The following is a 60,948-nucleotide window of genomic DNA, read 5'->3' on the forward strand; positions in this document are numbered from 1 at the left end:
GAAATATAAAAGGTAAAGCAAAACCATCTGTAAAGCTATATTAATGCTTTTATGAAAGCAGACAGATAACTTGCCACGTAGAGAAATCCACGCCTTTTCAGGGCCTATATCGTATCTTAAAAAGCACCAATCCTGAAAGGGTTAATGGACAGGAAACTGCAGCTGCAGCCGCCTAACACGGAAGTTAGTCAGATTTTTGTGTAACAGCCAGCCTGAGCTGGCCGAAAGGTGGGGGCCGTGGGGGGGTAAGGAATTCGAGAACACAGGATCTGGTGTGATGCTGATATTTTCGGTTGTGCTCTGAAGCATTTTTATAAACAAGGAGGGCATGCACCGAACGGCAGCAGCCCTCCCTGACAATGCAGTTTCAGGTGTACAATAGGTTTTGTGGAAATGAGACATGAAGTTTTTCCTGTTTAAGGCTCGGCTTATAGTAGTGTCTAAAGAAATCACACTGTCGGTATATGGTTGCTACGGTAGGTGTCAATATATATAAATTCTGGAATAGGAGAATTCTCTCTGAATTTTCGGTTAAGTCTCTTGTGCATGTTCATTTTCGGTCTGTTTTGCTCTTTCTGTGGCTTTGCTTTCTCCGTGCAGCACGTGGCAGAATCCCAGCAAAGTGAATTTAGCATTTTGCTTATAAAGAATAGCTTTTGTGACCTGGGTGAACTCTTCCTTCTTCAGGTTTGAAATATCAAAATGCTTTCAGTAGTAGCACGTTGAGACACATTTGCTCAGTCAGGCAGTTTGTGATCACTTCCCTCTGCTTGAAAATCTGTGTATTTTATACGGAAAGCGCTCGTTTGGGGTTTCTTTTCAAGTTTCTTTTGCTGAAACGGGCCTAGCTTAGCCTGTCTTCTCTATGCACAGGATGGCTCCTGCTTGCCAGAGCTGCACAAAGATAATCGCTCAGGAAGTGTTTCAGCCAATCCCCTGAAGCTTTACATTCAGATTTACCGAAGTAGCCAATCCGGGATTAGCTTTTATTAGGAAGACAGATCATCAAGCTGAAGTGCCAAGCCCTTTCTGCCTGAGTACTGAGAGCCTGTCCTCCATGTTTTATAAGTATTGACATAACACTGTGTTAACAATGCATCCACAGAGGTAAGCCTTACTTTTTAAATTTTTTTTTCTCTAGGACCTATGAGTTGTGGGTTGAGAGTGTGATTCTCTGTGATTTGTTGTGCAAAACTCACACCACAGCACTTTATTAAGTTGGAACTGTTTAAATTTGCTTTCTTGGGTCACATGGTTAGTAGCCATTAGCCACAGCTTTATTTTGCAGACTGGCAAAACCTTGGCATACCTACTTCTTCACAGGAGGATGGTCTTTTTAGAGTTTATCAAGATCCTGGTATTCCAAAGAAGCTTTCTCTCTCTGAGCAGTTTGCCAGCACTATTGTCTGTTGTGTCACATGCCTGCTGAAGAGAAAATGGAAGCTAGGGAGCAGATGCATTTAACTGCCCTACAGGGAGTCAAGCAGGGATAATGGCAGACAGAAGAACAGGCAAGTTTACCTTTCTAAACAGTGAATGGAATAGCTAAGATAAGTTATCTGTGAGAAAATATGGGATTTTTAAAAACCTAGACGTCAGCAAAAAGTGCTAATGGCAGATTGTAGATATTGGGCCTAGGTGGTGGTGTGCTGTTGCATCATGTTTTTTATGCAGCTTATCTTAATTTAAAATGATTATTCAACTTTTTTTCTTGCAGGAGTAATTAATACAACGTGTTTCTCTTTCTGAGGGACAATGTATGGTTAATATTTTGTTCCTTTAAAAGGGAGTTTTTATGCTGCAGATTTTGGAAATGGGGTGCTGCTCAATAAAATGCAGCAGTACATCTGTATACAAATCTGATTCTTTATGGAAAATGTTTCTGAACTGTTAGCTTTCTTCTGTTGCATAGTTCAAATAAACTAATGTACCTTTTATCTGTGCCTTTTTGTTTTACACTGTATCAGCCACAGTTCTGTCTTGTGGAGTCCAGAGGATATAAAATCATGTGTGGTTCATGACAGTAGTACATGTTGTTCGTTCTTTTTGTCTTTTTGTCCTTTTTTTTTTTTTTTTAACTTTTGGTTTAATGCTACGTAATTATTTCAAGAAATTCCTTTTTGATCAATTCCCAAATCTGCCAGCCTGTTGTATCTTCTTAACTGGAAAAATGAGATGGGTGCTTGAACAGTTGGTAAGTAAGCAGCATGCTACTCTCTGAACATTTTTAATAGTTTTCCAAACATTTTGTTTTCACTGGATCAGTTATTCCAGTAGATGAAGTAATGTTACTGGTTAGTTGTATAAAAAATTAGGTTTGTGTAGCGTCCATTTTAAGGGACATGTATGTGTAAACTGTTACAATCTGAATGCACTATTTTTTTTATAATTTGCCTCTAAAGTTTGGAGCTTTTGCTTCATATTTACCTCAGGCCAGTGAAATATATTCTACTTGCTGCTTGTTCATAGATCATTAATTACCATGTTTGTAGGGTAAAACGCATTTTTGTTTTTCCTTAGGCTTTTCAGGTGTGATGAAAGTGCTAGTACTCAGCAATGAAGTGACCTGATGAAGTAAAATAAATAATGCTTAATGAACGTACCTTTCTGATACTATATAAGTATCATTTCAGACAAACTTCCTTGATTTATAACGAATTTAGAACATTTTATACTCTTTACTAAGATACGTGCTTGCATGCTTGTTTTAACAAGCTGATTTTCAGTGATCACTACAAAAGCAGAGGAAGGATGTTCTTTTGTGCTGTTAGTGTGAATTTTGCACTTGCTTTAACAGTCCACACACATTCATGATTTTAGGAGAGAATTTAGAGCTAAGCTAGCTTTGCAAACGACTGCACCTAGACACAGTTACGTGGTAACTTTTCTAGAAAGTTGACATGTATTTGATACCATTCTGTAACATAATTTACCTCTGGTTACTTGTTTGCCGGTATGAGTATCTTACTTTGCATATATTTCACTTTGTTTAGCCGCCCCCCCCTCCCCCCCCCCCCCCAACTTATAAGACTATCTAGTTAGTTTACAATCTGAAAGTGCTGGGATATACCACTGCGTTTCATGTGATAGCATTATTGTATGCAATTTCAAAGCTTTTTTCAGGATACTTAAAAGTGCAGCTAAGAAATTATTCTGGGTTTTGTTAGTTGGTTGCTAAAAACAGAAATTACATTTGGACATAATTTTCCTAGCAGTAGTTTAAACACATTAGCAGTTTACTTTCAGTCTTAAATAGTGCACAACATAATATTTGTTTAATATGAGGAAGCAGGAGTAAGTGATCTGCAATCAGAAAGCTTGTATTAAAATGGCTCCCACAGGTTTTGTTAAACTAGGATCTGTTTCAAATCTGCACCTCCAGACACACTGCTGACAGTGAAGCATATTTGTCTAGGCTGCCCTTGTGCATGTAATGAAACATAGCATCGTGAGTCTGTTAAAGTTCACTATTTTAATCACTCAAATACAATTATTTTATAGTTCACAAAAAAATAAATGTCTGCATTGCAGCAAGATGTCTGAGGCAAGGTAGAGACAGCAGTGTTGTTTTACAGATCAGCCCAATCGCGCTGCTCCATGGACTGCTCCAGCCAATAGAAGCAGAGGGTAGGTTAAAGATTGACAATTGCAGTGGCAAGACTGAGAGGGGCCTTCTGGAAATTTCTACCATCTTTGTTCCATCTAAGTAAAGCAAATTCAGCCAAGCTGAAGAATTTCATGTATTTTTGGTGCTTTGTCAAGGTATGATGTTATCAGTCACTTTCATAGATTGCATAATAAGAAGCACTCTGTGCTGTTTTTTCTACTGTTCAGGGCAGATGGAATGTGGGGTTTTGTTTAAGTGATAGATGTGGGTGAAAGCACGTATTCTTCTACACAAGATTTTGCAGGACTGGATCTAGTTAATATCACAGTTAGACGGGACATGGATGAAGCAGTGTGGCTGAGGTTTGTAGCAAATGGCCATTATTCTAATGTAACCAGCAGTTAATCGTATAATTGCACTTTAAGTTTTCTGGCAACTAAAGAGTAATTTGAATTGCCCAGGATGAATATGATTAGCCATTATTATTTTGTGCCAACATCCAGTTACTTTTGTAATTAGCTGGACAAAGAATGCAGTGGGGGAAAAACAAAGGAGAGATCTGGATTTATAAGTTATGATGAAAACAGTAGCTTTTTAGAAGCTATATGCCTTATTCTTTTCAGGAAAACTGTTTTAGTTGGAAGCTAAATAGTACTAAGAAAAAACTGAGTGTTTTCTTTAAACAAATGACACTACTTAACATACTGAGAATGAAAAAAATGCAGAGTATAAACCACTTCAAATGTGACATTCCCCCCCCCCCCGCCCCCCCATCAGACAGGGTTATTGAAATGTAGAGGAGAAACTATACTGCTACTAAGGAAGCTTGTAACAAAAGCAACTTCATGCTCAAAAATAGGTGGATTACATGACAAATGTAGCCCTTTATATCGGTATCTACAAACGTTGATTGGCTCATCTTCCTGAGCTGTCTTCCATTTTGTGATATCACCTCTGCTTGCCTTGTTGTTTTGGGGTTTTTTTCCTTCTTTCTTTTTTTTTTTTTTCCCCGTTTTTCTCTGTTTTCAAGTGTATTGGCCATATGGATTCAGTAGCTGAAAAGTGATAGGTCATGCTAAATTTTTCATAGTAATGGTGCCACTCCAGCATAATTGGTTAAAGGATGATAAATCTCAGTGAAAGCTCTCCTCTACTCTGTCTCTAATTCAGGGTATAAATTTGCATCTTCTGGATATCTTGGAAGATGAGCATAACCTTTGCTCATGTAGAATATAGTAGACAGCAATTTTCAAGTTTTGTTATTTATGGATCCCTAATATTTTTCCCATAGGCATGTGAATCCTGTTATAGTGAATTGAAGCCTGTTAGACTAGGTTTGACTTGCTTAGTTATTGCCTGCAAACCCCTTAGTAGTACTGCACTGGCTTTGAGGGGTCTGTACACCAGGGACTGAAAACCTTCTTAGCAGGCCATCAGGCTTGGCCCTTTAAATTTTATTTTGAAGGTATTTTAAATATATTTATTAATAAACATGTTTGTATTAATGGGTTAAACTCTAATTTAGAAAAGCTACATAAGATCTGAGGTTTATTTATTTGATAGTTGTCTGTCATTCTTATGTTAACCCTTTATTGGCAGCTGTCATAGCATTTGTGTTTCATACTGTGAGATAAAAAACATCCTGTAGCAGGATGTTAACATCCTTAATTTGGTAAGTATCAGCCTTTACTTTCAAACATGATGGTTACAAATTATGTTTTTAGTATCTGAAATCTATAGCTATTCTGGTTGCCTTCTTGGGCCTTAGCTCCATAGTTTATACTCTTAAAGAAGATGGAGATACTTGGTATCATACACTCCTCTGATTTTTCTTTTTTGTGGAGCTAGTTTGAATGCACACAGAATAAGGTTTTTAAAAGAACCTAAATGTTCTTTAAATTAAAAGAAAAAATATATATATATACTTTGCTTGTCATGAGAGGTAACTAGCTTAAACGTTGCTGTATTTGAACAAGCTTTTTGTGTGTGTGTTAATTGCTTAACACAAATTGAGCATTTTTCAGGGAATTCTGCAAAAGGAAACACAAACTATGAGACACTCGAGCTGGAGAGTGAATCTAAAATTGAGTGATTTCCTTAGTAACCTGTGACTTCACAAAACTCCCTGTCTTGTCCTTTTTAGTTAAACGCTTGGATGTCAGATGTCCTTTTGTCATACTTCACCATTTCTGATATTTAGAAGCTTGCTTCGAATATAGCCCTGCTGTTTAAACAAGAGATACTGTTATTGAATAAACTGCTACCATTTTAGCTACAGTACAGGAATGAGGCAGTGCAGTGCTGTCAGACGCCATTTTAAGAATCCTGCATAAATAGCATAGCTACCGATGAGTAAGAGACTGTTATAGGTGAGTGCTTATACAAAGCTGCTATTTATTCAGCAATGGCATGCAAATATTTTTTTTCAAATTTTTATTGAATGCAGTTTTTTGAAATCATTATTTAGAATTGCTACTCACAAGTGAGATACAGGAGAGACAGGAATTATCTTAAGGATGAAATTCAATTTTAGTGTTTGCAGTCTTTAATCAAGGCTTTTTTGGTTCTGTTTTCTATTAATTAAAGGGAAAAATTAATTCCATAACTATATAGTTCTTCATTTTAAATTAATGTGTTTATTCCCAATGTAGTTCTAGATTGTATATGTGGGCATTAGCTGTTTTGAGTGGTTTTCCAAAACTGTCAGTTTTTCTTGGTTAAATGTCAAGGTGCAGTAGTTCATCTGCAACTTTTAATTGCTCTTTGTAGTTAATATAGGCTAGAGCAACTTTAAATAGTCTGTGTACGTTTTTTCAGGTAAGTACAGCTACTAGTACAGGAGTAATTTTCCTGAACAGAAAAGTCAGTCTTTTATTTACTAGTATGAAATTGGAAAGATGGATTTTTATATTAAAACCCCACTCTCTCTGTAGTTTAATAGAGATAATATTTAAAAATGAGGCAGCTAAGTTCTTTTTGCGTTTTTACCTAAATATCAATAAATCCTGTATGTTTTCAACCCTTATTTTTTTCTTTCTGTCCCCAGCTATCCCCAAAAGAATAATCTCCACCCCTTCTCTCCTTATTCAAACACTGTAAAATAATTTGTATGAAAAAAATTAGTTTAACATTTTAGAAAACAATTTCTCCTACTTTTTTTTGAAGATTAGTCAATATGAGTAGGGAAGTATTAAATGATTAATTGGTGTTCTAATCAATTGACAGTGAAACTGTCAAAACTTAAAATTCAGTTGTGTTCTTAAAATATGTACCTCTGTGTTTATTCATGTTGATGAGGAAATAGAAGTAGCTTTCAGAATAACATAAGGTTATTGTATTCACCTAAGTACTTAATTGAATATATACCAGTATCATTTCTGATCCACAGCCTCAGAGCATCACATTCATAGTACACATGCATGACAGTATTGTATGCTATCTGAAATAACAGCTCTAAGCCCTACAAAAATGACTTCTCAAAATAAAAATCTCTAGAATAGCCTACTTAGTTACACAGCTATTGTTTCTATAGAACTAGATGCTTGTTTTCAATTATTTTGCTGGTGGTTTAATTTTCTTTTTATTTTGTTGTGGGTAATAGTAAGCTACCTGTCATTAAGGACCTGCTTTTCTTGAATTAATTTGAAATCTTTTGCTAATGAATTTTCTGTGTTTGGAAGTTTGTGCTTTATAAAGCATTTTTGGAATATTGTTTGTATTGATTGAAGGTACAAAGGTGAAAAGATCTGTCAGCTTTAGAAAAGTTACTGTAAACTTGCTGTGAATTGCTAGCATGTATTTACAAACTTGAGTCTTAAAGATTACCACTACAGTCATCACTGCCACCATTTAAACAATGTCATGTTGTGCAAGTCATAATGCATTACAGCAAATAAAACAATGGGAGATGCTTCTGAAGAGCTGTGAATTTTAAGTGGTTTTTTATGTCTAATATGCTTATTTAACTGTTCCCCTGGTTTGAATTTTTTTTTTTCAAAATAATCTCAGTGTTTTTCTTACATACTTAAAAAATGTTTGTGCCCTTAAAAGATTGAGTGGGATTAATTATAGTAGAGACTATGGAGATGTAATCTGGTCCTCCAAGTCTCAATTTTCATAGTATAATATGTAATTGCTGAGTTTTGGTTTAGTTATGTGTGACGGGCAGTGTGCCTATGTGCATATAGCGTATGTGCACCCCCATTGGTAAGAAAAATGAAGAACCCTTATGGCAAATGGTGCATGTGTTTTTGACTGTCCATTTATACTTTGAGTCTTTGGGAAAGCTTTCAGGCAGCTTTCAAGTGATGTATCAGAGATGTGTCAAGTGAAGATACTTTGTTCATCTTGGGACTGCTTATGAAGAATGTTTTTTGTGTCTCTCTAAATCTGTTGAAAGAACACTCAAAAAGGTGGTGGAGGGAACTGGCTGAATGTCCTAAATGAAACTCATTAGAAGGGGAGAGACAAATTTAGAGCTGAAGAAAGTAATATGCTGTAAATAATACATAGGAGTCCTGACCTATAACACCCCTGCAGTGCTAGGTTTGGACCCACAGGTACCAAGCATCTTCATGCAGCTCTGTAACTTCCCTTGCTACTTTGGTCAGGGGTGTAGGAACAGTTCCTGCTACTGTGTTGCTATGCTTTCCTGTCACATCCATTTCTCAACTCCATGTCTTTTAACGATGACTTGTAGCAACTACTGTATCTTTCTGTTGTATCATGTTCCCCTGAGGTTGTCCTTGTAACAAAATGGCATCTGATAGATTTGGATGAGTCTGGAATGTTATGATTACTTTAATGTAACTTAAATGTGAGCTCCTGGTGAAACGATATTACCCTTCCCTTTCTTCCCCACATGTGGTACACTCCCATTTCCTTTTTTTCTGCACATCCATCCAGCTGCACAAGTGAGCTAGATGACAGAAATGATTCTGTTAAAATGAACACGATTTCTGATGCATGAGGTTAGGGATTGGGGAAGCCATTCCTTTTAGTAGCAACCTGTGTAAAATGATCTTAAGACTTCAAGATGAGTCTTGTAAAGACTTGTATGTCCTAGCCCCTGGCTGAAACAGGATCTATATTTTAAAGACAGGTAATTTAACTTCACTATTGATAGAATTAGTGTATATTATTACATACTTATGTGCATTATTAATCATATATACATGATGTTTTAAAAATATGGTTTTAGTTACAGTTTGGTGATATTGATGTGAAATAGAATTTTATAAGGGGACAGAGGAAGAAAAAAACAGTGCAACATGAGAAGAGAACAATGAGCCCATCTTATGAGGCATCCTTTCCCATAGCTTAGGAAAGAGAACGAAGAGAGGCAAGTGGTGCATGAAATGTTTTGATGTCTGCAACACACTGCCAGCTCTTCTTTGCTGGAGGCCCTCTGGAAAAGAGTGTAACAAATGTGCAGTGTAATTGATCTGCCCATGCATAGTAAATTGGTGAGCACTGCAGTACGGTCAACTCTGTTATGCATTTAATCAGCTCATGCAAAATAAATCTGAGAAGCATTCTGCAATGGTCAACCGTGCTACACATTTACCATAATTCTGGTCACGTGAATGCCTTTTCTTCCTACTGAAATTAACAGCACAGTCCATGAGCTGGGAGTTTGGATTCTGGTAGAATAGAACTTCCCTTTTGTGTTTTATCACTTTAAAGAGCCTAATTCATAAATTATTGATATATACAAATAACAAGAATAATGGGACTTCACAGATCTTCTCAGCTTTGGGTCTTCCATACACTGAGCTTGGTTAATTTGTATTTAAAAATTTTGCCGAGAGAACTGTCCTGTTCAGAAGTGTGAAATAAATTGCAACCCAACTCCCATCGTAGTTGATTAAAAGTAGTTTTGACAAATACCAGATGAAAAAGTCTTTCTGCTAGTAAGTTTTACTTTGTTTAGGAAGCTGCTTTAGCTTATACCGGTAACAAAACTTCTGCTAATATAAATTGTTTGTCAGACTTAAGAGTTTCTCTGATATAAATGTAACCAAGTCTTCAGTGGTGTTTCCAAGCTCTGATTAGTTGTCTCAGGCAGATTTAACCACAGTGGCTAAAGGAAAGGTCTCTAGCAGTCCTCTTGGCCTCTGTGGTAGAAATAGCTGTCCCTAGGTCTGGGATCACTGAGTGATATTTCAGTCCTTTCCAGAGCAGCAATGGTTCAGTCTGACATATCAATATAAACTGGTATCAGCAGCAAGTTGTCGCTACAGAGGAAAAGATCTACATCCTGCTTGGCTGTTGGGCTCTGGTGATGTTGATGGACATCTCTGATGCTTGCTTCAGGCACCATAACATCATTTGCCTATCATTTTGAATTTGGGCTTGCTTCAACATCTTATGTTTTCTTTTGGTTTTCGTTGTTGATAGTCAGATCTCCAAAAATTGTGTGCAACTCAATTCATTTTTAGTTGTTTTTCCCCTCACTTCCACTTTTTTTCACCTATCCGACTTAGCTCAATTAATTTGACCACTTAATAATTTAATCCTGCCTGGAGTGAATTAAAACTCTCTACATAAGATTGAATGGTTAAATGTTAGTAACAAATCTGCTCTATTTACTTATTATTATAGTTAATAACCAGTAAAATTATATTACCAATAGATTATAAATATTCAGTTTTCTGATACGTAGGCTTTTAAAATCCTTGAAATTATTCATTGGATTGTTTTTAATATTGCATGTTACCTTCTAATTTTGCAAGCTGTTCTGTGTTGCTAAATCTGTTACTTCAGCTAATCTGTTCACTGATGCTGGTGAGTGTTTAAATATTAGCAGACATCTGTCTACTCAATTTATAGAGGCCTTAGATTAGGAGCTACAAAAACCAGAATTCCTGTTTGTCTGTCTCATACAATTTACACATACAGTGTAATCATCAATGTTACAAGACTGTCATTAGTATGAAAATGTTCCCTTTGTAATTGCTAATGTGCAGCATACATGTGTACCTGGATTGTTTCTCTCCATGTTCTGGTCAATGTATATTCTGGCGAACAGCAGACCTTTCACTTTATCAGAAATGTTAATATAGTTGTATTTGATAGTGTTATGTTGAACTTCTGTACGTGAAATTAGACATGGGAATAATACTAACTATTCTAATTCACCTTTTTGAATCCTGCAGCTTGGCTGAAGAGGAAATAAAGGCAGAGCAGGAGGTGGTGGAGGGGATGGATATCTCCACTCGATCCAAAGGTAAGAGTGAATATTTCATCTGCATTCTGCTCAACATATGAGCAATTGTAACACAGAATAGTGAAGCTGTGTAATCTACCATGAAGCTGCTCTTGAATGAAGGCCCAAGACTCATTGTATTTTTTACAATGACTATTGTATGTTAGGAAGTGTTTCATAGTTTTCTTGGTTTTCATTATATGCCAAACCTCTCACCCCTTCATCCTCTGTTGTTATTTCTGGTTTATTGATAACTGATTTAGGAAAAAACATCAGCCTATGGTATCATCTCACTTATCATGGCTCCCTTTAAAGTACTTTTAGATTTGCAATATAGGAGGAAGTAGTAGTAGTAATAATAATAGCATTTCCTACAGTAATGAATCCTAATTTTCTGAAGTAGAAACGTAGTACACTTCTTTTTCCACAAAAAATGATCCCTGGAGCAGTATCTATTTCATCAACATTTATGTATCTGTCTTATTACCCTGACATGAATTAAACTTGGTGATGGAATTGCAGGTGACTTCAGTCCTCCTGGTTTCTGGAGTTTTCCCTATGAATGAGTTATTACTGGCAAGTGAAAGCCAAATGCTTAGCCATCTGTATCAGTGTAAATATTCCCACTATCATTTGCAATGGGCAATAGAAAAAATGCCCTTAAATCTGAATACTTGGGCGTAATTGTTTACTCCAAATCATTGCAATTGAGTACTAGATGCCTGTCCATCTCTTTTTGTACTTGCAGCTGACTTTGCAGCTCAATTTACTTGAAAGCCATTTCTGTAAAATGGCAGCAATGGTTACTACCATCCTCTACAAATTCTTGGCACACTCTCTACTCTAGGGGTTTTGGGTCTAGTTAAATCTGAATGTGCAGATGTAATTGTCTTGCAGTGTGGCACAGATCCTTTGCATTTCTGTGTTTTTCAGTGAGGTAGCTTGGGTAGATAATATGGTTATGATATTGCATTTAGGTGTTAATTGTACTAACGGACAGGAAATTTCTTGGCTTGGTTCTCATGGTGTGGTTAGATGAGGTGGTACATATGATCTGACGGTTCTAGGGAGATTCACTTGCTTCTTTTGCTGCTCCTCCTTGTCCTTTTCTCCCTTCTCTACTTATGGTCTTGCATGTCAGGTTCCATCACTGGACTACTTATTACCTATCTCTGTATTTCAGTTTTCTAAGCCATCAGAAATTAAACTATACTTGTTGCTTTAGTGATGGCTGTTGAATTGCATGAGCTCCCAGCATTCTTTTCTTTTGTGATGCTTGTCCGATCCTGACCTTTCTAACCAAATAAAACTGAAATGTTTTTCTGCTATTGTGACTAGCTTGTTTGTGAGTTTGGTATGACAACTTGATATGAGAGACAAATTAGATGCATTTAGCTGCCCATGAAATCTCACCTTCACTTCTCCTTAGATAGAATTTGGCCTGCATGTTAATACTAACAATAATTTCACATGCATCACGTGAGTTAAACTATTACTTATGTCACACTGATGTGATCAATGTTTAAAAGTAACATATGAGTCTGATACTTATTTATGTAGATAACTGTATTTTAGTGCTCTTACTTTACTGAGCCCAGGAATAGGTGTATGGTCTGCAAAAAGTTGCAGTTCCCTTACATTAATGTTGGTCTGACCTAAAGGTGCACTGTTTCAGGGCATGAAGCACACAGGAAACTTTTCAACATTTTCCCCTCTCCTCCCCTTGGTTTAAGATGAAGTTTCCCAGAGCAGTGAGTTGATTTAATGGTTATTGATAAGGTCAGTCTTTCATCTCACAACCTTCTCAGCCATATGATCTTGAAGCTCCCTTTGCTTTGCTGGCTCTGATCAGTTTGAAGTGGTCAATTTAGAGGGAGCTACCTGGCAGAAAGAGAGTTGTGGTTTTATACTAAGTTTACGGTTGATGTAAGTCCCTGAACCAGCTAACAGGCAAGTTCTGCTAGTAATTGACAGGTGGGTAGTGTGGAAGACAAAAACAGGATCACCACAGTGCTAGTTTAGACTGGCCCAATTTGTGACTGTCTGGAAGTCACTGGTCTGCACACAGGTGTTTTAAACACAAGTGAGGGTGATAAAAAGTAAAAATAAAACTTAACAGAGGTTGAATTAATTGAATAATAATAATGGAGAATTTATATTTATGGAACTATATTTATTAATTATATTTAACTAGATACTGATTTCCTTTAATTAGCTTGTTAAATTTGACATGTATGTTGATGAAATCCATGCTAGAGCTATTCTAAGGGCAAGAATAACAACTCCCTGCACCAAGCCTTTAAAAGTATAGATTTTTTTCAATGAAGAAGTGATGTGTGTTGTAAGGGAATCTTGAGACTTGCCTATAAGCCATCTTGCTTTGGTTTATTTCCAACATAATCTGTGAATTAGTGGTAGAACTTTGTACTAGTTGAATAGTGTAGGTTTTGCATAGAAAGTAAAAGGACTGTACGTGCCATCTGCTTAGTGCAAGTGGTGGCCATATTATATGCCTGCTAAAACTAATCTTTCTGCGTTTCCATTATTTGGAATGAGACAGTGTTCCCTGTTAGTTCAGTGCAGTGTTTCTGTAGCACAAATGTCACAAAACAGTTTAAAAGCTGTTGTAATGCTCTGCATAAGGTAGAAAAAGTGCTGCAGTGTTCTGAACGGATGGGGTAGTGGTAGCAGTAGTCTGGTTCAGAGTTTTGCTTTGTGTATTTTAGAGATGAGGAAATTGACCCTATAGAGACAAACCATTAAAGGAAGCAGACAGCTCTTCTTGATTTGGGTTTCTTGATGGTCTGAGAAGCCTGTGCAGGAGGATTAGGCAGTGATACTATGTAACTTCACACTTGTCCTGGAGAAGCAGATACTGCAAATATGTTTTCTAACCTGCTCTGCTACAGTTTATTTGTACAGCTCGTGTGAGGCCATATATAAAGAAAGGAAAATAAATTAAATTGCTTAAAAAGCAGTTAACCCAATGCAGACCTCTTCATGAGCATTCTTGTTTTCATATAAGAAGTTTCATTCTAATTGCTATAAATCAATTCCAGTTCAGTTTAAGCTAAACTGAAACATGCATTGTTTAATGTGTAACAAAGGTGCTAATATGGCCCTTGAATCGGTTTAAGTAAGGTAGTGATTTCAAAGCAGCCTAAGCTGGTCAAACTGCTTGATGCAGCAGTTTTATCCACTTCCTTCCATACCTAAGCTGGCAGGAAACTAACTGAACCATAAAATCTGAATATTATTCTGTGAGCTTAGTGTGCTGAAGTGGCTTGGTAGACTGCCAGAACTGGTGTTGGAGAGAGCACAGGAATATGCCAGTTGGGTGCAGGAAGTACAGAGCTTTGTTAGGCAGCTTTTAGATAGGGTTAGACTGTAGTGAAACTAGACCTTAAAGCCATAGCTGACATTTTTTACTTAACACTTTATAGTGTTGCTAATGCTGTTACAGTGTAAGCTGTATCAAGCAGCTGATATAGCTGAAAGTTTATCTTTTTCTTGGTAGCATTAGTGATTGCCTGAATCATGAACTGATTAACCCTACTATTACATATAAGTGCCTGTCTACAAAATAGTGCGAGGACGGACATCTGGTGAGGTGGGGAAGGGGAGGAGAGTTGCTGTAGCAGTTACCATTTAGATCTGTTTATAGGCTGTGCATATGCAGCTTTTCTAAAGATGAGATTTTAAAATACACTACTCCCTTGATGAGAACAAGAAGGCATAAGGCATCTAAGAACTGGAAATGGGAAATGACAGCTTAAAGAGAATGAAAGAAGGAGTCCGAAAACACAAAATGGGGTCAACAGTGGATTGCTGTTTAGCAAAGGGGAAAGGTCATGGATTAGATTATAATAATATTTTGTCCTCTGCATATGATATTTAGTATGTCTGACAGACACATCTTGTTATATTTCTGTTCCAGCCTTGTGGCCTATTTTTTAACCTTGTTTATGATACATTTCACAATGGGTCTTGCAAGGCTTTCAGGAGAATTTTCTGAGTATCTCCAGGTTGTGGTTCCAGAGCAGCATAATAAAGTTGTTTGGTGCAGATCTATCTTCACATGTTCACTTTAGACAGCAGTGAACTCTCCACTGTAAGAACTTTTAATTTTCTTTCAAATTCTTGTGTTATTTTTCAGATAGTTTATCTTTCTGACCTGCCAACAGTAGTTAGCTGTGGTGATGGGTTGACCTCCCTGAGGGTTTTGTATGTTTCAGCTGGGACTGTAACTGTTGCCTGTCGAAAGGAAGTCTTTAACTTTATTCTTCCAATCATCAGTCATACAGCTTGTATGTTTCCTGTGCATCTATGCTGGCTCTTAGCCAGTCCTGAGTCAGTTAAGGACTTGGGTATAGAATAGTTTTCTACCTGCTTATCTCCCTGAGCCAGATTACTAAGGAGCTGGACAGATGTCATTGCTAGGAGCAGGCTTGTCCCCATCAGTGGCAGCTAGTCATTAGATGGTCTTAGCTTGTCATAAAATCATATACTGAGACACTACTGCTTAAGGATGAGAATTCTGACGTCTACTGCTTCTGTATTGCTGCAGGTTTGTGTTGAAGACTGATTTTAGTGGGTTTTATCAGTGGGATAAAATTTAGTGGATTTTTATCAGATTTTATTCAAAGTATCTAGGGTTTAGATACATTGAATATAAATGCAAAATTACTAGTAAAATGGAATTTCCAGAATACAGCATATATTTTGTAACAGTTTCATAATAGTGCACTGTGTATGGAATTTCTGTGCAGTGATACGAAGTATTTAATCACAGAGATGTAAGATTCTCACTACAATGTGAAATGTAATCTGAGAATCCACCAGTAAATAGTAGCACACCCTGAGGCTTTTATCTCTAGTGCAGAGCCCTCCTTAACTAATCAACAGGGTGTCTTCAGGAGTGCCTTGGGACAGCAAGTCCCTCTACAGCCAGGCTCTAGCTTATAAACAGCATGGGGCTCTTACATTGCAAGTTGTTGGGAAGTGTTTCATTTTCTAAATCTTTCAAAGTCCTACAAAGAAGAAACAAGTAAGTGTCTTTTTTAACTTGTGTGAAATTGCAATGTAGTAGGAGTTCATCAGGATTTACACAACCGTGTCTAACCTCTGTTGATTACATTAGGCAACTGGATTGGGTTAATTGCATCAGCTGAAGTTTCTGGAATGTAAACAGGGCTTTAAGTGGTTGATTGCAACTGCTTCATGTTTCAGAATTCTGGCATAAGATTAAAATGTCTCAGAGTTTAGTATAAGTTCTAAGAGATTTATCTGTGATTTTAAGTGTTGTGAAGATAATTAAGCTTGATATAATATTATAGGTAAAGAATTTGAAAAATTATAAGTTAGCAACTAAACCATATAGGATAATAAATGTAACTGGGAGACTTCACAGTTCTGGAATCCATATAAATTGTTAATTGAATCATACTGTAATGATGCTAACAATGGAGTTAGTGTATCTCCTTTTTCTCTCAGAATTCTTCATTGATTTTCCTCAGCACCATTTAAAGTACATGCATTCAGAGCTTCTGAGGAGGAGGAAAGAAGAGAGAAATGACAGCCTAGGTGGAAGTCAGTTTTCTGTTTCTGTTCTTGTTCCTCCTAATGACATAGTTACACATTTCTGTGGGGTAATGACAGCTTAAGCAGTCTTCTGTTATCTTTGCATTCATGTACCTCTTCTCACGTTGCCTGCTTTTTTTTTTAAGCTAGCTAACTGTTTCTACAGCCATCAAATTAATTCTTCATGAAACCGCTTTCATGAGATTATTGTTCTTTTGTTCTGTTACATCAAATGTTGGCAGAACTGTTTGTGTCATAATAAAAGGGATAGCATGGGATTGGGAATTAATGTTAACAGAAGTAGTATTGGGCTGGCTCTGTTTATGTAACACTGAGTGTCTTACATTATGTAAGGATGAGTGTCTAACTTACATAGAACAATTGACTAGATTTGGAAACATTCCTTATTAAAATGTTGCATATTTGTCTTACTTGCATTGAGATGCCAAGAACCAACTTGCATCACAGAAAATTTTACTGCTGTAACTCTCAGTTTACTGATATCTAATATATTTATTTCCTGGAAGACTAAAATAATGCTTTCACTGAAAAAATACATTGCTGTTTCTGGCACCTGTAAAACCAAAAATGTTATTTCTTTTACCATCTTTATCACAAGTCAGGTTAAAAAGCTTTTTTATTTTTTAATTTTTTTAAACTGTTGAAACAAATATATTTCTAAATTTCCCTCTTCTAATTTTCTGAAAATTTATGGAACAGAATAGATTTATTCTACAAGCAGTAAATATAATTTTATAATGGCTTGTTTTTCATAGGTCGTATTTAAAATACAAGAAAATCAGGGGCAAAAACTAATACTCTTCATGAGTTTAGTAAACTTGATGTAGTTAAGATAATTTTTTGGTTGTTACTGCATTATTTTGAAATGTAAAACTTTTCTTCCCCTCCACAGCAGCTCAAAAAGTGCTAATTCTTTGCTGACAGTTTCCATGCTTTCTGGGAAGGCTTTTGTTTTGTTTTCATAACTTTTTGTGGGGTTGAATTTTAAAATAATGGCATATCAGTAAGACTGATTTCCTCAAGCTTTTCTTAATTAATTTCCTATCTATTGTGCTGAAAATGCAATAGTGAGACAGTATATGCTGATACATCAGGCCTGCCATGCTCCTTTGTGTCAGCCACATTTCCCTTTTCCTTCAGACTGGAACTGTCAACTTGGTAACTTGTTGGCATGCTGATTCAGCTGAAATGAATTCTTGATGTTTTTGTTGATTTGGGCTGAATCAGTTACCTAAAACCATGTTGCTTCCTGGGTGAACAAATAACAGTGCTAGAGAAAGGAAAAGGGAAGGAAGGAAGTGTATCTCTGGAAGGGTACTGTGAAGTCTTAACTCTGAAGTCTTAACAGTTAAGACTTCACAGTGTGTAACGTGCTGTGGATTTCAGTTCTCTTTGAGGCCTTATTGGTAGAGAAACTCATGCAAGTGTAATAGATACTTAGAAATATATATATGTAGATGCCATTTTGGTTTAGTCTGGAATTATTTTGATGGCGTTTAGCTGAAGTAAGTTCTTTTTCAATTAGAAGGAAAAGGTGTATGTAAAGGAGGGCACAAGGAGTTGTATGATGTCATTGTAGATAGGTCTTTGGTACTGAGCAGTTTATGCTGTGTTCTTATAGTAAGGCAGGTGGTTGTTACTTGTTTTCAGGAAGACTTCCATTTGGGTATTATGGGAAAAACAAGGAAAACAACCTTTTGATTTTGTATGCATTTTCTGAGTTGGCATGTGCTTCTATTGAGAAAGATAAGACTTCTCAGTTGTCAGGGTTTGTAGCTTACAGTACAGAATTGGCAATGGCCAGAATACAGAAAATATGGCTGTCATCTACAATCCATGTGCTGCAGCAAGATAAGAAACTTAATGTACAGTAATATCATACTTCTCTTTCTTTGGTTTTATTGTTTTTTCGAAGCTAAATTGTATTAAGTCACTATCGTAGTTTATCTGCTTAAAAGTTGTGTTACCATCACATAAAATTTGACTTCTCAAATAGTCATAGAGAGTGAAATCAAGTTGCTTTATGGTTTAAGTATGCTCTAGTCTGCCTCCTGGGAGCAGTAGTTACTAATTCTTTAGTCACATGATGGCATACTGAAACAAAGATTTTAAACTTCAGGTGAATGTCAGGTTAGCTGCATGTTCCCCAATGGATGGCTTGAGAGAGCACTCATAGGTGCTGATGTCAACCCTGGCAGTATTGCAGAGCAATTAATGATAACCTAGTGATGTAAAACCAGGTAGCTTTTAATGCAAATTTAAAACCCTTATTTCAGATATCTATTTTTTCACTTGTACTGGGAACACTATTTTAAAACAATGATAAGAAAGTAAAATAACACACTCAAAAATCAAGAAATAAGTGGAGTAAGGTTGCTTGGCAAATTAATTTGTGAGTACAGTTGGTTTATCAATTAAATGTTCATTTATTATTTCAATATAATGCCCCTTAATACACAGAACTTTTAATTTCTTATTAACCTTCTGAGTGCTGAGAAACTGCAAGTGATCTCAGTGTTTTCAGTTAAGACATCAAGTTGTGCACCCACCTTTTCTGTCTGAAAAGTTTGGTTCAGGCTGACCTGCCCAGTATGTAACAGGAGTTTTGTAGAAAAAGTTTTTGTAGAAAAGGAGATGGCAGGGATTACATGCTGACCAGGGATGAACTGACATGGTGAGATACTCTCCAAAATGAGACCATTCTTGCTTATTAAACACATTTTTAAAAATAATTGAAATAGAAGATATCACGTGAAATCTTCTTGTTCCTTTTTTGGAGCTGAAACTTGAATCTACCTTCTAAGTGTCTTAGTCAACAAGCTGTTGCACTGCTTAAATCTGGTCTTTTTATTCTTTACTATTAGATTTGTTTCAACTTCAGTCAATTAATAAGCATTAAGTAAAATAATAGGCTGGGGAAGTGATACATGTTAAAAATTTTCCTTCCTCCTGACAGTTTAGTTTCACAGGCATAAATTTCTTGATTTGGTACAGCACAGCTCCACAAACTCTGCTAACACAGCTGGAAGAGACAAGGAGGAAGAGGCAGTGTGTGCTAAATGGGGCACTGCTGTTGAGAGAAATTCAGACAATACGCAACTTGAGCATTTTTTGTCATCATTAGAATTGAAAACTGTAACTTAAGTAGGTGCTATCATTCTTATTTTACTTGAACTGAATTAAAAGATTTTTCATTATTATTTAGTCCCTCACAGTATGCTCAAGCTTGGACCACAGAAGAAAATTACAATAGTTAATTAGTTTTTAAATTTCCTTAGCCAAGCTTATATGTCTGTATGATCACTTAGTTAAGTTGATATTGAATCTGTCAGTATGTTTTCTGTTGAAGTGAAGTTTGGATTTGGCTGTGACTGGATTTTATGTAATTCAGGGCTGGTTTATCTTGTAACAGTTCTAACACTTTTTTTCATGATGAATCATTTAGTTTAGGAAAAAAAAACATTTAAAGGTGAGAAGCATCATGATTTGGGGGCAGACCAAAGATGGAGGAACTTTATACCTGATTTTCTTTTTTATACTTGGAGCCTTCTCATACTTAGAGCCAAGGCAAAACGTGCAGTGTCACAGGCAGCTTCTTTGTAAGCCCCACAATCTGAGGCTGTAGAGCTGAAAGGAAACTGGTGTGCTCCTCTGGTGGCAGTTTTGTGCCTGGGAGTAAGAAATGGAAGAAAACTGTGCTGTTCTGTTACCTCCCTGGCTTTAAGCTGTGCCTGCATACGTACAGCCTGGAATTAGAACCCTAAGTCTTTTCAGTGTGCTGTGGCAAGGGCATTATTTGCTGGCGAGAAACTCGGGCTTGGATGTCCTTTCAAGAACTTTGAGGATGGTGTTTGCTGTAGAGGAGAAAGTTCTGCAGATCTCTGCACTTGGAAAACAAAGATTAAGGCATGGTCAGCACTTCACAGTAGGAGTAGTTTACTTCTGGCTGCCTTCAGGAATGTGTAGGAAGTCTCTGTTGAGAACTGCAAGTTATAATAAAGAAAGACTAATGTAGTACATGGTGTTCTGAGCCATGTGGTGATGGAAAGATGAGAAAAGATACAGTTGAGCTGTTTTTACTGATCATTCTGAACACAAAGTTTTCAGGCCGAAGAAGTTCTGTTCTGCTTTAATAAAAAAAAAATATAATCCAGAGCTTGTTTTTGTTTTAGGTTTGATTGTTTTAGTTCAGGTGTGGGTTTTGGTTTCACTGACACTGATGGTGCAGCATTTCTTCCAGCATAGCTGCATTGGCTCATCTCCCTTGGGATATATGAAGCATATGCCAGCTGGAGTTCTTCTGCCACCTTCTGTGCATAATGAGTTAAACTGAAAAAAAACAATCCCTTGTCTTCTGTCAAAGTAGTTGTACCTGTATTAGAATTGTTATTGTCATAATTGAGTAAAGAAGGATTTTTTCACATGTTTAGGTGATACACCTTATCTGTCAATTCTTTGTATTGTGGAATCAAGCTAAATTTTGGCCTAAATGGAGTGGGAGACAGATTCACTTGAATTGAAAGGGTCAAGTAAATTCTGGTCTCAGGCACATTGTATTCATTTAATTCAGCCTAGGCATGTCAGAATGTAATTTCCCTATATGGTGCCTACAAGTATAAAAGGGGAGGGGTGCAGAGGAAGAGGAAATGACATTTCTTAATGTCAAAGAAAACTCAAAATGTGAAAAGTTTATGTCTGTGTGTTTAAACCAGCTTAACTACATTTTGCCAAAATTCTATCGCTTACGTCAGAAGAAGAATTCCTCTGAGAGCAACAGTACCTTTCTGCTAGGCAGCCCTGCTGAAATAGCTGTGCCTACATAACTCTAGCAGCAATCACTTTTCAGAGGACTGTTGAAATGTGGTATTAGCCTGGTGAAGCTATTCTAGATGAATAAAACTGAGGATAGGCAAATGCTCCAGCATGTCTTCCTTCTCTCAGAAAGATATCTTTCTATCTATCTTTTCCTATGTTTTTCATATTAATTTATAGTTTTCTTGAATCTTAATTGCTATTTTGACATGTTACCAAGATTTTGGATGTTCAGAAGTCACCATACACTATGACATTTTCCATAGCATTGTATAAAAGAAGTCAAACCCAAAGCTTCTTTCTATACAGTTATGTATTTCAGTAAAAAAAAATAAAAGCTTCAGAAACTGAAAAAAAACATTTACATCTTACATGTGTCTGGATCCATCTGAAAAAAAGTGTGATGCCAATTACCATAGGCAATACTGGTATTTTTACAAATTAATATAAACCTGTGCAGCCTTTCTTGCACAGAAGTGCTTTCACTACACTTGTTGCATCTTTATATTTTCATCCATACATATGAATAGGATGTATTACTAAAATGCAATTTAGTCTAGAAGTATCTTTTCCATTTTGGAGATTGCATCATGAGTTTTAGTGGCATCATGGGGTTTTTTGAGCATAGTGTTCGAAAATGTTTTCCTGTTTTGTTAACTGTATGGCTTCTTGATTTTTTTTGCTCTTTCCACTAAATAATACCTTATTCTCAATAAACACAAAACACAGAAACTATTTAGAGATCTGATCCAGTTCTTCAATGTGCCATAGAACTGCTAGGGTTTGAGCATATGACAAATTACCTTACTTTTGAATGTGATTCAGTGTAACTTTTCAGCTTGACAGGACATTATTCTGAATAGTTTTGTACTAAACTGTTATACTAGCTCACTTGTAAGACTGTCTAATGAGAAAGTGTCAGTGGCCATATTGTGTGTGAGACTTCTTAAATGTGTTAAAATCACTCCCCAAGATGAATGTTATAGCTCAACAGCACTGTCTAGTTCAATAAATAAACACTATACTGGGATGTATTTGTGGGAGAAGGGTGGTTATCCACAGCCTATGTGAAATGGTCTAGTGCCATGGCTTTGAATATTTTTCTGTTTGAGGAACCGTAACTATTAAAAGGTCCATCAAAAATATTATATTTAAACAACACAAGACAAACTACCAAAAAAAAAAAAGATAAAACCCCCCAACACACAACCCCCCCCCCCCAAGCTCCCCAATTTTAAAGTGGCATTAATACCCGAAGTAACATTTCTCCTTCTTTCTATGTTCCCATACAGTAATAACTGCTTTGCTGAATGCATTATAAGCATTTGTATGGCTGTGCAGTGAATGAAAGAAATTACTCAGAAAAAATTAGGTTTTAGACAGGCTTTATTCCTTAATTGTTTAGTATGAAGTCACAAAACATTTGCCCTAGCACATGTAAGTAGGGGATTGAAAATATGGGAATGACTTTAAAGAGGGGGATCTATTGTTTCCATAAGATATTGATGACTTCTCATCCCAATGGTTCTGTCTATCATTTTGTTTAGTTGCATACATTAAAAGCTTAAGGAAAAATTAAACAAGTTAAACCAACTCAACTTTCACTTGTATCAGGATCATTTCACTATAATATAATTGTCTATTACAGCTGATTGCATAGTTGGTTCTTTTGAAAAATGTCAGTAAGTTCTTTGTAACTGAGCTGAGCAATCCATTTCCATTAGGAATCATTTAACTTTTATCTGAGAAAATGAAGTTGCAAATGTTCTATCTAGGATATTTCTGATGAGCTTGTTAGTGGTTAAGTGTATTAACTGTTTTGAGGCTGTAAATAATTCAGGCGTAGATGGAAGCTGAGACTTATTAAACTGCTCTTGGGATTTGCATCTTGAATGTGACCCTAGACCATTCTATGACAGCTCTAACTGTTCGAGACACTAAATAGTTGTGCCACTTTCTGTTTGCTGCTCTATCTTGCTGTCAAAAGTTGCTACTTGCCTGGGAGTCTTGTCTTCATTTCATCTTTTTAATAATCCATAGTAGCAGGTACTACAAGTTGCAAAGTAATTGAGGTATCTTATTGTCTGAAGATAAATATGCTGATTTAATTTTTTCTATTGACATATTTCAATAATTTTATTTAAATATGAGAAATAAACATTGGGACTGACTTTTCTATTACCATGTTTTCTATCCGGTTACTTATGCTCCCAAATTATACGAGTGAAGTTGTCAGGAACTGTTAATGTTTCTCTCCTTTTAAAGTACATGACATAATTTAGCATAGTACTCTGCTAAACTACAGAAAATAATTGTTATTACACTTTACAAGATATTAAAGTTATACAAAGGGCCAGAATACTGTGAAAAAGAAAAAAAAAACCCTCCTCTAAATTACTGCATTGAGAATTCACTTAACAGAGGCATTGTTTAGCAACTCTTTGCTTCTGGTTTTGTCAGATACTGGGTGAAAGGCAATAGAAAATTTTTATTCTGTTCAGTGGAAGAGTTTGAATGACAAACCATGACCTTGTTTTGAATGTTTTTCATTGATATGCACTCTTCAGCCATGTTGTTTGCATCTCTTATAGATCCTGGCTCTGCCGAACGCACAGCACAAAAACGGAAATTTCCCAGCCCTCCACATTCCTCTAATGGCCACTCACCACAAGATGCGTCAACAAGCCCTATAAAAAAGAAAAAGAAACCTGGTCTATTGAACAGTAATAATAAAGAGCAGGTAAGAGAAGTCATGATCTTGTTATGCTTGAATATGAAACAATAAGGGATGTAGAGACAGCGGATCAAGAGCTCTCTCCTCTTGACAAAAGTCCATTTTTGTACTTTAAGAAGTAAATATTAATTTTTTAATGCAATGGGTGTAGGAGCTGGCACTGTATGTTAGGTTTGGATGTTCTTTTATTTTTGCTTTACATCTGTATGAGAAAGATCACTTGTGTACTTATTTTTTATTTCATAAAGCTAGTAAGATGTATAAACAATAAATGCATTTTTTAACAAAAGGATCATGAAGGATTAATAAAAGTCAGCTCCTCCTTTGGTTCTCTGCAGATTCTTTCCCTTTCCTTTAAATTGCTGGGCAGTGTACAGTCCTACCAAACTAGTTAAATCAAAGGGTCACACTGACAGTACTTTTGAGTCTTCATACTTGAAAACTTTTCAGTGTCTCTGCATACTCAATTTATAGTATTTCATGCAATTCTTAGAAGAACTTGACTGCAGAAGAATTTGACGTTTCTGATTCATTGCATGATCCAAGTGAAAGAATTCTATGAATTGTGTTGGGTAGCAGATGCTGTAAAGCACCTGCATCGTCTTGGAGGAGACTACATGACATCAGTCTTTAGCCTTACTGGAATTGTTTCCCATCTAATTTAATAATGACATGGCTGAGTATTTTTCAAAGTGCTTTTGTGTCAGTGTTTCTTGCTAGGACCGTGTAAACACAGGTTTAGGTTCTAAGCATTTAAAGCCCTTTTTCCTGGTATAACAGCGTCCACATTGTCTATTATTGTGGTACAATTGCACTGATTAGGAAAGGAAATTAAATTCCTAATCACTGTTGTTGTCCTGGGATAAAAACAGTGAATAAAACAGGGCTTACAGTGTCAGGCATATTTTATTCATGGGCAGTTTGGCTTTTACTGAGCTTCACTGATGGCTGTATAAATTCTTCTACGTCTTGGACATCAATAATTTTCTAAACAATGGAATTGAATTTTAGGGTATTATTTTCCACTTTATACATTTTAAAGGCATATGTGAAAACACAATTGCAGTTGTTGAACTTGATATATTCCCCTTGGTTAAATCCTTTTCTGTCTTCCAGGTATCTCAGACCTGAATTATTACAGGGTAGAATAAAGTTGTATATCTAATGAACAAAAAATCCACAAAATTTTCTTCTATATTTGTTGCAAGTTAGCAAGAATATATCTGTTTAGTTTTCTTTAGTTTTTAATTTTTTTAATATTGTCTTTTGTATCAACTTTGAAATGGGCATATCTGAAGATTGTGGTTTTAAAGTAGGTGCTGTATGGTAGCAGGAGTTGTTAAAGTTTATTTTACTGCTAAACAGGTGTGAGTTAAGCAGTTCCTTGTTTCACTCTCAGGTTAAGTTTCAAGTATAATGTAGCTGATAGCTCTCGTTCTAATTGGCCGATAAATCCTTTTTGAGGTATGATGATGTCACTGGGAACCTTCAACTTTAATAGTCTACATTACAAAGTGTTTTGTAATATTTGAGTATTTTGAGATACTGTTACTAAAGTTAGAGTTTTGCATGATGCTTTGTGTTACATGTTGAGTGCATTACAGATCTTTCAGAGTGGTGCAAATGAGCATTTAAAGTGTTGAAATACAAGCAAAGGATTATGAAATTGTAGAATGTAGCTGTGGCAGGTTAAAAATCAGGAACTTCTGACGTTTAATTTGTCAGTTGTAATTTAATTAAGTTGTCAGCTTGTTTATACTACTAGCTTCAATATTAATTTAAACTGGTAATAAATAGTGAACATTTTTCACCCTGAACCAGAGCTAAAATACCAGGTTTTTACCTTCCCTTTTCTATGTTGTTCTACAGGTCTTAACTCCAACAAAGACTTTAAAGCAGGCTACCACCCTATTTGAATTTGAATTGGCTAGTTGTGAAACACTTGAGGAAACAAAGCTTTTCTTTCCTCACTGTTAAAATTTAAACATTTAAAACATTTTACTGTGATTAGAACAAGTGAAAAGGTCATTTGATGCAGTTGAATCATTCATTTCCTGTTCTTGAGTTTTGTTATTTGAGTACTTTTTGAGTATTTTTTTTCTGTTGAACCTTTTTTCTGTCGTTCTTAAACTTGGCTTAAACAAATAAGGTGATAAATGTTGAACAGCATCCTTGAACAGAGGAATAATTCCTCTCATGCTCTGGCAAAAGAGGACTTCTGCTCAACTTGGATATTATGAGCTGATTTCTGTGGAAAACACAGGTTTTATATTTGTCTTAAAGCAGTATCTTTGATTCTTAGGAAGTTCATGTGGATATACTGCTTATACCCACTTCAAAATCAAAATATGTAAATTCTTTTGCTAATTTCCTTTATCTGCAGTTGAGGAAATGCCCCATAGCTGCATATCCACATATATACTATTGAGATGTTGGTTTCAGCTGCAAACAAAACATGTTTCTACTCTGGAAATTTCAACTTTCCCTTCTTCACTCTGGGTTTTGTATCTCTCGGATTGTAGCAGTAATGTATTTGGGATGTAGTTAAAGTCTTATGCCTTCCCTCTTATTCCACAGGATCTTGTAGACCCTTCCTCCTGAAAGCCTTGTGTGATTAAATATATATGCAGAGAAAGTACAGAAAATAAGACTTGACCCATTTCCATGGTGGGAACAAAGAATCTATTTAGTAGCTGTTTAATGTGTAAAATAGAAAAAAAACCCAAAACTGATAGAAATTCAAGTGAAATTTTAGGTAGAAAAATGCTTTGGGAATGTTTGTGGGTAACATCCTTTCTTTGCCTAAACTATTGTAATTTCATATAGTCGCAGGTGATATCTCTTCTGGTGTACATTTAGAGATACAACATCTTCAGCTAGGTTGTCACTTCTGCATCATCTAATTTGACCTTGGAGCCCCCTATTCATGCAAATAATTAGCCCTTGTCCTTTGTAACTTTAGTAATTTAGAAATATCATGGTCCAAGCTGGCATGCTGGTGGTTTCTGGTGACATTAATTTCTGTCCTGTGTGACTAATTTTGTACAGGATGCAGCAAAGGTTTGGAACATGCATATGCCTGTGCTGTTTTATTAGTCACGTGGGCATGTGACAGCTCTAAGAACTTGCAGATGTGCAGGACGCATGAGAAATTACCTGAGAACCAAAGGAAATGGTTCTGTAAACTGCAAATATTTTGGATAGTTACAAGTAGTGTCATGAGCATCAAACAAAAAACCAAATCAAAGTAAATATACTGCCTACAACTCAAGATCATTTCACTCCATGCCCTCCTCAGCAAACCACCCCTATAATTAATACCAAACAGAAATCCTAAGTTCCCTTGTAATTAATACATAGAATGTAGTTTTCTATTAAATGTCAGCAGCTCTTCAAAACTGATGTAAATGGCTTTACGTGTGTGGGGATCCATTTGAGCCATTCCAGCCTCTTTGCTTCTTGTGTTTTGACATCAGCTGTGTCACCTTTGAGCTGTCTGCAGCTCAAGTGGAAGACTAGTTCGTGTAGCTTACAAAGTTAGCACTGTTTTCTACTGCAGGAAAACCAGTCTGAATTTCTGATATGCATTGAAATGGTGGATTGAATCTCTCCCAGAGTTCTTGCTCCTGTAGCAGAGGTGGCTGTTCAGGATGTGAATTTGCTCCTTTGTCATCCTACTTTACACTTTGCCTTATTAAAATCAGCACTGGCTTGCTTCATTGTACAAAGTTGTGAACTGCTGCAATTTAGGACAGATTTGCATGGTGTTCAAATTCTGGTTTCATGACTAACTTGTTCAGTTGTCCCAAGGTTAGGAATTCTGATTTTAGAGTACCTAATTGCTTCTATAGCAATACCTCAGTGTTTTTAATGACTTCTGTTGGATCGCTTGTCTTGCACTCTGCACTCACTTGCACTCACTTATTTTCAGTTTTGAGTGTGAACTGACGTTTGACATCTGAATAAGAAGCATTTTGTGCAATGAATAAGATACTGTGCTTGCATAAATGTTAATAAAATGCTGTAATCTGCTGTTTGCTTATATATTATGAATATTATTATTTGAAAAACTGCAAATTTGTTTTGAAACCAAACCTGTTTTTCTTGCCTACATTTCAGTCAGAACTAAGACATGGTCCGTTTTACTATATGAAGCAGCCACTCACCACAGACCCTGTTGATGTTGTACCACAGGATGGACGGAATGATTTCTATTGCTGGGTTTGTCATCGGGAAGGCCAAGTCCTCTGCTGTGAACTCTGTCCTCGGGTTTATCATGCTAAGTGTCTGAAACTGACAGCGGAACCAGAGGGGGATTGGTTTTGCCCAGAATGTGAGGTTAGTTTAATATAAGGAGTAGATTTTTTTCTTAATTGTGAGATACCTGCTTTTTTGTTCTGAAATGTTTCTGGTTTGTTCCTGTATTGCCTCTTTGTATAGGTACCAGAAAAATTTGTACAGAACGGGAGGCATCCATTGTTGCTCCACCACTTCTTTTCTGTGCACCTGGACTGTGTTTGCCACCTTATCACAAGTTTTCAACCTCCTTTTGTGTCTTCATCTCTAGAGAAGGCACCATTCCAGAGTGATCTCTTCATCAGGCAGCTCTTATTCAAAAAAATATGCTGCAGTTTTGAGTATTGTAGCTTGTGTTTCTTCTTGTGGGCTGATAGCGCTGCAGCAGTGCTGAAAAAAAATGCACTGTAGGGTCTACATAAACAAGTGGGTATTTTATTGCTACTTTTTTCTGCAGGACTGAAGAATTTAATCATTCTTCTCTCATGATTACTGAAAAGAGAATACTTAACATCAAAGTATAATGAAAGCAAATTAGTTTATCACATACCTTCCCTTGATAATTTATTTTAGTAGAGCCCAGGTACCTTTCTCACTTAAGTGAAACTGCTTTATATTGGGGAATTTTATGTATTCACACATTCACTTTGTGTGATCTTGAAGACAATGGATAATTTTCTGGGGTCTTGGTGGCTTGGTTGTTTGGGTTTATTTTGTTTTGTTTTGTTTAATTTTATAATGCACCCAGAAAAAAAGATCCAACTAAAATAGACATCTGAAGTACTTGTACTGCATCATTTGAAATCTTTTGTTTCTTATAAGATAGTTTTTATCTTCCATTTGAATGCTAGAGTGTTTCTGGGGAGAAGAATTCACCTAGAAATGTTTGTTGACAAAATATTTTTTTAATCTTATCTTTTAGAAAATCACAGTTGCAGAATGCATAGAAACACAGAGTAAAGCTATGACAATGCTCACCATTGAACAGCTATCATATTTACTGAAGTTTGCACTACAGAAAATGAAACAGCCAGGGGTAAGGAATTATGTTTATTGCTTGGATCGTATGATTATCATAATCTCAGGCTTTTTTTCTTTTCGTGGATTATAAATCAGTTTATTTTATCAGATTGTATGTGACAGTTTCTGTGCTGCCACCATTACTTTAGGTTGTTCTGGACTGCATTTAAAACTTAGTGTCTTGCTGTAACTTCTGGACGTAGTTTCAATATGTGTCTTGAAAACATATTGTGGCTTTCAGTGGGACGTGGTGGCGTTTCACTCACCAGAAGCGTACAGTGCTGTCTTTGAGATACAAGGAGAATGAGAATATGTGATATCTCACTAATGTGGTTACATGGGTTAAGAACCTTAGGTACAGGCACTTATACTACTGATTACAACTGTTGAAAACCTAACTTCTACCTGTTAGTAGAAATTATTCTTGGCACAAAAGTTCATTGTATCGTATACTTGTAAAATGCAGAAGAAATTTTCCTCAGTTTGGTAAAAACCTGTGCCATTAACTTCCATGCAGCATGACTCTGCTGTTCTATGAATTTTTATCACAGAGGTAAAATAGGTACAAGTTGGAGGAAAACCAGTCATGTGGTCTGTCACGGGTGCACTTCTCAAAATCACCATGCCTCAAAGTTTCAGCTATTCCAGTCACTCATTCTTGCTTCAACAATTCTGGTCAGTTCTTCACCATGCAAACTTTGCCTGGTTTGCCATGTGAAGAAAACAGTACATTAAAATACAATGTGATCAAATTAGCAAAGGTTGTCTTAACTCCTGTTGCCTTGTTCCGTTAGGGAAGTTAGAGAAGCAGGGAGAGTGTCTCTGTGCCTTCGTTGTTATAGTAAAATACGTTGGAAAAATTAGGTGTGGAGAATTGGTGGACTCTGCCGTTTGGTGTATCTGTAAGCATTTTAGCAGAATAATAATGGCAATTTCTAGGAAGGTTACCCTTATGTTCCTACAGGTTTTGCCTCCTGGAATGGTTTTACTTTGGCGTGGTAAATATTATCCTATTAATGAAGCCATTAGACGCTTTAAGTATGGCTTTTCAGAAACAAAATGTCAGAGTTCACCCAGTGTTTTGAAAATATTAGAAAGATCATGTTTGATGAATGTTATTGTGATATTTTGCCCTTTAGGCATTTTAATAGTAACCTGTTGCTTTGGTACCTGAGTACTTTAATTGGTTGTGTTTAATAATTGCAGTCCCTCCATGTTAGCAGATCCATTCCACTGATAAATGTTTGAATCTGTTTGCATTACCCAAGCACTCTTGTTTTGAAAGTTATGATGCTATGAGAGTGTGAAAAATAAGTATAGGTGAGTCTAGTGAATTGGAAATTTAATAAAGTCTCTTTATTCTGCTAAAAACTATTGAGCCTTATCTGATACTCCTCACAACCCCAAGTAAATAACAGAACATTTTAGAAACCCCCTAACTTTTGCAATTCTTTACTTCCAGCATAGGAAAGATCACTTAAACGAGGCCTTTTCGTTCTTCTTGTTCTGCAAATACTTTGCCACATCATGAAATTTTAAAGCTACCTGAGGAGAATTTTCTCTGACATCACAGTTGGAAGTGATGCCAGTGAAAATGGAAGATTAGAATAAAATGAGTCTTGTGTCATTGATTAAACTGTTCTGTATTAATCAGCAATACATTGTGGTTTGTTCTAACAGACAGAGCCATTTCAAAAGCCAGTTTCACTGGATCAACACCCAGATTATGCAGAATATATCTTTCATCCAATGGACCTTTGTACATTAGAGAAGGTTTGTATGAAGGAGGGAGGAAGACTGCTTGAGTTTGCAATCATTAAGATTTCTGGAGTGTTTGATGGGGGTGGGGAGAAAGAATGCTTAAAATTATTTTGATACCTTTTTTCATTCTCCACTGTTTAATGAAGAGTGAAGAATCACACAGTTTTGTTCTGCTGAGACTTGGTGAAGAGACAGCAAGTTTTAAATATCTAGGTCCTTATAGTGGAAGTTGATGTTTTTATGGTATAAAGGTATAACTAAAACATGTGACTGTTTTTATTTAATGAAAGTGCTTCATCCAGTAAGTAGACTTGTAAAATTTAAAAAATAATGCTGTGGAGTGATGTCAGTAGAAGAAACCAAGGACTCGGTTTTCTGAAGAGACAACAAATGAAACACTGTTTCTGGAAATTAACACTTTTTTGCAAATGTTAAAGATGCTAATCTAAATAATTAATTATTCAGAGTTAATTTAGACAGTTCATACATTTTTCAGAGCAGTCAAAAGACACCCTAAATTTGACAGCTTCTTAACTATTTAGAATCGTGTTACAGTAAATAAGTAGTCAGTTTTATTGATTGTATAGGACTGATAGGAAACAGTCTTTAAGAAGAAGCTGTACCTTTACTGATTTCTGCTTCCTGATTAATTCTTAATTTTTTCTTTACAGAATGTCAAAAAGAAAATGTACGGTTGCACTGAAGCATTTTTGGCTGATGCCAAATGGATTTTGCACAACTGCATTATTTACAATGGGGGTATGTGTTCATATGTACTTGCCTCCAAATTTGAAATAGTTAAAGTCATAAAGCAATCTTTAGACTTCTAGTTGGCAAATGCTGAAAGTTTGTTCCTGTTAATGACCACAGTGTCTAAACACAACAGATTCTTTTTTTTTTTAAAGAACTGACATACATTAAACTGTAGGGCCAAATACAGCCTGTGCTGTCACTTGCTCATTCTGCCTTAAGAAAATTTTCAGATAAATTAGACTGATAGAATGGTTTGGATTGGAAGGGACTGGAAAGAAGATCTGGTTTGAACCCCTGAGTTGTTTTAGCACTTTGCTTTGTGCAGCTCTTTATAGGAGACTTAATTGAGGAGTTGATAGAGCATGTCCCTCAGTGAAAGAGTGTATCAGCAGTGGGCAGCCTGCAGTAGACTTCAAAGAAGAATGTGTAAAGATTGTTAGAGATGTTACCTTGAGAAGTGGCTACCTTCTGCTTTTGCAAGCACATTGTTCATATATATGTGTTTTACATTGTCTCTTTTTAGATGTTCTCTTTTGTCTTCAATGTTAACTTTAAAAGCAAACACCTGTCAATTTTATACGAATTCTAACAAAACAGTTTTCCTGGTTAAAACATTTTATTGTTTCCTCAGGAAATCACAAATTGACACAAACAGCGAAAGTCATCATCAAAATCTGTGAGCATGAGGTATGTGTGCACCAATTAATTTAATTGTTCTGTATTTTTAGGTGGTCAGTTTCATGTATTCATGAGTGAAATGTGTTTTACAATGTGTGTATTGCATAACTATGATTTTTGTAGGCTTTCTTATGTTGGTATATGCATATCCGTGGCCTACAGAAGGATTTTTGGCAAGGGCATTGCTACTGTATCTTCCATTAGGATATTTACTATCTCTAATTATGACTTGCTGGTGGGGGGGAGGGAAAGCAAAGTGGACTTATGGATTCTACACAGACACCTATCTTCTAAGTGAATACTTGGATTTGAAAAGAGACACCCATATCACCTGGTTCATAGATGTTCACACAGCATCAAACAAAGGATGCTTTTTTTTTTGACTGGGGTAAATGACAGTAGCACACACTCTGAAGAGGGATGTAAAAATGTGACTTATTTATTAACAGGAATGAGTAAGTTACAGGGGTAGAAAAAGATGGGTGTTTGTCTAAACAATGTTGACTTCACAGCAAGTAAATCTTTGTTCATGACCACAAATGTGTGGAAATGTGATGCTAGCAAACTAAACTGGATACGTAAGAATACTGATCATGCTTTAGTCTCTTTAAACACTTTGATAATTGTTTGATTTCTTTTTCTTTTCAGATGAATGAAATTGAAGTATGTCCGGAATGTTATTTAGCTGCTTGCCAAAAACGAGAAAATTGGTTTTGTGAGCCTTGTGTAAGTTAAAGATTATAGTAGTGTAGCTAATACATTAAAAGTGCAGTTTCCATTTGACTGTTGCTTGCTATCCCTGCATTGAGCTGCTGTAGTTTACCAACTAGCTTGTGTATCGTGCTCTTTATGGAGTCAGGCTATCTCAAGAAGTGTAGCTGTAAAGTTACATGCTTTCATAATGTCAGCAAACAGCTTGCAACTTTTCAATCCTCCAATATAAGTTATTTGCACCTCAGTCACCTGTGTTTGCATGTAGTACTTGCACTCAAGGTAAGATTTATGAAAGGTGCATGTTTCTGAAAACTGCTTGTTTGAATCTGAAAATTTAGACTTGATTTTTCTTTTATGACCTATTTATTAGGTTGGTTTTTTGTTTTGTTTAATACTGCACCAAACTTGGGAAGACTCCTTAAGATTCTTAAGTAGAAGTGTGTATTCCACCAAGTTCTGTCTTGGATTTAAGTAAAAATTAGAATTTGAAAGCTTGGCCTTAGCCTAACTTATATTATGCTCCATATTTGGAGAGGACTAATAAAAAATAAATGAATAAAAAATTTCAATTATGATACATGTAATCAAGATGAAGTTTTATGTAATAAAAAAAATAATTTTTTATGTCAGGATTTGTTACATATGTATTAAGTATATAGTAAAATGGAATCTTGTATTTGGCAAGTGCTTTGTGCATGTTCGATCTTCATTAGAATCTAAGTAATACCTACAAGTTTGGGGTTCTTTTAAATCTTGTTGGTTATCAGATTTGAAGGTATTTCTGCTTGTTAATTTCTTACTGTGCATTTTGCCTCTTCCTTTAGAGCAATCCCCACCCTTTGGTCTGGGCTAAACTCAAAGGCTTTCCATTCTGGCCTGCTAAAGCACTGAGGGATAAAGATGGGCAAGTTGATGCCCGTTTCTTTGGCCAACACGACAGGTGGGAATTTAACCAAAGGATGTTCTTACCAAATTCTTGTAGTTTTGTGCTCTTGGACTTTTTCGATCCTTTTTTTGCACCTTGACCCTAGTAACCTATGTAATACTGTGCTATATAGAGTCTTACTGTTTAAGTCATGATATTGTAAGATTAATACCTAATTGTCATAAAGGGAAAATATAAATCTATACATTAGTAACAAAGAACTGTATTTTTAAAAGCCCCTATATAGGGCCACGAAATAATTAAGTCAAAGTTCCTGGTATTTTAGTGTCTTGGAAGGCAGAGTTTTAGAGTCTGCCTCGTTTAGTGATAAATAAAATCTCTTTGATACTTATTGTTGGAACTTTTCCTGGCATAAAGGAGTTTGATCACCCTGATAAGGGGTGTAAAATAGAATATTATGTTTTTAAGAATGTGATTGTGAAGTCTTTTTTTTTTTTTTTTTTTCTCTTTCATGACCTGCTCTTTATGTGACCTGAGGTGTACGTATCTTTATGATTAGGCTAAAATAAATTAGTATGTGGGAAAAAAAGTTGCCAATGTCAATCCACAGAGTGAAATGTAGTGATAGTATCTTTTATTTTTCTGTTTTATATATAGGGCCTGGGTTCCAATAAATAATTGCTACCTCATGTCTAAAGAAATTCCTTTTTCTGTGAAAAAGACTAAAAGCATCTTCAATAGTGCAATGCAAGAGATGGAGGTTTATGTTGATAACATTCGTAGAAAATTTGGAGTATTTAATTACGCACCTTTCCGGACGCCATATACTCCCAATAATCAATACCAAATGTTATTAGACCCTGCAAACCCAACTGCTGGAACTGCAAAGACAGACAAACAAGAGAAAATCAAACTGAACTTTGATATGACAGCATCGCCCAAGATCCTAATGAGCAAGTCTATGCTGAGCAGCAGTACTGGTCGTAGGATCTCATTGACAGATATGCCACGGTCACCAATGAGTACAAATTCATCAGTTCACACTGGATCTGATGTTGAACAGGATGCAGAGAAAAAAGCAACTTCCAGTCATTTTAGTGCCAGTGAAGAATCCATGGACTTTATTGAGAAAAATACAGGTAAAAAAAAAAAAAAGGAGCTATAGGACTTTACATTTGGTTAATTAATACACTGGTTTTATTCTGTGTGCTTTTTAAAGACTGACTGTATTGTGACTCATTTTATGAAGAACTTTTACAAAATAAATGGTTTTCACTATCACAGATAACTGTTCTTTCTGTCAAATGGAGCAGGAATAAATAATCTTGAAAGCTGACCAAAACCCTTCAGTTTAAATAGCAGGAAATAGTTGTAACTATCAAAATGAATGGAGAGTGGAAGTAAATTCAGAGAGTTATAATTGTCATGATTAGGAGGTATTCTATTAAAAACATAAAAGCTCTTATTCAAGGCACTGAGCTGAATTGATAATGTTCGCAGCTGAGTAACTAAAATGTGATAAAATACAGTTCTATAGGCAGAGTGGGGAAGCAGTGGAAAAGAGTCTGCAACACGGGATTTGGATTTCTCATACTGATAATGTTGTCAATGACCAAATGATAGATAATTAATATACTGTATCTGTTTATTAATTGAGTGTGTTGTCTTTGTAGAAAAGTCTGTGTCGAAAAGTAAGTCAATATTTTTAGATAAAATTATGTTATTTATTTCTACAATCTTATTCTTTCTAAGCTAAGAAAAATATATAGACAATCCTGGTTGCACTGGGGAACTAAAACTATCCAATAGTGAGTTTAGGATTACATTTTCAATGCATTAAGCAGAGATTTAACAAACAGAAATTACTCTCTTGATGACAAAAATGAGTTTTTTGTTTTGCTTTGGGGTTTTTTGTTAAAATTAACTTCTTCAGCGCTTCCCTTTCTACACTGTTTGGCTGTTTCCAGAGTTTTTGTTTTGAAACAACATTTCATGGAGATGTTAAAGGCTCATAGCATAGGATTTTGCTTAAGTTCTGTATAAATTAGAATATTGGAAACATTTGGTTACTGATTTCTAGCTGTACTGATTAAATTTACTATGAATTGTACTTTTAATTCTCTGTTAATGTAGCTAGAAAATGGCTTAGTTGGGGGTTTCTATACTTGCATAAATGAAACACATGAAGATAGTAACTTTGAGCATCACAATTTGTGAACATCAAAAATAACCAGATCCAAGGCTAGAAACTTTCTGTCACTGCAGACAGAATGATTTTGAGGGTAAGGACTTGGCCCAACTATATACTTACAATAAAATTATTTTCCTTACAATTTCTTTATTAAACTAAAGGAATAGTTGTAACTTAATATGGGTGTAAACTGTAGAAATTATTTTTTAAAAAATTCTTTCTCTGCTTGTGTAAGTTTAAAAGGTGCTTTGTACCAATGAATATGGCTATACTGTGATTATTTTTTAAATCTATCTTTATTAATTTTGTACTTTTTCAGCTTCTCCAGTACCAACAAGAACGGGTCAAGCAGGGAGCTTGTCAGGGAGCCCCAAACCTTTCTCTCCTCAAGCATCAACACCAATTTCTGCTAAGCAAGAAAGAACTTCCACTCCAGGAAGCATTCTGAATCTAAATCTTGGTTAGTCTTAAACTTTGAAAATCTGATACTGTTATAGCTGAAGAAATTACACTGGTGTCAATGCCACATAATATGAACAAACTTGCTTAATGTGGCTTTAAATGAGCAAAGGGCTTTAAATGAAGCACATATGTAATTATTGTTTCATCAACTATGCTGTTCAGGTTTGTTTTGTTTTATCACTTAAAGTTCCTGTTAATCTTTCTGCTTGATGAAAGGAAGTACTTAGAGGATGATTTTTTTCAAATTGAACATTGCAAATGAGTATTTGTAAACAGTAGGTCAGTTTCTAAATGTTGCAATTACTTCAACCTTGCTGCTCTTCTCCCCTCTGTCTCTCAAGTTAACTGCTGGCAAGGTTTTCTTGTGGTATTTAGGATTTACTAGGGCTTCTCTCATGCCACCTCACATCACCTCACTGACCATCCCTCACTAGGGAGATAGATGGATGAAAGGAATTAGCAGATGTCTTGAAACTCCCTAGAGGTAAATATTGTGATTCTGGAATTTTTGAAAGATGCAGTAGGTAAGTACTAGGTTGGTAAAATAGTTCTGAAAGCAAACAGATGTAAATCAGTTTCCTCAGTCACACTTTGTTCCTGTGAGTATTCTGGATCAGTTCTGGCTTCTTTTTACGTCCTACATGATATTATATGGAGAAATAAATCAATCTGTGTTAGAAAAATGCTTCAGGAAGGCTTCAGATCAAGTGCTATATTCATGTTTTCAGTGAGTTACTGGCACTCTGACTCTGGATACAAGCTCTTGAGTATATTTTTCACTGTTAATCTATCTGTGTGGACATAACCATAGAATTAATTTCTTCTGCTGCACTGCAGCTGTTTGTCTTATCTGAGGTGACAGTACATTTTGAGAAACATTAAGAAATATGTTGTGATTGAGTAGTTTGAGCCACAGATGGGACACATCAGCTAGAGCAAAAAATATATTGAATAAATAGCATGGATTTGAAAATCCAATGTTATGGGTCCATGAGCAATCACATAAAAGAACAGCTATTATGCTTTCGAGTACAGTATCAGTTATTTTTTCAGCTTTAGGGGAGTTTCCTTTGCTTAATATACTCCTTGTAGCTAGGAATGAAAATGGGAACCCTTCTTCCTTTAATAGCATCAGCTGTGCAGGGCATAGGTTCATCTATGAATCCCATGATTTTCAGATATGACTTGCCGTGTCTCATTGTCAAGCATAATGTGAGCAGGGTTTCTCTTGGGGGGTTAAGTAGGGGGGAACCAAAAGTGAAAGTTCAGAAAAGACTCTTGGGTACATTGAGCAGATTACTTGCAGGACTCTGACTATCCTCCAGTTTGGCAATAAGGAAGGAACATTAATGGAAATGAGCCATCTGTTTTTACTAGCAGATTGAGTAAAGTGAAAAAAACTGGAGGTGTGAATGACCAAGCTGTACACAGATTGCTTGGAAAAATACATACTCCTGATAGTATGGGCCCTGTCTGTGTAAAACAGAGGCAGAAAAGCCAGAACAAGAAGTTTGACCAAGTAAGGTGTGAAAATTTTCAGATCAGTAATAAGAAAAAGTGAACGCTTTGGAGATGATCACTTGACGATTTCTCTCTCCATAGTTGGCTTGTCTCTTTGGCTCTGGTTTCTTTTTACTAATGCTTTGACATTAATGACACAGATTGGAAATCCAGCTGTCCTCAGTGAGACTTCCTTGTAGTTTTGATCATTTGGATTCTTAGACTTCTTTAATAAATAAAGATGTAGGGCTCCCTGGGGAGGTATATAGTGTCTTGTCTTCGTCTTCCACCATTCTCTATTTTTCTTCTGTTTGGGTCTTCCACCATTCTCTATTTTTCTTCTGTTTGGGTCTTCCACCATTCTCTATTTTTCTTCTGTTTGGATCCTGCCATGTAGTTAACTAAAGCCATGAAGGCCTGGAATCCAATTCTATACTAAGTGTGATATAACTATTATTGCTGTGGAATTAGTGTGAGTTCGGTGACACAGTGTGAGCACAGGAAGAAGAAACCTAATTTAGTAATCATTCCCAATGCAAGGAGCAGATTTTTCAGAAGTACTTAAGCGACTTAGAACCTTCATTTTTTTTTTCAAAATTTACACTATGCTCAAAATAGTTTGTATTACGTTTCGTCTCATCCAGTATCAATATGTCACGACTGTGAAATTCAGTATTAGTTATATGACCGTTTCTCTGGTATTAGAAAAGACAATGAGGTGTTAGTTTGAATTCATGTATGCTATAATGCATATATATTATAAGCCACGATGATCAAAATTGTAGCCTGTATATTTGGATTGTGCAACTGTGCCACACAAGGTTGCCTCTCTAGGAAGAGATGAAGAATTGTTATTTTAGCAGTGAACAAAAACTGCAGGAATACTTGGATGGTTCCTTCTGGATCTGCTCTATCCATAATACAGATTCGACATGAGTCACGATGTACTATGGATGGTACTATGATACTAGGTCCAAACTTGTAAAGAACGTCTGGTTAGAGGAATCATTGGCTCAGCACTTCTTAGTTATTTCACTTTTCTCCAAGTTGTACATCAACAAAAACCATTGTGTAAGTAAGGAAATACTGTGACATCTTTAACTGCTGTGGAATGAAACTAAATGAAGCATAAATGCACATTATGCCAGCATTGACTTGTGCCTTCTCCATGGCATCTGTCTTTTCCAGCATATGCTATTGGCTCTTTTGATCCTATCATGAGCCAGTTCAAGGAACTAGACTGGCCAAACCTAATTCTTCTCTCCATTCTTTATCCCTTCTTCATGTCCCCTTCCTCTTTTCCCAAACAAGTAATGAACTCCAGACTGGTTTAGTGCCCTGAGCACTAATGGAGTGTTAGCACTTTTGGCAAAGAGTAAAGGGTCAGAAAATGAAACAGAAAGATAACCTCTGAAATTGAAAAATTGAAGCAAAAAAGTGAAACTTTGTTGCTAAGACAGTTTTTGCTTTAGCACTATAGTTTGTACTCTTTGTAAAAAGAATTAAAATTCTCTTTAGGAAAACTCAAGATTTTGCTGACATACATTGAAAAACGTTTTATCTTAAATGTATTAATCATCTAGTGTAACAGTCCACATCTACGAGTCTATTCTTGTGACTTATCTTTTGAATTCTAAATGGTGACTATAAGGATTTTTAGTTGTCTTAACATTCTCTGTGTAAATATTATTACTAGTAGTAAATAACAGCAGTAGCTGACTAGAATTTCTGTCAGACAGCTTACAGACCTGAATGGTTAATCCTTGATCATTTCATGTTGCCAAAGAAAGCACCCACATAATTAATGCACGTGTTTTGCATGTGAAATGTGTGGTAACAGAGAGGAAGAATCCCATATTTGTAGTCATTTTAGAATGACTATTTATCCTATAATTATACAAGAAGGAAAATGTCTTACAGATTGTCTGCATTGTTGATGAATATATTTTACCTTATCTTGGATAGCATTCTCTTTTCTTTTTGTAAAATACTTTTCTTAGTGTTTTTTTCTTTTTCTAGATCGTAGCAAAGCAGAGATGGATCTGAAAGAGTTGAGTGAGTCAGTCCAACAACAGACCACTCCTGTGCAACTCATCTCACCAAAACGTCAGATACGTAGTAGGTTCCAGCTTAATCTTGACAAGACAATAGAGAGTTGTAAAGCACAACTTGGTAAGTAAATCTCAATAATACAATGGACATGTGAAGGATATACTTGAGGAATTTTTGAATTGGAGTTTAGAAGATTTCAAATCGTAAATTCTTAAATATTTTATGCATTAAAGCAAGAATAGAGGTACCGAGGTACCAGTATAGGTTGGGGGTTAGCCTGCTGGAGAGCAGCCTGTGTGAGAGGGACCTGGAGGTCCTAGGGGACAGCAGGATGACTGTAAGCCAGCAATGTGTCCTTGTGGCTAAGAAGGCTGATGGCATCCTGGGGTGTATTAGATGGGGGGTTAGTAGGTCAAGAGAGGTCCTTCTCCCCCTCTGCTCTGCCCTGGTGAGACGCACTTGGAACATTGTGTCCAGTTCTGGGCCCCTCAGTTCAAGAAGGGCATAGAACTCCTTGAAAGAGCCCAGCACAGGGCCACCAAGATGATGAAGGGAGTGGAACACCTTTCTTATGAGGAGAGGCTGAGGGAGGTGGGCCTCTAGCTTGGAGAAGAGAAGACTGAGGAGTGACCTTATTAGTGTTTATAAATATATAAAGGGTTAGACTCAGGAGGACAGAGCCAGGCTCTTCTCAGCGATGGCAGCGATAGGACAAGCGGCAACGGATGCAGCTGGAGCAGAGGAAGTTCCATGTGAATGTAAGGAGGAACTTTTTCACTGAGGGTGATGGAGCACTGGAACAGACTGCCCAGAGAGGTTGTAGTCTCCCTTCTCTAGAGACTCCATTCAAACTCCACCTGGATGTGTTCCTGTGTGATTTAGTCTGGGTGATCATGCTCTGGCAGTGGGGTTGGACTAGATGATCTTTCGAGGTCCCTTCCAACTCCTGACGTTCTGTGATATTGGAACTCTGTGGCAGGTAGAAGGCATTGAACTAGTTTAACTACAGTGACACCTGATGTTTTAAACTTTTGTCATAAAGCTTTAATCTTTTAATCTACTTTGTATTATTCTGATGTAGATAGTATGACAGAATTATAGTATTAGTATTAGCTTTGTAAATGGAAGAATTTAGAACTGTACCTTACTTAGGCAGTTGCATGAATTAATATATCCATGCACATGGGAACTGAATGCTGTTAGAAACACTAGTGTTGTCTGGTACTTAAAGACTTTCTAGACACCAAAAAAAAATACGGTTTTCCTCACAAAACTTAGTGTTGTAAAATTTATTCTGCAACTGTGAACATAAGTAACCTTAGGCGAACCATGTTACTGGTTTTAAGGTTGTTTCCTGTGGATAAAAATTCCTCTGTGTATTTGCCAGCACTGGTCTTCAGTTGAACAAAGCTACAGCTTGCAGGTAGCGGGAAAAAAGCAGTGAAAGAAGAGCCATTGAATAAAAATATGAATTGGAATATGTGGAAGGTAATCCTTAGACATCCTGGTATTGACAGAGGGCACTGAGGGGAAGTGTTTATAGCTTAAGGACTGACAGTTACGATGTCAGTCATATGGCAAGGTGTGTGTGGTATAGTGGTATGTGTACACTTTGTTATTTTGGTCATGTCAGCCTGATGTCAGCATGGAATATACTTTTCTTCCCACAATTAGGAATAAATGAAATATCTGAAGCTGTTTATACTGCAGTAGAACACAGTGACTCTGAAGATTCTGAAAAGTCTGACACCAGCGACAGTGAATATAGCGATGAGGATCAGAAATCAAAGAATGATCAAGAAGATGGAGAGGACAAGGAAGGTACAAGAAGTGACAAAGAATCATTGAGCTTGAAAAAAAAACCTAAGCCCCCAGCACAGAATGAAGACAAGGAGGAACTTAAAAGCACAAGTCCAGAAGTAGAGAAAACAGATGACCCAGTCAAAGAAAAGGCAATTGTAGACACTGAAAAAGAGTTTTCTGAAAAGGGAAAGAGTTTGCAGCACCCTGCAAAAGAAAAACTGAAAGGTAAAGATGAAACAGACTCTCCAACTGTGCATTTAGGACTGGACTCTGATTCTGAGAGCGAACTAGTCATCGATCTAGGAGAAGATCATTGTGGCCGTGAAGGAAGGAAAACCAAGAAGGAATCTAAAGAACCTCCTCCTAAACAAGATGGTAGGATGAATTCTTTCCTTCTATATTTTTGCCTTCTGTTTTGTAAGGCTATTATTAAAGCTAGCTTTTGGATTAACATAAAAATATTTGTAGTAAACCAGTTTTTATAAATTGTTTCATTCTTTGTGACTATGAAAAGCCTTGTCAGTCCTTATTATAGTTTGTAGTTTAAATAAACAATGCTGCTTTGAGTTTCAGCAGTGTAAAATTATATCAGGAATTTTTTTTCTGACACACATAGAATTTATTTTGCAATTTTTACGACTTTCAGTTATAGCTTTACATATCCATAAACTCCCCAAAATTGCAGGTATAGAAGAGGGTGGAGCTTAGCAAATCTACAAATTGTATAAGGTCCCATCGAAACTAATGTAAATGCTCTCAGAATAATCAAAGGAACAGCTAAATCACATGTATTGTCCCTTGTTCCTGTGTGTTGCTAAAAGAGGAAAGCAATCTGAATTAATGATTAAAGTGCTTTTGCTAAGCTTGTACTGCATGTTAGCCATTTGACAAAACAAAATATTAAAACAAGATTTAAATGGCTAGATTGAAAAATCTCTTATTCTTTGTATAACTTTCTCTATGTTTTATAGCATGTTGGCTCAATTGTTTTATTTAAAACAATGTTTTCAATAACATAACTGAACATGCTTTAAAGACAAATTAATGCTTCTGAATTTTGAATCTTAAAATGGGACGTGATGGGTAAATGTTATTACGAGATAAGAAAAAAAATAGGTTTATAAACTAAAACCAGAATTGTATTTCTGACGATTCTTGTCTCATTTAAAAATTTATTAATCAAGGCAGCTTTGGGAATTTCAAAACCACTGATCCCAGGTATTACTAGTGGCTTAAACCAGTGACAGTTGAAATAATAAATAATTCCAAAATTTTACTTTGATACAGCTACAAAAGAAGATACATGTTCCAAGTGAAAATAAAAATTGATTTAAATATCCATATGTAGAGACATATACAAATATATTCTAGGCATATTTTCTGTCCCATCCATGATGCCAAGGCCCCTACCTTTACCGTGGCTATCTGGTATTAAAGCACTCTCCAGGAAAGGAAAGCTGATGTGTGCAAATCTGAAGGTCTGTGACCCCTCTCCAGGCATCTGTCAATGCAGCAGCCTTTTTTTTCAGACATGTTTTTCCTGGGCATAGCATAAGAAGATTCATCCGATTCCTAATTGATCTGATAGGTGGAATGGGCAGCTGTAAACTCAAATATTTTTGAGTAAACACAGATAGCTAAAATGTACTGCATATCTGGCTGTCAGTGCCAGTTCACCTTTGCTTAGAAAGTTTTTAGCGTGTTGTTCCTTCAGTTACTGTTCAGTTATTGTTCATTTTGAACACTTGCATTTTTCCCCTGAAAGAAATGGTGAAGACAGGTGTAAGTGGTTACCCAGAAACATCCTAACAAATGCTAACCTCTCATCTTCCAAAGGATGTCAAACTGGGTTTCTGGGTTATCTACTTCATGTTTCCCTTAATGGCTCGTGCTTCTGAATTGCCACCAACTTAACTGACTGAAATGAGTTTACTTGTAGAATATCAGTTATCCTTTGAGAAAAATAATCCCAAGTAGACTGGGAGGTGCATATGTTTCTTCCAAAAATTAGGTTAAAATTATGAATTGGATGTGTTGGTGAAAAGCTGGCATTACATCTTATGTTTACTTAGTTGTAGGCAAAACTCCACCTTCCTCCAGTGCAAGCACACAGCCTCTACCAGAAACTCCAGTACTTACCCGCTCTGCAGCCCAGACTCCACCAGCTGGTGTGACAGCAACTACTAGTGCTTCTTCTACTGTTAGTGCTCCATCTGCAGCCACTGGAAGCCCTGTGAAAAAGCAGAGGCCTCTGCTGCCTAAGGAAACTGCCCCTGCTGTGCAGAGGGTGGTGTGGAATTCTTCAAATAAATTTCAGACATCTTCTCAGAAATGGCACATGCAGAAGGTGCAAAGACAGCAGCAACAGCAGCAGAGCCAGCAGTCTCAGTCACAGCAACCTCAGTCCTCTCAAGGGACAAGATATCAAACAAGACAAGCAGTTAAAGGTACACACTTTCTAACTCAATGTGCCTGTGATGCCATAATTCCCCAGTAGTGATCTCAGTGCTCCAATGCTGCCCAACCAGGAGTTCTTCCATATAAACAAAATCTCAAAGTGTGGTTCTACTCTAAGTGACTTTAAAATACAACATCTTACTCACCATATCTGCTCCTTCTGGTGTGTATTTAGAGTCCTGTCTCCTTATTTTAATGATGAAAAGTTTGTGCATGTATCTGTATAAGTATTTTCTTCCGTTCTTAGCTATCATGGATTTGAGAGAGTAAACCAAATTATTTTCTAGATAATATGATAAAACCATTAACTCCATTCCATTTGCATCACTTCAGTATCTACAAACAGGACCCATTTTGATCTGGCAAGAAGCTGATCTGTACAGTTTTTCATAGAGTATAATTTTACAACAGTGAAATTACCCAGGCTGCATTTGTCTTGAAGTCCCTGTCATTTAACTCTTAACAAGACTTTGATGCTGCTTCACTTAGCAAACAGCCACAGCATTTTAGAATGTTTTCATAACTGTTTTCTTAAAAAACCCTTTGCCAAAAGTTTTGCTAATAGTAAGCATATGGTAATAAAAGTCCATGCTTCTATTGCTTCACTTCACAGAACAGTAACTTAGCAAATCCAGCTTCAGTGTAATTTGAAGTTAATATACTGATCTGTTTACTGTTGGGCTTGATGAATAGATACTCTCCATTCTGCTAACACTGCTGGCAAGCCAGTAATTTCATGGGGAAGAGAGGTTTTGTTAATGGGTTGCAATCAAATATTTACCAGAGGCACATTCTCTGGCCTGAAACTACTTTTGTCACTGGCATTTAAGAAGTGTTGAAGAAGTGGTGTCTTTCTACTTGTAGACTGCACAAATTTGATAAAGGAATATTCAGTGAGAAAAATAAATGTGGAATTTGGTAAAGTCTTATTTTTTAATAGAGGCTTATTATAAGAGCTTAATAATATGGACTGAACTTTAAATGTTCAGCCTGTGAGTTTTATCAGTGTTTGGTATTGAGCCCATCATAGCTATGCTCCAATTTAAATAATACCTTGTCAAAATATATGAAATGAGAACTATGAAATGTGCACATTTCTTACATACAAATTGGCATAAATAAAATTACAGTACACAAAGATAAATTGAATAGCGTTTTATTTCAGTAATTTCTCTTTTGAGGATATTGGCAATGAAGACATCTTTTATACTATAAATAATTAAAAATAAATCCTTAAATTTTCGTTGTTTTGGGTTTCTTATATTAAAGACAGATAAGTTATTGGGCATGAAAAGGTGAGGATCTTTGCATTCTGATTTGTACATATTTTTTAATTATCCATTGCTTAAGATTATTTGAAATATTGACCAAAGACAACAATTATTTTTCTTATCCTATTTGAGCTAACACTATGAGTAACTTCCTTGCTTCGATGACTTAATCTAATGTTTCATTCCTTGCTCTGCAGCCAGCCAAAACCTAATGTTGATCTGGATGTATGTATATTAACTATATATTGATATTAAACACTAGTGATAATCAGTAGCATTAATAACAAAAGAATGTGAATAATATCAGGAAGTATTAGTGAAGTAGGCTTTCTTCAACAGTGGCTCACTAAACCTTGTTTCAGGGGGTGGGGGTGGAAATCAATAAAAAGTTTCAAAATTATGGCAAATGAAAATCTTAACTTACACTTATACGCATTATATTATTTGGTAGCTCTCCAGATTGAGAGGTTAGGAAGTGAATTCCATGGAAGTGGGATGGAAAAGTCCCAAAATGGGAGGCATACAGGTGTGAGTGAGACGTTTGCATTGGCCAGTTTAAAATCTAAAGTTTCAAAGATGTATTTGCTTCATTACCAGTAAGCCTTACAATCATGTGCAAGTTCAGTAACTGGGCACTCAAAATAATTAATTGATTAAATAGCACCATTGTATAAACCATGTAAGTTTTGGAAATGGTTAGGTGCACACATTTAAGTTAGAAGTTTGCCTATTCATTTTCATAATTGTTTATGCGATTAATCTGCTGTATGTTCTCTTTTCTTAGCTGTGCAGCAAAAAGAGATCACCCAGAGCACTTCCACATCAACTATAACCTTGGTTACAAGTACTCAACCTATTTCTATGGTTACCAGTTCTGGATCTGCAAGTACACTCTCCTCCTCAGTTAACACAGACTTGCCAATTGCAACGGCTTCAGCTGATGTGGCTGCAGATATTGCTAAATACACTAGCAAAGTAAGTTATTGAGCAAGGGTTTCTTTTTCAGGTTGTCATGTGTTACGTATTCATTCTATTAGGTAGGAACTGCTAGATTTTGACAGGAGTGCTGAACCATCATTTGAGAGATGGCTGAACAATGCCATTCCAAGCCAGTGTGCAATACAGTAGGTTTCAGCAGCTCAGACACTTCAGGCCCTTTCCTTTTTGTGTTTCCTCATTGCTACTGTTTGTTTATGTTGCATTGTCTTTTGGACCATTTTCTGTGTTTTCTCCTAAAGGTGAATATATCCCCATAGCATCATATTTACAGTAAGCATAAACATTTCTGCATCTGTGTCCAGTAATGCATACACAAAAATGTACCTATGTTCTAAGATACTGTAGAGCTTCATCATATGGTACCTTGTCACAGATACGTATTCAGGTACTAAAACAGAAGCTAAGGTGTTAGAAGGAAGATGTGATGTAATATTTTTAATAACAGTGACGATGAAGGATGAGGCATTAGCTCTTCATATACTCTCTTAGAACTTCAAATTTAAAAGTCAAGGTGAATACTATATAAAGAAATAAAGTTGAGTATCCAGGCCTTAAAAATGCCAGATAAATCTTGACTGTCAGGTTTCAATATTCTCACTCAATCATACAATGTTGGTAGGATTGTCAGTGGTCAGCAATATCAGTAAATGTTGTTCATTTGTTTTCTTCCTCAAATAAATTATATTAATGGCAATTTATTGGAAAAGTAGAAGGTCAAGCAGTTCACTAGTTCAGGACACTTAAAATTCAGTCACGCTCAAGAGTCCTCTAAAAGCAGACCAAGACAAATATATAGAGATACATGGGTCAATGTTGATAGTAATAAAAGTTTACATTAGAGTGACTGAAAGGAAAGGAAGTGGGTGTCTATTAAATATATATATATATATTATTATTATTTTATCCTTTCAGATGATGGATGCAATCAAGGGAACAATGACTGAAATATATAATGATCTTTCAAAAAATACTACTGGAAGTACAATAGCTGAGGTTAGTACAAGATTTTAAAAAAAGCTTGTATTATAACTTTGAAAGTTGCACAATAGTGTTTTTGTATAAAAAAGTGTGATATAACTATCCCTACAAAGTATTATATATTAAGAATGTCTAGAGTTGCTAACTTATATGCTGTTTTATAGAAGGAATTATAAGAGTGGTGGAGAAAAACACTGACAAAATATCAGATGGGCCCTGTAAGATAAGCAGTAGGCCATCAAGCCCAGATCCTTAAAGCTTCTGTTAAGGATTTCATTTTGTGTCACTTTCAGAAATTAAGTACTTTTTTGGACATGTCTTTTTTTAGTTCAATAAAATAATAAAATAAATCAAAAGACAATTTCAATTTACTTGTAGTGCAGTAGTTTTTTCCAGTTATGTGATTTTGACCACATTTTTTAATACTTTTAAAAATACTTTTGTACTACTTACATTTTTTTATGAAATGCTGTATATTGAGTTTAATTGTTTCCAGACGTGGTACTTAATATCATTTAAGTGTTTTCTTTAAACTTAGATTAAGCAGTATGAGCCAAATACAATCATGAATAAATAGTGTGTTGATTTGCTCACTTTAACCAAAATAAGGAAGTCACAGAGCAATGATACTCATATTCCAAATCCAGAGCAAGTGAAAAACTTGCTTTCCTGAGCCTTACCAAGTTAAAAAGGAAAAAAAAATTCTAGTAATAAATGCAAACAAAGCTCAGGAATAGGTTTTTGATTCCAGTCAGAAAAATTTGAGATGGGACTAATTTCAGAGGAAGCAAGAGGAAGTTTATTAGAAGTACTCTTTGTTTTCAAACAATCCTGTACTTTTTATGGTAAGCAAATCTAGCAAACAAATATTTACAATACCTCAGACTGGTTTGGGGTTTACTATGGTCTTGTTCTCATGTTAATAAGTGATGACCAGGCTCTTTGCTTTGGGCATGTTTTTCTGTATAATCATGGATTATACACTGCATCTTGTTTATTATTACTGACTGTTAAGTTTTTCATGTTTAGATTCGGCGTTTGAGGATTGAGATAGAAAAACTTCAATGGTTACATCAACAGGAACTCTCAGAAATGAAGCATAATCTAGGTATGAAAATGGCAGTCCAAAGTTGTGTGTCAGGTTTTTGATCTAAATAGAAAATCCAAATGCTTGTGGTATATACTGTCTTCACCATACACTACTACAAACTGTCTCAAGTGAAGCAGAGGAAACCTTATATATTGCACTGCTCTGATGTCAGGGGGCACATTAAAAAACATCCACAGTTACCTTATCTGTGCATATTAAACAACAGGTGTTGATGCCTCTGAGACAAAGGCTAAAGAATGCTTTTGATATGACAGAGTAACTAGTCCGTGTGTCATAGGACAATCCCTCTTCATGAGATATTTTACACTATTTTGTACTGATTCTCATATGAACCAGGTTCTGTTAACACAGCCACTGGAGGAACCTACTTCCTCTGGTGTCTTTGTAGATTGTAGCTGACATTCTGGTTCAGATCAGCTGTTGCTGTACATACTTTATTTAAAGTGAATAGACAAGTGTGACTCAATCTTGGTGCCAGCCTGTCAGTGAAATAAAGTCAAAATACTGCCTTAAAGAAATAAAAGACTCCCCTCCTAGGAGGGGGATTTTCATCCCTACATTCATTCAGCCATATGGGTGTGAAATGAAACCACAATTACACTGTGATTTCTCTTAATTAGTCATTTTTAATGGACTGACTGTGGGGAGAAGGTTGCAATTGCATCATCAATTCTCCTTTAGAGTGTGTGCAGTCTAAACAGCCTTAGGACTATGTAATACAGTGTCCTAGGCCACTTTTCGACTCTATTTATGCAGAGCCCAGCTGAAATGGAAGTACATTAAGTGCTGAATAACTCCATATTCAGACACGCCTTTGGTTCGTTAGTAACATTTTACTGTTTCAGCTCAGGGCAGACCACCTTTTCCACTGCTGCAGAATTACTTGGGTATGGCAACAACTCATCTGCAGCTCACAGAACTGAATGTCTAGGTGTGCTCACAAGTAAAAGAAAAATCCTTTAAACCCTGGCACTGTTTTAAGCTACTGATGTAAACAAACACTTTTAATGGTCTTTCGAAAATATGTCATCTTCAGAGTTTTTTAGGAGACTCAAAAGATTCTTTTTCCTGAGTTAAGGTGGCTGTAATTGCCATGCTTTATTTGCCTTTGCCCCTGTTCTCAAAGATCATGTCAAGCTCTCTTTTGCTCAGTCACTGAGAGTGACTGAGGTATCCATTTATAACTGCGTTAATAGTGGGTGTCTTTCAGAGAAATCCTGCAGTAAGGCTCAGATTTAGAGCTTTATTCATGTAGTGATGAGTTTTTTACATCTTTGTTAGTGTTCCTCTTAAACTTTCCCATTTTTCTTGTAAAGAAACCAAGATACAAAGAACAACTGATTCACTGTTATTTATTTATGAGAAGAGGGAAATGTAATTCTCTATTTACTGAATAATGGAGGAGAACAGAAGTTCGGGCTTGTAAAGATAAAGCATGTTAGCAGCTGCATACATCCTTTTTGTGTTTATGCTGCACATGGTTCACCTGGATTCTGATCCTTTGTGGGGCATCTAGAAATAGAGAGTTAAACAGAAGGTAATGGTGAAGGGTAACAATCACGGTACCAGAATGAGAAGTTGGAAGACTTTCATTTGTTCAGTAGGTATGAAACAAAAGAGGCCAAAACTCAGGGAATATTTTGATTGTTAGTTTTCATTTCATGTTGTCTTTAAACTCATGAAAAATTAGTACCATGTTGTTGGGGGTGGAAAATGGAAAAATAATCTTCCTTTGCTTTTTGAGTAGAACTGACAATGGCTGAAATGCGTCAGAGTCTAGAGCAAGAACGAGATCGTTTGATTGCTGAGGTGAAGAAGCAGCTGGAACTGGAAAAGCAGCAAGCAGTGGATGAAACTAAAAAGAAACAGTGGTGTGCTAACTGCAAAAAAGAAGCTATCTTCTATTGCTGTTGGAATACTAGCTACTGTGACTATCCCTGCCAACAAGCTCACTGGCCTGAGCATATGAAATCTTGCACACAGTCAGGTAATCTTGTTCTGGGCTCTCTGTTTCCTATCTGGGGGGTTAGGGTGGGTGCAATACAGTGATGCAGTGTTCTTCATTCACACGGGTGCAGATGTGACTGGGAACTGGTACACAAGTAGCAGCTACTTTCTCTTTTTTTTCCTTTATTTTAGCTACTGCAACACAGCAAGAAACAGATAATGAAATTAGCACAGAAACATTAAACAAATCATCCCAGCCCAGTTCAAGTGTGCAGCCGACACCCACGGAAACAGCCAGCACCCCTAAGGAAAAGGAAGGTTCAGCTGATAAAAGCAAAGAGAGTGTTACAGTGAGTATCCCTGCAGTCACTTCAAACAAAACCAGTTTGTAAGATTTCTCTGAAACCTAGCCCTAAAGGCTTCCCTGTATCAGCCAGGAATTTATGACTGTTTGCGTATTTCAGAGTGTGATTTGGGGAGTGTGATAGGGAGTTGTGGGGTTTTTTCTTCATCTTGCAAAAAAAAAAACCCCTTCTCTGGGAACACCCTTTCCCCTTCACTCATTCCCAATAAAACCTTGTGTTGGCTTGACTCATCCTTCCAGCCAAAGGGGACTGGACCTCTTTCTCTCTCTCTCTCCAGGACCCATCAGTGTAGCTTCTGGTCTGGATCTTTCGATACAAGTTGCCTTCTGATAAGCAATACTGACTGCAGCACTTCCAAGCCCTTCTTGCCTGGGGGTTCAGAGGCCAAGCTCAAGACCTGCATTCAAATCAACTTCCTTTATCACAACAGACTGCCACTAGGGTACCACAATGTTCCATAACACTGATACAACAGTTCACCTGGATCTACAGTTAACGGAGCAGTGTGCAGTTACGAAATCCTCCATAGCATCTACTCTAATAGTATTCAGTAGGCAAGGATGAGCAAATGCTCTAATAAAAGGGACTTAACATTGCATATATAGAAAATGTTTATAGAGAAGATTCTGCTTTATAGGTAGGGCTTGACTATTAGCAATTCAGCACCGTTTTTCTTCTGCCCTTGCAAGATTTATTAAATGAAAAATTTTAGGGGGGGGAGGGGGCTGATCCTTCAAACCCTTACGCATAATCCCCCACGTCAGTAGGAGCCTTGTTGTATTTTAAAATATTAAAAGCAAACTAATTTTGTAGTATTGTGATTCCAGCATGATGTCTCATTGAGATAGTCCTATAGAATTGGGAAGCATAGTAAACTAGAGAGCTGTGTTCATTTCTTGACACTTTTGCTACTGTCTGGTGTTAGATCTCTGAGCTTGGGCGTAACTTGGGAAACAGACATGGAGAGGGAAAAAGAATGTGCTGTTCCACCTTGAATGCTTTGGTGAAGTTAGTTGAACTCTGGCTCAGTCAATGTTCATATGCGTTGTTTGTGGCAGCACTACCTTTGTATTACTGGGGAAATAGGGGATGGGAGATAATCAGTTACCTAAAATTTTTGCCAGGGAATATTCCAGTTCTACAAATCTGGAATTGCTTTCACATAGAGGTTCTACCTGAAACATCATGCTGTATACATTGATCACGTCCATAATTTGAATTTTGTTTTATTAACAAAGAAGTAACCTGTGAATTCATTATGATGCAAATTTTTAACACAAACAAAACATCCAACATAAATTTCATATAATAACAATAATAACAACTAGGTGGAATTTATGTAAAAGCTGAGACTTCTACTGAGGTTGCCTGTGCTGTCTCTGCAGATAGCAACAGGTGTGACAAGCAACCAGCCTATAAAACTGGTCCAGGTACCGCAGACCACCACCTATATTCCAACTACTCAACCCACAATTGTAAGTACAATATTGTCATTTAAAGTCTGCAGTAGTGCTGTTCCTGGCATTAAAATTGCTCAGTATTTCTGGGGGGTTGTCTCCATCTGCTGCTCTATCAAGATATGAATTCACTGGTGTAGTCTCAACTTGCAGTGCAAAATGCCCTATTTTGCTGTGCAACATTCCACCCTTTCATTTCATCATTTCGTTGATACAAGGATTCAGAAATTGCCATAAAGTATAGCAAAGGCTGAGGACAGTCAGACTTCCATTCTACATTATCACCTTAGTTATTTGTCCGTTTCATGTATATATTTGACCACAATGTCAATGTAAATATATAGAATTCATTTTAAATAGCTTTTAAATATCTTTTTGTCTATGGTATCCTAAAGAGATTTAATTAATTCTTAGCTATGCTTGATATTCCTGTGACATCTCAGTAACTATGAAAGAAAATATGCATTCATCAGCAGTGTATCTCCCATGCAGTCTTGCACGTTAGCGTTACAAAATTATGAGAAATGGCATTGGAATCAGACCTGTTTTTTCCATCAAAGACATCACTAAGGACACTTGAATTCCCTAGTGTTGCTCACAGGAGGGGAGACAGAAGTGAGTTTGAACTTTGCATTTTAAGCATCGGGATATCCCATTCTTTCAGCCGGTGGCATTCCGCAGGGCTCGCTTCCGAGTCAGCACGGCACCTGAGCTGACTTCCTTCTTACCAAGAGGAAACCCTCTCATACCACAGTGGTCCCTGGACGGCATGCTCTGTCTCAGCCGTGGGTTCAACAGAGGAGCCTGTGTTTGGATAACTTCAGTTCATCTTATGACTGAAGATAGCTAATTTATGACAAACACCATATCGTGATTTAACAGTATACCTTAATCACACTGTGATTGTGAGGCCTAGTTTGCTACAGAAGTTACTCTGTCCTTCTCCTTGTGTACACACACCCGCACGTACCCCCCACACTCCCCAGCTGCAGGAGACGTGCCCTATGTGCATAGGCCTGTGGATACATGTGCACACACACACACATACAGTATTTCAGAGCCATTATTTTCCACACAAACCCTCTTAGTGGGGATCATGACTTTTCACATTCCTGGTAGCATTTTAACTCGCCTCATTTTGTCTCAGCTGAGAGCACTGTGCACCTTTGCAGCATCGGCCCTAAGTTGCTTGGACTGAATTACCGTAACAACAAGGTTCTGTATGTGGTTTAAAGTCGAGTGGCAAGCATCAAAGACATTAGGCTCTTGTGAACAGCTGAGAGGTTGTAAGGTCATCAGGTGGTTTTGCATAATATTGGGGAAATGGCAGTTACCTTCCTGGGTTTTCTGTAAGACAAAGTGTGTTGCGTTATGTAAAGCGTTATCGGAACGGCTGAAAGGTTTCAACCTTTATTTGTGCATGTTTAAAACTTTGTACACATTTGCATTAGTCTTGCACAGCTACAGACACCTCTGTATTCTAATGACTGCACGTGCAATTTAAATAATTTTAAACCTTAGTGCATGTATAATACGTATGCAAAATGTACATATGTGTAAAACTGGCAGAGGTGGAAAATTTACCTCTCAGGGAATGATCTTAAATGCATTTAAGGAGTCTCGCACATTCCATATCCCAATCGCTATAAGAACTGAAGCTTATTTTTTTCTCTTAAGTTTATATTTAAATGGCAACTGTGGCAACCTTAATTTCCCCACCTGTAGTACTAACAATGACTTAAAGAATGGCTTCTTCAGGGTTCGGTTTGCACTTTGTTTCCAACTAGGAATTTCTTCCTCTGAACAACTTCCAGTATATCTTCTGGGTACCGTTTCCATGGGACCCTCTGTACACATCTAAAATCATTACAAAATGGCAGTAATCTTGAATTTATTTAGCAAATTGTTTATTTTAATCCTTCCTGCAGTTAAAATAAGGTCAAAATACCAATTCATCATCTTTGCATTCCAGGGAACGGAATGAGTAGGCTTCTGGAAGGCACAGACTTTGTCACACAGGAGCTGATAAGCACTCTAGGCCGGAATCTCAGTAGGGATACTTTGTTGAATACCATTAAGACACAAATGTGGTTTCTTAAAGCAGTGTGGGGAAACGCTGGGCTTCAGTGAACTTGTATTTCTTCTTCCATGTTCTCTCTGGAATGTCACGCTACTGTCAGGGGGAAGATCTGTGCATCCCTTTCAGATTCCTCAAAGTCTCACTTCCTGTTTCTTCCAAAACATGTTGTGAACTGAAATGGATGCGTGCGCTTGATCACGGGTTGTGCATCACTGAATTGTACCAAAACATGCTTGCAGCTTGTACGGGGTCGGCATTTCTAGACTTTCTCATGGTTTTGGAGGAAGCTTCATATACAGACTTAAGATTCAATAAATCCTTTTCCAGATCTTCCAGAGTGATGTGACCGTGGCCAGATTGTTTAACATTCTTGTGCCTTTGTCTCTGCATCTGTAGAATCAATGACCACCTATAGAGATGTCCTGAACCTTCATTTGTCAAGATTTATAAATCATGATCTGTATGATGGAAGTGAAAAGCTTATTCTATATTAATATTTTTACAGGGTGTGTAAGACAGTTCCCAGTAATGCTGATGGTTTTGTCATTGATTTGTGCAAAAGTTAACTTAAGTACTTTTTTGTTCACATGGATGTTCTTTGTTCTCTTCTGTGTAGACTGAATGCATGGGGGAGTTCCTTTTGGGGAAAAAGATTTAAGTAATGTGTAACAAGAATATACTTATAAACAAGGGTATTTTTGTACTCCAGTTTGATTTGTCAAAACTTTTTCAAATGACAAAGGATTTTCTTAGCCCTTTTTCCTCTTCCCATGTGTTAGTTTGGGGAAAGTACATAACTGGATTTAACTATGAAAACCTAACTCTTCAAGCACAGCCAGAGTGGGTACAGTCCCCATCGGACCACCTGTCCCTGTAGTTATACAGCAGCAGTAATACGAAGACAGAAAAACTCTTGGCTATAGGAAAGTAATTACACTACTTTCTGCCCTGGAATGAGGTCATATTGCAGTAATAAATGTATTAATTCTTGCACAAAATTGGAACTTGTTCTGGATTTTCCCTGGAAAAGAAATATCTATTTCTGTGGTCATGTTTATGTGACCTTTAACATAACAATATGTTTCTCTTGGTTTTAATCCACAGACCATTCCTGTAGTGGTAAGTCCTTCTGCTGGGACAGTGGCAATGAGAACTGGAGTTCAGTATGTTCAGACCACAATGCCAGTCCAAGTACGAAGAGTCTAACTGCTAACGAGAAGTCCATACAATTGTTGGAATAAATAAATTAATAGAAATGTGAATAATAAACAGAGTTCTTTGGATTAACCTCAAAGATTCAGACTTTAGCTTTGTATATGTGTACAAAGCATTAACTACACTACATTAATGTAAAGCATTAGCGCTGGCTTAGAAAAGCTGAGGACAGGTAAGATCCATATTAAATCTATGCTTCTTTTGTAAATAATGTACAATTTGTGGATGTCATTAGAGTACCATCTCCTTTTTATATTTGTATTGACTTTAACTTATAAAGAGCGTTTGAAGTTGGAAAAGGAAGGTTTAAAACAGCCTTATCACAAGCTAACACTGAAAACTGGTCTTGGGGAAATGGCAGTTACACATCAAATAACATAATAATGAGAATCTGAACAACTTGATTTGCATTTGGATTGAAAAAAAAATTAAGCATTTTGAAACTGTTGTAGGGTTTCTTTGAGCAGCCAGGCGATGAAGGGTGTCTTTTTTCAGTCAGCTGTATTAGGCAAATTACAGCATTTCCAATCTGAGAACCTGAGATCCATAAAGATTTACATTGGTTTTTACAATGACCAGGCTATTATCAGATTGTTTACAGGTTAAAATTAAGTTAAAATTTAGTTCAGTCCGGTATCAGAAAAGTTGGAAAGGTAACACCAGCTGCCTGAGCAGGATTGCTGACCATTGATATCAAAGATTGAGAAAAGTAAAGTTTTTTCCTATGCTTCACAGTTCAGTTTTCTTTTAAAATCCTCCAAAAGGACTTTGGAAAGCTTTTTGAATGGAACAACAACTAGGTGTGGATCGGGAAACACGGGCAAAGGACTTTTGATGCTGGGCCAGAGCATGTATTATTTATATGATGGGTTTATGTTTTTATGTAAGCATGAAACAGTACAGTATGAGAGAAAGTAACCCCTGAAAATGCTGTCTGTTACACTTATACTGTAGTACCATTTTGTATGTTGTGTAAAACGAAAGCATTGAACAAAGCAAAGGTGATGTATGTATATGAGAAAATTAATTGTATGATATCATTCCAGTACATTCTGTTGTACATTTTAGTCATGTTGATTTCTCCCATTGTTTATAAAAGAATGCGGTTTGTACAGTCTCCAGCTAGTACCCACCTTAGAGGGAAAGGAGTATTAGAGAAAAAAGCGAGAACAGAATATTCGTGAATTGCAGTTGTGTCAAAAATAGCCTAGCTGGCCTTATTTGTGAAGCATAATTGCTTTTAGCATATGGAAGTATTTTTTCACATTTTCTTTGTATAAAATTTGTATTAAACTTAAATATCTTTTTTGACAATTGTGTTTCTTTGTGACTGAGACAGGTGACACACACGATATGCTTTGGGTTTCTCCAATTTTTCAAGAAACTTCACAACTTTTTTATTAAACTGTTTTAGAAAAATGTCCTGTGTTCCTGGATTTCCAGTTTGCTTTCAGTCTGGATGAATGTTCATTTCTGCACAGTCTCCAGACCGTAGATGATTTCACTTAATATTGGATCTTCTGGCACTCAAGTGTGGGACAATTGAACCCAAGCCTGTTGAATTTGAGAAAGAACCAAAGCAGCACTGGCAGGCTGTAAAGAAGCTGCCATTGAGGTATGAAACTCAGCAGTGAAAGCTCACTGGGTGTTGTGCAACACTTAGTGCTTCAGTTGGGTTGGGGTTGGACTGATGCGCTGTATCAGGTATGTCTGTGGGTTCGAAATGGGGACTGTCATAGCTCCCCAAGAGGGCACGAATTGGACAAGACTGCTGTGTGTGCTTAAGGGTCTCTTAAATGAAATGGGGAGCTAAGGAAATAGCTGTAAAATCTTGCTGTGAATATTGGCTTAAAGTTCCTTCATCTGTAGTTGCCTTGTTACATGTATTTGCAAAACAACTAAAGCTCATGTTTCCAGTGCTACTGCTCAAAGAAAAGCACAAGTCTTGAAAGCACGGAATGGTGTTTTGGCCTTCCTCAGGGGGTCTGAGTACTGGTATCACTGAAACAAGCTCTTGTGTTAGGAGGGAAAAGGAGAGAGATGAGCACGTCAGAAATGATTATAGGAAACCATGCTGCTGGCTAAAGCCTGGTGCAGCCTATGGGGGGGTTCTTTAAATGGGCCTTTAAAGAATTTAATGTAGCTCCCGACCACAGTTATCAGGTCAAGATCAAACTGTCATTGCGGATGTTCAGTGACTGCGCTTTTTGCACATTTTAGCTGGTTATGGTAGGAATTAATTGTTTTCCTGAAGATTATTTTGCATTAACTGAATTGAAGGAAGAACACAACTCTGGCATTATGGAAGGAGGTGACACTGATGTGCATGAATTGAAGAGAGAGGCTGTGGCTTGCTTTCCTGTATGATTGAATACCATGACTAGGGATAAGCAGCATTCTTGTTTGTGTCTAGAGTAGAGTATCCCTCTACCCATTGTAGTGTAGCTCATCTCATTTGTTCTGGATCTAAGTATTTTGGGGGAAAGTGCTGTCCTGGGCTTGGAATTTTTACCTCTTTCTGGTGTTGGTGGTTTACCAGTTGCTGTGCCTTTCTCAGGTGTGTCAATGTCTAGCTGCAAGGGCGATGCCAATGATCAGGTGCTGAGTTGATGGGGGCAAGGGGTAGTAAATTGTAAGTAATGAAATGAAAAGCCTCTGACCATCCTGAGAGAACTTTTCACTCTTCAGCTACTGGCACTGTGCTCTCCTTTGCCACCTGCTGTTACAAACTAACTACTGAAACAGGGGTGTATCACTGCTGAGTCCTCTGCTTTTGGGAACAAAGTTGTCTTGGCATTTGAGCTTGGAATTCTCTGTTACCTTCCATTATTGCTGAGGAAGATGCGGGGAAGATTGGCACTGGTGTTCCTTATCTGGGTCAGTCACCTCCAAGGCCTTACCAAGCGGTGGCAGTGTTTTCCTAGCCATAGTGCTGTCAGATTGGAGATGCCAATACCACAGTCGGGGGCTTGGAGGTTTTTGTTTAGCCCCAGAGGTATGATCTGTGTGGAGTCTCCCACAGACAGATTTCACCCCAGAAGCCTGATGTCAGTGTAGGTGTGCCAGGAGCAGACACAGCCAGGCCAGTGCCCCATAAGAGAGGGGCTGTAAGGAGACCACTGTGTTCAAACCAGATGGACCCCACAGCTGCCGGCTCTGCAGGTGTTGGCCACCTGGTTTGTTTGGGCTCCCAGGTCTGGCTGCCATCAGGTAGCCAAGGGAGAGAGCTGCAAGGGGCAAGGCAGAACAGGTACCACCACACACGTTCCCCCTGTTCTTAAGAGTCCCAACCATGTTGTGTGTTGTTCCAGCTCTTTTCTTTGCAGTTTTCTGGTTATTTGACAAAACGCTGTATTCTGTTGTTACAGCTGAACGATTCAAATCTGGGCAAGGCCCGAGTGGGACTTTTGTTCAGATCCAGGTCCTGGTTTAACCCAAACGATGGCTTTAGAAGCCAGAAGCCCAGCAAGGTATTGCCTTTTGGCACATGTGTTCTCGGTGGGTCCCTGCTTGTTCTGCACTGTAGTAGTTTGTGCTGCACTGCTTCCCAGAAGCAGCAGCTGAGAGCAGATGGGTGGGGCAGCAGAGGATAAGATTATGTGGGGGGAACAAAAAACAATGTATTTTGTTTCAGTCCTCCACCTGAAGAGGACATGGGGAAGAGCAGGCTCAGGGTTAAGCTTTAGCTGTGGCAAGTCATGCTGTATAGGCTCAAGGGATGTCTATATGGACACTGCACATCACATAGGGCACGTTGAGCTGGGAACCTACCTGAGCTTTAGCACCAGCAGAACTGAAGCCTGACATGCTGAGCAAGCAGGGGCCTTAGAAAAAAGCCAGCAGCAACAGAAACCCCATTAAACTCCCTGAGGCACTTCTGGGGCCTGGAGCTGACAGGGAAAGCAGCTGTGCCCTCAAGGGCTGCTTGCCCTCCCTGTCTGCTGGAGGAATTCCTCAACTCCCATCCCCAGTGACAGGTCAGGAGTCCATCTTCACTGCTGAACAAACAGCCTTTGTGCAGGTGCGAGTGTTCCCGTAGGCCTGTTGCTCTGTTACTTCTTACTTTAAGTGTTCCAGAAGTTTCCCATGCTTGGGGTAAGAGGCCTTTCACAACCAAATTTGCTATGGCTCCTTCCTCATTTGTCAGCAGTGTAGGTAGCTGAAGCTCAGCAGAAGGGAAAGAATCTTCAGGCTTTTTCTACTCACATTTTACATACTGAAAAAATGGTATGGTTTTTTTTTAATGACATTTTGTCTCTTAAACTGTTACCTTATTTAGACTCCTGGCATGCCAGGAAACCCCATGGTGAGAAGTAGAATGCTGAGTTATTACATTAAATTTTTGTGCAGTACCTTGTAAGTCTGTTGGGTGTTACTAGATATGAAGTTCTGGTCAGGCTGAAGAGAGTTAAAACTTCAGGGATAAAACCTTGGCTCCAATGAAACCCACAGTGTGTTACGTAGGAACAATGACAGCAAGTGAGGAAGGTCCTTACCTGACAGAGCAGAGATGATGGAAAACCACCAGGAAAAGGTAACACAGCGACATGTAACGCTCCTAGGAAACGTGTGAGGAAGTGTTCTGGCCCTTAGAACCCACATCCTATCCACCATATCCCCGCAGGGTGTGCAGGGATTTATCACTGTGACCCTGCAGTGTATTAAACACCTGCAGCAGCCATCAGCACTCGTGCTGTAGGATAAATCCAACTGCAAACTTAGAGCAAATTGGCATTTGAAACTCCATCCTTCCTAGATGGTAGGGAGCAGGTGAACTGCTGCCCTTAATTTCATAATCATGAAGGGAGGATCAGCTAGGTTAGATTCTTCTCCCATTTCTGAGAAATGCCTGGCCCAATAGGGAACCTCCATTATCCAAATTTTTCATTAATTTTTCTAGGAAATGATTGGAAATGCCAACAATGAACATGCTGACAGCCTGCCATGGCCTGGAAAGGGCATTTGAAGTGCTGTAAAATAATTCAGTTTGC

At 37.1% G+C, this 60,948-nt stretch overlaps 1 protein-coding gene across 1 annotated transcript; it reads left to right on the forward strand.

Moving 5' to 3' along the window:
- Positions 1-10,783: 10,783 nt before the first annotated feature.
- ZMYND8 (zinc finger MYND-type containing 8) lies at positions 10,784-55,989 on the forward strand. The gene is made up of 21 exons (XM_084271416.1): positions 10,784-10,835; positions 23,819-23,967; positions 28,081-28,299; positions 29,180-29,293; positions 30,958-31,050; positions 31,710-31,797; positions 32,423-32,478; positions 33,118-33,195; positions 34,008-34,123; positions 34,727-35,208; positions 36,580-36,720; positions 40,242-40,394; positions 41,949-42,452; positions 44,150-44,524; positions 46,590-46,780; positions 47,717-47,797; positions 48,812-48,890; positions 50,641-50,880; positions 51,033-51,190; positions 52,591-52,680; positions 55,847-55,989. Exons 1-21 carry the CDS (start codon positions 10,811-10,813, stop codon positions 55,946-55,948), a joined length of 3,534 nt encoding a protein of 1,177 aa, XP_084127542.1. The 5' UTR covers positions 10,784-10,810; the 3' UTR covers positions 55,949-55,989.
- Positions 55,990-60,948: the final 4,959 nt, after the last annotated feature.

The sequence above is a fragment of the Gallinula chloropus genome, assembly GCF_964237585.1.
Source record: "Gallinula chloropus genome assembly, chromosome: 16".
Classification (NCBI taxonomy): Eukaryota; Metazoa; Chordata; class Aves; order Gruiformes; family Rallidae; genus Gallinula; species Gallinula chloropus.

What these genes read in the sequence shown, in the direction of transcription:
- ZMYND8 (XM_084271416.1), top strand. Translation starts at nt 10,811, where the DNA reads ATGGATATCTCCACTCGATCCAAAG. An exon ending in TCAAAATCTGTGAGCATGAG is followed by an intron (nt 32,479 to 33,117) that starts GTATGTGTGCAC and finishes TTTTCTTTTCAG; the next exon opens with ATGAATGAAATTGAAGTATG. An exon ending in AGAAATGAAGCATAATCTAG is followed by an intron (nt 48,891 to 50,640) that starts GTATGAAAATGG and finishes CTTTTTGAGTAG; the next exon opens with AACTGACAATGGCTGAAATG.